Source organism: Henckelia pumila, chromosome 2 (genome assembly GCF_033568475.1).
Source record: "Henckelia pumila isolate YLH828 chromosome 2, ASM3356847v2, whole genome shotgun sequence".
NCBI classification, from domain to species: Eukaryota; Viridiplantae; Streptophyta; class Magnoliopsida; order Lamiales; family Gesneriaceae; genus Henckelia; species Henckelia pumila.
The window spans coordinates 106411512-106483600 of NC_133121.1; the positions used below are offsets into that span (position 1 = coordinate 106411512).

At 35.7% G+C, this 72089-nt stretch overlaps 6 protein-coding genes across 7 annotated transcripts; 2 read left to right on the top strand and 4 right to left on the bottom strand.

The window, feature by feature from the left end:
- The first annotated feature begins 20165 nt into the window (after positions 1-20165).
- On the top strand, positions 20166-22259 carry LOC140881284 (uncharacterized). The gene is made up of 5 exons (XM_073286468.1): positions 20166-20491; positions 20746-20788; positions 20873-21033; positions 21142-21660; positions 21939-22259. Exons 1-5 carry the CDS (start codon positions 20285-20287, stop codon positions 22107-22109), a joined length of 1101 nt encoding a protein of 366 aa, XP_073142569.1. The 5' UTR covers positions 20166-20284; the 3' UTR covers positions 22110-22259.
- An 80-nt stretch (positions 22260-22339) lies between these two features.
- On the bottom strand, positions 22340-24319 carry LOC140881282 (pentatricopeptide repeat-containing protein At4g21065). Its single transcript, XM_073286467.1, has one exon. The coding sequence runs from the start codon at positions 24144-24146 to the stop codon at positions 22362-22364; it is 1785 nt and encodes a 594-aa protein (XP_073142568.1). The 5' UTR covers positions 24147-24319; the 3' UTR covers positions 22340-22361.
- Positions 24320-26457: 2138 nt separating this feature from the next.
- Positions 26458-34313, bottom strand: LOC140884074 (uncharacterized). Of its 2 annotated transcripts, none has more exons than XM_073290741.1 (5): positions 34087-34313; positions 33353-33530; positions 32938-33010; positions 27014-27179; positions 26458-26714 (listed from the first exon to the last, which is right to left on the bottom strand). In XM_073290741.1, the coding sequence occupies exons 2-5, from the start codon at positions 33516-33518 to the stop codon at positions 26595-26597; spliced, it is 525 nt and encodes a 174-aa protein (XP_073146842.1). In that variant the 5' UTR covers positions 33519-33530; positions 34087-34313; the 3' UTR covers positions 26458-26594. The 2 variants fall into 2 exon arrangements, with proteins under 2 accessions (XP_073146842.1, XP_073146840.1); XM_073290739.1 differs by having other exon boundaries at positions 34094-34312.
- A 1073-nt stretch (positions 34314-35386) lies between these two features.
- Positions 35387-37630, bottom strand: LOC140878096 (vacuolar cation/proton exchanger 3-like). The gene is made up of 10 exons (XM_073281702.1): positions 37358-37630; positions 37085-37152; positions 36978-37006; positions 36690-36886; positions 36390-36602; positions 36162-36302; positions 35933-36049; positions 35783-35836; positions 35580-35696; positions 35387-35488 (listed from the first exon to the last, which is right to left on the bottom strand). The coding sequence occupies exons 1-10, from the start codon at positions 37562-37564 to the stop codon at positions 35387-35389; spliced, it is 1245 nt and encodes a 414-aa protein (XP_073137803.1). The 5' UTR covers positions 37565-37630.
- Positions 37631-48542: 10912 nt separating this feature from the next.
- On the top strand, positions 48543-50572 carry LOC140882046 (GDSL esterase/lipase CPRD49-like). Its single transcript, XM_073287784.1, has 6 exons — positions 48543-48773; positions 48895-48972; positions 49153-49293; positions 49512-49588; positions 49687-49836; positions 50175-50572. Exons 1-6 carry the CDS (start codon positions 48663-48665, stop codon positions 50395-50397), a joined length of 780 nt encoding a protein of 259 aa, XP_073143885.1. The 5' UTR covers positions 48543-48662; the 3' UTR covers positions 50398-50572.
- A 778-nt stretch (positions 50573-51350) lies between these two features.
- LOC140880239 (LIMR family protein At5g01460) lies at positions 51351-56150 on the bottom strand. The gene is made up of 14 exons (XM_073284521.1): positions 55583-56150; positions 55407-55492; positions 54736-54851; positions 54548-54658; positions 54135-54233; positions 53886-54008; positions 53676-53738; positions 53492-53556; positions 52962-53071; positions 52758-52872; positions 52570-52635; positions 52001-52111; positions 51858-51924; positions 51351-51771 (listed from the first exon to the last, which is right to left on the bottom strand). The coding sequence occupies exons 1-14, from the start codon at positions 55930-55932 to the stop codon at positions 51724-51726; spliced, it is 1530 nt and encodes a 509-aa protein (XP_073140622.1). The 5' UTR covers positions 55933-56150; the 3' UTR covers positions 51351-51723.
- Between the last annotated feature and the right edge of the window lie 15939 nt (positions 56151-72089).

The following is a 72089-nucleotide window of genomic DNA, read 5'->3' on the forward strand; positions in this document are numbered from 1 at the left end:
GAATCTTGTTCCTAGGCCGCACGATAGATCTATCATAGGAACTAAATGGGTGTTTAGGAATAAACTTGACGAGCATGGTACTATCACTAGAAATAAAGCTAGGCTTGTAGCGAAAGAATATAGTCAAGAAGAAGACATAGATTATGATGAAACTTATGCGCCTGTTGCTAGACTAGAATCCATTCGCATGCTACTTGCTTTTTCTTGCTCTAGAAATTTTAAGTTATTTCAAATGGATGTCAAAAGTGCCTTTCTTAATGGTGAATTGAAAGAAGAGGTTTATATTGAGCAACCTGATGGCTTTGTTGATGCATTATTACCTGATCATGTGTATAGACTAAACAAAGCTTTGTATGGTTTGAAACAAGCTCCTCGAGTTTGGTATGAAAAACTATCAACTTTTCTTATTTCAAATGATTTTTCAAGAGGAAAGATTGATATTACTTTGTTTACCAAACATGACAAAGATGATTTATTAATTGTGCAAATTTATGTTGATGACATAATTTTTGGTTCTACTAATGAAACTCTTTGTCAAGAATTCTCTAAGTTGATGCAGGAACACTTCGAGATGAGTATGATGGGGGAACTTAACTATTTCCTCGAATTACAAATCAAACAGTGCAAGGATGGGTTCTTTGTGAACCAAAGCAAATACATCAAGGAGATTCTAAAGAAGTTTGGAATGAAGAACACAAAATCATCATCTATACCGATGAGCACAGCAATCAGACTCGACAAGGATGAAAATGGTAAAACTATAGATCAATCTTCCTTTCGTAGTATGATTGGCTCCTTATTATATGCTACTGCTAGTAGACCGGACATTATGTTTAGTGTTTGCCTGTGTGCACGATTTCAATCATGTCCAAAGGAATCACATTTGTTCGCCTTAAAACGCATTTTCAAATATCTTTCAAATACTCCAAATCTCGGCTTGTGGTATTCGAAAAATTCTTTCTTTGATTTAAAAGCATATTGTGATTCCGACTTTGGTGGATATAAGGTGGACCGAAAAAGCACTAGTGGAACTTGTTTCTTTTTAGGAAACTGTTTAGTTTCTTGGTTTTCCAAAAAGCAAAACTGTGTTGCGTTATCAACGACCGAAGCCGAATATATGGCTGCCGGTAGTTGTTGTGCGCAAATTCTTTGGATGAAGCATCAATTGCTCGATTATGGCGTCTCTTTTTCAAAAATCTCTATTTTCTGTGACAACACTAGTGCCATATGTCTAACAAAGAATCCGATTCAACATTCGCGCACCAAACATATTGACATTCGTCATCATTTTATTCGTGACCACATCGAACGAAATGAAGTTGAACTTCAATATATTGACACGACAAATCAAATTGCCGATATTTTTACAAAACCACTAGATGAAAATACTTTTATTCGTTTGCGTGGTGAACTTGGCATGATTGAGTTGTAATCACTTGTTGACATATTCTAAAGATAATGACATATTAAGGGGGAGCTTAATATAAAATTCGAGCAACTTAATTTTGAATAATACAAATTAATTGTATTTATTCAATATTATACGCTCATATTTTGTTATTTATGTGAAATTTATGTGTTGCATTTTAGAAATCATATTTCAATTCTCATGTTTTTGCATACTTTTCCAGTCTTTTTGATTATCACAAAAAGGGGGAGAATTAGTTTGGTTAAATACTTTAACTAAAAGGGAGAGTTAGTATGGTTAAATGCATGAAGAATAAAATCGGTTATTTGATAAACAAACTTTTCTTCACTAAAAGCGGTTATTTGATAAACAAACTCTTCTTCACTAATTGTTTAATTTAGGGGGAGTTTTATTCATGCAATTATATTGTGCAAATTTAAATTATTTATTTAATATTGTACATTTATTTCTCCTATTTAACCAAGTTTTGTGATCACAAAAAGGGGGAGATTGTTACGCCTTAAACGCATACAAATCTCGTGTTATGAGATTAATGTTTTTAATGTATTAACAAGTCTCATAATATTATGTTTTGATGATTACAAAACTCGGTTAATTGTTACTAACCATTTAAAGTGAGATTTTGCAGATTAGATTTATTGAAAAATAAATTATTGGAAGTTATTTTGAAGCTATACATGTATTTATAAAGTCTTGTATTGCTCATTGAATGAATGGAACATTGTTAAGAGATATGAAGAAAAAGACAAGAAGAAGCCAAAGTATAGAGCAGCAACTTCCGAAAATTAATGGAAATTTTATATGACTCCAAATCGGATCTCCACCAGTCATAATCTAGATAAATACGTGTTACAAGTACTGTCCAAATTTGAAAGAAATCCAACGGCTAGAATGAGAGATATGAATTTTTCCATATATGCTGCACAGTACCCACTTCTGCAAGAAACGAAACCATGAAGATTCGACTTCAGAAAATAACTGGGAATGTTTGAGGAATTCAAATCAAATCTCCACCAATCAGATTCCGTATTATGATGTTATAAAGCTTCTGTCCAAATTTCAGGTCAATCCAACGGATGGATTAAGAGATATGAATTTTTCAAATTTGTTGCACAGAACAGGTTCGAAAACATGATGAAGTGACTTCAGAAAATTACTGGAAATGTTTGACTCGTTCAAATCAAATCTCCACCGTTTCGAATGAAGATCTGGATGTTTTAAAGCTTCAGTTCAAATTTCAGATCAATCCAACGGTTAGATTGGAAGATATGATTTTTCCACAAAATCCGCTCAGTGCTGAGAAAAAGATGGCAGCGGCGCCAAACACTTTTTTGTCTCTCCTTGACTTCTTAACACACGCTCCAAGCACTCAAATCAGATTCAAATCTTTGCCAACTATAAATAGAGGCCATCCAAGTTCATCTGGAGATATCCCAACTCATCTCTTCTCTCCTTTGCAAGCAATTTTTCACTATCAAAGTATTTGTGTGATATATTTGAGAGTGTTTGTAAAAATAGTTTGTGAGTTGGTTGTGCTATTGTTGTAAACACTTGAGTGTGAAGCCAAGTGTGTTGTGCTATCGTTGCAAGCACTTGAGTGTGAAGCCAAGTGTTGTGTTGAGGTTATCCTTGGAGCCCTTAAGGCCAAGAGTGTTGAGTTGTATCGGCGCGGTGATCGTGTCAAGTTGTAAGGCTATCCTTGGAGCCATCAAGGCCAAGACGTTCGAAGTGCTAGTGGATCCTTGGTTAATCGACTTAACCAAGAAGAGGAGACGTAGACGATTTATCGTCGAACTTCCATAAACATCTCTTATCCCTTTTACTGCTTTATTTACATTACGCATTTATTTACCGCACTTATTATTTGATTGCTTAAGTCTTCCGCTTGCATACTTGCATAATCGCTGAATGGCCACGAAAACATAACACAGACCACTTCTTAATTAGTAGGAAACAAAACAGATATAATCACCTTTCTCTGTCTTTTATGCGAAAGTTTTAACTTTCGCTCGGTTCAAATAAATAAAATAAAAAATTTATCTAGCTCGAGATCCAATTAAATTTCAATTTATCTGTTGGGCTGATAAAATTTTGGAATTCACTGTATATATATATTTAACGTTTAGTACAAATTAATAAAATTATAAATAATAATAATATATATTAAGTGCAAATTGCTCAAAAATCCCCAATGCAAACATGTTTTGTTCTGCACTCCCTAGCCACTTTTTTGTATCACATTTTTTGTTAATTTGTACAACATTTTGTATGGTTTTGTACCACATCTTTTATTGTTTTGTACCTGATGTGATGATATTTTCTTATATTTTATTGAGTTAATTTGTGATGATTAGGTGTATTTTTATTGGCTAAATTTATGTTATAGTTTTTAATCATTGTATGTGATTTGATATAGGAAAAGTGAAGAAAAGAAGCTAAAGATGGGAGATAGAGCCTAGATAAGAGAAGAATTGCGGAGCAGCAATGATCCAAAAATTATTTTTAATTTTAAAAAGCTTCAAATCCGATCTTCACCGTTCATAATAAAATTCAAGATGTTTTGAAGTTGCTGTCCAAATTTTAGCTCAATCAGACGGCTAGCGGATATGAATTTTTCTAAATCGCTGCTTGCTGGAAAAAAAGTAGCTCGCTCGATCTGCAACATTTTACCGATCGAGCTGCCAAAAAAGTATGAAAACAATAGCTGGATAATTTTAGCTCGCTCGATCGGTCAATCTTTATCGATCGAGCGAGCGGGTTTGTTCGGAAAGAATTTTTGTTTTTGGAAACTCTTTTATTTTAGACTCTAGACTTTTATTAGGTCTCGATTCCGATTTTTACACATCAATCATCATATTGGGAGGCTTAGAACGTGGAAGAACTCTCCTGGCGGCTAGGTTTTATCTTACTTTTCTTAGATTTAATTCTTTCTTATTTTAATACTTGGTTGAAGGAGACGAACCCTTGATTTTATTTACTTTGTGAGATTCAGATTTTCAATGTTTGATTTTTATCGAGTATCAAGAGTTGTTCTGATTTATTTCATGCTTGTGTGTTTGATTATTAGATTGATCAACTGATAATTCTTTCGTACAATCTACCGCTAAATTAGAATTCAAATCCGTAATTGTTTGAATTATCTAATTTGTGAAGCAACTATGATTAATATTTTTTGCTGTTGAATTTGTTAAATCGTAGGAACAACAATTGACTAGGCTAAATACAACCGCTGGTGTTTGTGTTGTCTAGCTTCATCAGTTTCACTCATTTGAATGCTACCTTAGATTTAAATCTAGATCGCTGGTATTTGGGTTGATTTATTGGTAAGGGTTAATCTAGAACGCTGGTGTCTAGTTAACTAAAATTAAGGTGAAAGAGAAATTAAATTTTCAATGATGAATATTCAATGTGAATGAATTATTTTTAGGGATTCGATGATCGAATGAATAATTTCAAGGGTGTAGTCGATCGATACCAAGTTTCGTTAGTTTATTGATTTTTCTTATTTTAATTCTTGCATAGTAGTTTTAAAATCTAAAATCCCCTTTAATTTAATTCCAGTATTTTTAAGAACACAAATAAATTTCACTTTTCTCGTGGGAACGATCCCTACTCTCGCTACTACATGTTTATTTAGTTAATCTGAGTTGGGTTAGTTTGGGCGCGACACGATTAAGCGTTACCAGTACCACATTTTATGACTAGGGATCCCAAAGCAAAACATGTTTGTATTTGGGGATTTTTGAGCAAATTGCCCATATATTAATTCTTTATTTTCATATTATTTATCATTCATAATTGATAATACAATGTCACGATCGAAATTGTCTCTCTTTACCGAACCGTCTACTCTAACCCGACCCAATGGAAGAGCCCATATGGGCTTTTGCAGTTGAACTTTACACTTTATTTGTTTCTATTTGAAGACCCAATGGAAGAGCCCATATTCGAAACCGCGGCTCACTAAAATGAAAACAAATGGGCCAACATACAATGAGGCCCATATACTTGAATTCATTTTCCAAAAAATAAAATAAAATGAAATAAGAAACACGAATAAATATCACAATAGCACAAAGTTTAAACGTTAAGTTGGCTTTGAAACAATATTTTGTATTGTTAAGTAAGATTCGTTGTATTTTCTAATAACTAAATTAAATCTTTTTAAACATATAAAAAATCTTCCCATGAATTATTATTTTTTATTTATTATAAAATAAAAGCATCCTAACATAACAATTCAAATATGTATTCGATCGGTAAATTATATCCACATAGTTATTATTAAAAAAAATTGCTACATTTTAAATTAGATTTATTTTAAAATCATATACGTACACATAACATACCTAGTATATATATATATATATATATATATATATATATATATATATATATAATGTTATATCATAAACTCCTATTTGACTCAAATATAAAAAATATTGTTTTTTTATGTCTGTTTCGTTGAGAGAGAATTATTAAAATTAGATTTTGAAATCGAGATCTCATCCGTTATCATACGTATATGATATGCAAGAATAAGATTATGATATGTGGATCAGCCGCATACAAAGTAGTTATTATTATCCTTATTTTGGTATAAAAAAATTTCCACATGGGATATATTTTCGTGTACTTGGAACGTATGCTTTTCTTCAAACTTCAAACATAAATTATCTTTCAATTCAGGGAACGTTTGGTGCGGTGGATTAGGGTAGGATCATGATTTAATATGTTGTTTGACTGGTTTTTTAGTATTTCATGGAAATCCTTTGGCCCGTGATTAATTACCTTCTAAGCTGAAAAAAGTGGGAAAACAAATCCTTTGTGGGGCAAGGTATTGAGAAACCCGAAATGCACAGTACTTGGGATTAGGTGTTACATTGACCATTTCATCATCTCACCTCACAGTCTTGTTCCACTTTTTTCCACCGACAAGAACAAAGTGGAGATCTAGGTTTCGGTTACGACAATGTGCAAAAATTCCTGGCGCTTCTTTAACAAATCTTTCAAAAATCGTAACTTGTTTGAGGTAAGTGAAAAGTGGTTGTACACAAAAGGCTTTTTGGTATGAATTTTGAGATGAACTTTGACAGCAAATTTGAGAACCAATTTCGAATAAACAATCTCACAAAACCAATTCTCAAATGTTGTGCGACAATAATTTTTCTGACTAAATGTTAGAGTTCATTTACGAAGTTGGGGTTTCGAATGAATGTTTAGTTAGTATGAAGTCAGAAGCTTGAAGTTTGAAGTAAGATGTTGGGGAAGGAAATGGACGAAGACGACACTTATTTATGTTTTATTTAATATAGTTTTTTTAAACAAAAATATATAGTTTTTTATACCATAAAAATTATTTGGTAATATTGATGAGGGGTATTTACGTCATAAAAAATTTGTACACACTTTTATCCTTAAAACAAAAATCACACCAAACAAAATCAAATCTTATCATCATTATTAACTATCACTACATACTCTTTTTTCAGAGCAAGACAAAGAATTTTAATTCCGGATAATATTTAACGCAGAATTCCAAAAGGAAATGATATAGACAATATTAAACTGGATAAATGTATTCTTCTCAAAGATTTTTATGTGACCATCGAATAGCTTAAAATTATGTAAATTTTGTTAGAGTAGGTGCCCGTCGAGCCAATGTGTTGGCCGATGGTCCTTGAGAGAACTCTTGTATGACAATCTTTATTTTAATAATATTTGACATTATTTAATTTGGCACATCTTTATCTTTATACCCATACAAGCTGCATAGATAAAGCCCTTGAATATACAAATAGTAGAAAGAATATGAGATGGTCATGTGATGACTGTCATGAAACTCATATTTGGAATACTGTATATTCTAAACTGTTCCTAGTCGATTCAGCAGCCATAAAGAAGGATAAAGGCCGCTCGAGCTTGAGACTAGTATTTGCGATGTGAGTACCATGTTTCATTGGTAGGGGACATGGAGATGTCCAAGCATGCAAATAGGTGCTCCTTGTAGAGTGCACTGAACAACCCTCCCTAAAGGGTTTTCCAAGTGGTTCTCACTTATCGAGTGGAGAAGTCCTAGTTTATGGTTGTACACCATTAGTCATATAACCCGAGACAACATGGAGACTCTATATGCTAGTGCTTCACTTTGACTTGTTTACCGACTCATCTGGGGTCATCAGGTGGCAATGTTGGGTGTTGTGACGAAACATATAGGAGTCAATGCATTGGAGTCGGGGATTCACCGCTTACCTACGGGTATGGATATCCTATGTTATATCATACATACGTAGCTTGAAATCTCTGATCAGAGTAAGTGGTAATTAAGAAAGGAGTTTCTTGAATTACACTTTCGATGAAACTACGGCATGACACATAGTTATCGATTCAATGACAACTCTCGATAAACCAATGGTTGTCGAATCGGTCGGGATATATGAGTTGAAGGGACCGTACTGTACGCTAACCATAATTGATTGGTTCTTGAAGGCACTATCATTTGATACCTAGGGAGTCATGTAAGCAATGCTGCTAGATGTTTACATGACTGGTTGGGTACTATCAGACTTGAGTTTTCTGACGTTCTTATTATCAATGTGTTGATTAATAAGAATGGAGCTATCTAGGGTATGCTCATATAAGGGACTTGTTGATCTTGAATCACATGGAGATGTGAACCCACTGCTAGTTGTATCAGTGAACCATTGAGGGTCACACAAGTACTAGCTTTCTAGATCCTGTTGAGATTAAAATTAGTTCATTGTGTTGAACAACTTATAAAGAAGTTTATAAGTAAAATAAATTAGAAGTTTGACTTCTAAATTGGAGAATGAATGGAATAAGTAACTTTTAATTTGTGAATGTGTTCCAAGATTAAAAGTTGACTTAAAATAATTAGTTTATGAAAATGGTGATTTTCTAAACTATTATTTTGAACTTTGTTAATGAATTCAAGTGTTGAATTAATTTAACACTAGTAGACATTTTAATGTACAAATAATTAAATTAATTCAAGTGTTGAATTAATTAAACACTATTGAGTCTAGTAGAGCTCAAATTAATATAGTGTTGTATAATTATTGATACTAGTGGACTTGAATGGGTTCAAGTTAAATTTAATTAATTGATTAAACTTAAATGGGTTTAGGTTTAATAATTAATTAAAAATAAATTCAAATGACATTTGAATATATATATTTATATATGTATATATATATAGGCGTGTATATATATATATATATGATATATATATATATGATATATATATATATATGATATATATATGTGTGTGTATGGAATTTGAAGGGTTGTAAGATGGTTTGCAATTTTTCATGCATGTCTTGTAATTTTTCATGCATGGCTTAATTGTTCTCATTAATCCCTCTCCTTTAATATATTATTTGGAATAATATATACACACACACAATCCATTTCATTCCAATTTTATTGAAGTGGCCGAACACTCCATTGCAATTTCTCCAAATTTTTCTTTCATTTTGAGGGAGAATTAAAATGATATCTCAATGAAAAATCCTCTAAATATTCTAATGCATATTTAGAGTGGATATAGATCGTCTAGTCGTGGACCTAATTCGGAGGCTCGAAGAGTTGAATCCATTTTGAGCAAGGAGTGCTCTTGGAAGCTTGTAGATTGAGTCTACCATTTTTCAAGAGCCTAGTTGTTTATCAACTTGGTTGGAGCCATAAATCAATCTTTGAGATTGATAGGTAAAATTCTAAACACCCTATGGTTGTTTGAGTTTTTTGAATACTACACAAGTGCTCGGATTTCTTTTATTAAAAATTTTATATTTCCGCTGCGTTTCCGGGAACGAGTTAACCGATCCCCTTCAGTGGTATCAGAGCCTAGGTTACTCTTTTGTGTAGTATTTGTTGGATATTATGTTGAGGTCAATTTCTAACCGCATGAGAAAATCAATATTTTAACTTTTAGGGCAAATTTTATAAAAATTATTTTCTGGCAGCCCTTGGGCTGCCCGAAGGTGCACGGCTGCCTCATATTTTTAATAATAATAAAAAAATATTTTTGGCCGAAATCCGGCGACGGAGTTTCGGTGACGACTATGACGACTTGAGTTTTTCAAAAGGTGTTTTGGAATATCATGTGTCATAGGCCCTAAATTGTTAAATATATTATAGTTGATTTTTATGAAAAATTAAACTTTATAATATGTGATTTTTCTCATAAAATAAATAGTTAAAGTGTGACTTTGATTATTTATAGTAAATTGTGATTTACAAGAAATTCAATTATAAATAAATTAATTTGAAAGTAAACAAAGGTGTTTGTTTATTTTGTTAATTTATTTTATAATTGTGGTGGTTAGTGATTGGACCAAGATATATAATATTTGATCAATTAATTATTGAGATAATTAATTGATGGTGTATGATATGTGATATTGTGCATGAAGGATGATTAAAAGCCCAAGACCAATTTGCTAGGTGTATGCTAGGATATTTTGTGTTGAATGGTTGTAATAATTATCAAATTACAAAGTGGGCTTGGTTTATGGCCCGTTCCCACCCCATGAGATGTATCCCTATTTGCCATGGATATTTTCATGTAAAATATTTGATAGCGGAAGTTCAAGATTGGAAGATGGTGGGCCATGATGAATTATGAAGATCCAAGACATGTAAATATTGGAAGCTTATGTAATTGTTGCATTTGCATCCCATGCATTCCCTAGGAATTGGACCTAGGCCCGTGTTTGGCTCACACGGGCCAAATAGTTTTTGGGGCGATTGATCATCCTTGTTAATTAGTATGTGCGTTATTATTTTATAATAACAAAGTTGCATGAATCCGGCAAACATACGATCAAACATGGCGATCTTTAAAATTAATGATGAGACCTTTTTCAAAATTAAAAACCCTCATTTTGAATTAGATTCAAAATTTATATCAAGCCCGAAAAGGGGAATTATAAATGTGTTTATAATTTCCATGTCTTCCATCGACAATGGATGCATGACGAACGCTATCCGTATTCAATGCTCAGCTCATATTATTGGGGGGGGCTTGGATGCCGGAAAGCTGTGACATCCATTGACATGGTGATGTGAACTACGTGGAACTCCCATGACTTCGGCTCATATTATTGGGGGAACTCATGGCGACCGTCCATTAAGGTTCGATATCGATGGGTAAGGCTTGACACGTAAAGATAAACGACGTCATATTATTGGGTCCTAATCAAGCGTGAGACAAAAGTTTACGTAAGGAATGCATGGAGATGCAATTGGAAACTACCTTTTAGAAATTATGATTGGCTGATATTATTCGGGATCGTAATTGGATAATTGGACCTTATGTACCTACTGAGGAAAGGAGTTTCCCGTTTTTACTAGAGGGTAGTAAAAATGTCAAAACAGTGGGAGTAAATATTTATAAAGTTAAAGTCCATACTTTATATCTTATTAAATATTTTAAAATAGTCATTGACATTTATCTGTTATTATTTTTCAGTACAAGTTTTGACAATGTCATCAATTCGCAATCCGCTATCTACTATACTCGACAAACATTTACTGACCGGTCCAAATTACCTCGATTGGCTAAGAAATTTGAAAATTTTCTTGAACTCGGAGAGGATTGCATACACACTTGATGAGTCGCCCCCTGATACGGCTTCGACTGATTGTAGCCCTGAGGAGCTACAGACTTACAAGGATTGGTGTGACCATGACTTGAAAGCCAAGTGTTATATGCAGGCTTCTATGAATGATGAGCTTCAGCGAAGTTTTGAGAGTGCAAAACATGCTGCTGACATTCATTTGCATCTCAAAGAACTCTTTGGTGAACAAACACGCCCACTTCGACATGCGATTGTCAAGGAGCTAATCACTTTGCGCATGCGAGATGGGGCTTTGGTCCATGAGCATGGCCTGAAGTTGATTGGGCTCGTGGAGAAACTCGTTAGCATGGATCTTGTGCTACCAACTGAGTTGACCACAGACGTGTTGCTCTTGTCACTGCCTAGCTCATTTGATCCTTTTGTGGTGAATTTCATCATGAACAGGTTAGATCCAACCCTTGAGGAGTTGGTTAACATGCTTGTTACGTTTGAATCCACAATCAAGAAAGAGAAGCCGGTTCTTTATGTGGGATCTTCATCTGGTTCAAAGAATAGACCACATGGGAAAGGAAAGAAGCGTTCCTTCCAAGCTCCCAAAAAGAACGTGCCCTTGAAGAGGCAAGCTCCGAGTCCCGTTGTGGTAGCCACACCAGTTAAGGCTAACAAGACTAATGACGTCTGTCATCACTGTAAGAAACATGGACATTGGAAGCGTAATGGCAAGGAATATCTTGACCAGAATGGTTCTGGAAAAGGTATGTTCTACATTGAAGTAAACATTTCACTTAACTCTTCTTCTTGGGTATTGGATACCGGCTGTGGCTCACATCTCTATAATGATTTGCAGGTGATGACAAGAAGTAGGAGACTCAGAGATGGTGAGACCTTCTTGAGGATGGGCAATGAGGCAAGAGTTGCAGCCAAAGCTATTGGAGATGTTTACTTATTGTTGGACAATGATTTTAAATTATGTTTGAGAGATGTTTTGTTTGTACCAGATTTGGTGAAAAATATTGTTTCCATTTCTATGCTTGATAAAGATGGATATTCTTGTTTATTTGGCAAAGGTGTTTGCAATATTTACAAGAATGAATGTTTAATTGGTACAGGACAATTGGAAAATGATCTCTATAATTTAAAATTAAAAGATATTCCTATGTATAATGTCCAAGAGATATCAACAACATCCAAAAGAAAACAAGATACTCTAAAACAGCACACTTATGGCATGCTCGATTAGGTCATATATCTTTTAAAAGGATGAACAAGCTAGTAGGAGAAGGCATGTTTGATATGTCTGATATTAATTCTCTTACTACTTGTGAACCCTGTCTAAAAGGAAAGATGACCAAAATTCCCTTTAAGGGCCATGTGGAGCGAGCCAAGGGACTGTTGGATTTGATCCATACAGATGTGTGTGGTCCACTTAGCATCACCACTAAGCACGGACATTTTTACTTCATTACCTTTACCGATGACTTCTCTAGGTATGGGTATGTGTATTTGATGAAATACAAATCTGAAGCTTTTGAAAAGTTCAAAGAATTCAGAAATGAAGTAGAAAAATAATTGGGACGAAGCATCAAGGCACTTCGATCGGATCGAGGTGGTGAGTACTTGAGTACTGAATTCCAAGAGTATCTTAGGGAGAATGGGATTCTCTCACAGTGGACTCCTCCTGGTACACCTCAGTTGAATGGTGTTTCAGAACGTCGTAATCGAACTTTGATGGACATGGTTCGGTCTATGATGGGGTTCACGGAGTTGCCGCCATCCTTTTGGGGATATGCACTTGAGACACCGGATCTGTTGTTGAACAATGTCCATTCAAAGGCAGTTGATAAGACACCATATGAGATATGGATGGGAAAATCTCCAAAGTATTCTTATCTAAGAATATGGGGATGCCCTGCTTATGTGAAGCAGATAATGGGAGATAAATTGGATGCTCGATCCATTTTATGCTACTTCGTGGGATATCCAAGGAATTTGGTTGGATATTATTTCTATCATCCCAAAGAAACAAGGGTGTTTGTTTCTAGGAATGCAACCTTCTTGGAGAAGGAATTTCTATTGGATAGAAAATGGGAGATGATAGAACTCGAAGAAGTTCGAGAAACACCCACGATTGTGGAACCCACACCCGAACAGCCAAGAGAGGAGATACAAGCTCCTAGAAGATCCGAGAGGATCTCAAGACCACCTATGAGGTATGGTCTGCTTCTTGAAGAGGGCCAAGATGAGCCTGACCATGGATGTGATCCAAGGACCTTCAAGGAAGCATTGTCTGATGCCGATTCATCCAAGTGGCTTGAAGCTATGGAATCTGAGATGAATTCCATGTATTCGAACCAAGTGTGGAATCTTGTGGATCCACCTGAAGGAATTGTTCATATAGGGTGTAAATGGATTTACAAGAGGAAGCTTGGGACGGATGCGAAGGTTCTGACCTTCAAGGCTCGATTGGTGGCAAAAGGTTATACTCAAAGGCAAGGAGTTGACTTTGAAGAAACTTTTTCTCCAGTCGCAATGTTCAAGTCCATAAGGATATTGCTTGTCATTGCCGCATGGTATGACTATGAAATATGGCAAATGGATGTGAAGACAGCTTTTCTTAATGGGGATATTAAGGAAGAAATTTACATGTCTCAACCTGAAAGATTCACATCTATTGGAAGTGAGCATAAAAGTATGCAAACTTCAGAGATCTATCTATGGTCTCAAACAGGCATCTAGGAGCTGGAACCTCAGATTTGATGGTACAATCAAAGAGTTTGGGTTTACTAAGAATCTTGAGGAACCATGTGTGTATAAGAAGGTCAGTGGGAGTGCTGTGACATTCCTAATACTTTATGTTGATGACATTCTACTCATTGGGAATGATGTAGGAATGTTGCAATCAACTAAAGTATGGTTATCGAGTAAGTTCTCGATGAAGGACTTGGGTGAAGCATCTTTTGTATTGGGAATACAAATCTATCGGGATAGATCGAAAAGATTGCTTGGTCTCACCCAGTTCACATACATTGATACCATCGTGAAGAGGTTCTCGATGGATGAGTCTAAGAGAGGACATCTACCAATGTGTCATGGTGTGTCTCTATCCAATTCCATGTCTCCCAAAAATGATGCAGAGATAGAGACGATGACACGCATTCCATATGCATCTGCAATTGGTAGTATCATGTATGCGATGATATCTACACGTCCTGACGTGGCCTTTGCACTTAGTGTTACAAGTAGATATCAATCGAACCCTGGTCTTCCACACTGGAAAGCTGTGAAAGACATTCTCAAGTATTTGAGAAAGACTAAGAATATTTTCTTGGTTTATAGGGGTGGAGAACTAAAATTGGAAGGCTATACCGACTCTAGCTTCCAAAGCGATGTTGATGATTCGAAGTCAACTTCCGGTTTTATATTCATGCTCAATGGTGCTGCTGTTTGTTGAAAGAGTTCCAAGAAAAATAGCACTGCGGATTCAACCACTGAGGCAGAATATATTGCTGCATCCGATGCTGCAAAGGAAGCTGTTTGGATTAGGAATTTCGTCCAAGAATTGGGCGTTATTCCTAATGGAGTTGATCCAGTCCCGGTGTACTGCGAAAACACTGGTGCAGTTGCTCAGGCAAAAGAATCAAGGTCTCATCAGAAATCCAAACATGTACTGAGAAAATATCACATCATCCGGGAAATTGTGGAACGAGGAGATGTCTTGTTAGACAGAGTCGCCTCCGCAGATAATGTTGCTGATCCACTAACTAAGCCTTTACCAGGACCATTGTTCGAAAAGCATCGCGAATCAATGGGTTTGAAGAATATGGGTAGTTGGCTCTAGTGCAAGTGGGAGATTGTTAGAGTAGGTGCCCGTTGAGCCAATGTGTTGGCCGATGGTCCTTGAGAGAACTCTTGTATGACAATCTTTATTTTAATAATATTTGACATTATTTAATTTGGCACATCTTTATCTTTATACCCATGCAAGCTGCATAGATAAAGCCCTTGAATATACAAATAGTAGAAAGAATATGAGATGGTCATGTGATGACTGTCGTGAAACTCATATTTGGAATACTGTATATTCTAAACTGTTCCTAGTCGATTTAGCCGCCATAAAGAAGGATAAAGGCCGCTTGAGCTTGAGACTAGTATTTGCGATGTGAGTACCATGTTTCATTGATAGGGGACATGGATATGTCCAAGCATGCAAATAGGTGCTCCTTGTAGAGTGCACTGAACAACCCTCCCTAAAGGATTTTCCAAGTGGTTCTCACTTATCGAGTGGAGAAGTCCTAGTTTATGGTTGTACACCATTAGTCCTATAACCCGGGACAACATGGAGACTCTATATGCTAGTGCTTCACTTTGACTTATTTACCGACTCATCTGGGGTCATCAGGTGGCAATGTTGGGTGTTGTGACGAAACATATAGGAGTCAATGCATTGTAGTCGGGGATTCACCGCTTACCTACGGGTATGGATATCCTATGTTATATCATGCATACGTAGCTTGAAATCTCTGATCAGAGTAAGTGGTAATTAAGAAAGGAGTTTCTTGAATTACACTTTCGATGAAACTACGGCATGACACATAGTTATCGATTCAATGACAACTCTCGATAAACCAATGGTTTTCGAATCGGTCGGGATATATGAGTTGAAGGGACCGTACTGTACGCTAACCATAATTGATTGGTTCTTGCAGGCACTATCATTTGATACCTAGGGAGTCATGTAAGCAATGCTGCTAGATGTTTACATGACTGGTTGAGTACTATCAGACTTGAGTTTTCTGACGTTCTTATTATCAATGTGTTGATTAATAAGAATGGAGCTATCTAGGGTATGCTCATATAAGGGACTTGTTGATACTGAATCATATAGAGATGTGAACCCACTGCTAGTTGTATCAGTGAACCATTGAGGGTCACACAAGTACTAGCTTTCTAGATCCCGTTGAGATTAAAATTAGTTCATTGTGTTGAACAACTTATAAAGAAGTTTATAAGTAAAATAAATTAGAAGTTTGACTTTTAAATTAGAGAATGAATGGAATAAGTAACTTTTAATTTGTGAATGTGTTCCAAGATTAAAAGTGGACTTAAAATAATTAGTTTATGAAAATGGTGATTTTCTAAACTATTATTTTGAACTTAGTTAATGAATTCAAGTGTTGAATTAATTTAACACTAGTAGACATTTTAATGTACAAATAATTAAATTAATTCAAGTGTTGAATTAATTAAACACTATTGAGTCTAGTAGAGCTCAAATTAATATAGTATTGTATAATTATTGATACTAGTGGACTTGAATGGGTTCAAGTTAAATTTAATTAATTGATTAAACTTTAATGGGTTTAGGTTTAATAATTAATTAAAAATAAATTCAAATGACATTTGAATATATATATTTATATATGTATATATATAGGCGTGTGTATATATATATATGATATATATATATGTGTGTGTATGGAATTTAAAGGGTTGTAAGATGGTTTGCAATTTTCCATGCATGTCTTGTAATTTTCCATGCATGGCTTAATTGTACTCATTAATCCCTCTCCTTTAATATATTATTTGGAATAATATATACACACACACAATCCATTCCATTCCAATTTTATTGAAGTGGTCGAACACTCCATTGCAATTTCTCCAAATTTTTCTTTCATTTTGAGGGAGAATTAAAATGATATCTCAATGAAAAATCCTCTAAATATTCTAATGCATATTTAGAGTGGATATAGATCGTCTAGTCGTGGACCTAATTCGGAGGCTCGAAGAGTTGAATCCATTTTGAGCAAGGAGTGCCCTTGGAAGCTTGTAGATTGAGTCTACCATTTTTCAAGAGCCTAGCTGTTTATCAACTTGGTTGGAGCCATAAATCAATCTTTGAGATTGATAGGTAAAATTCTAAACACCCTATGGTTGTTTGAGTTTTTTTAATACTACACAAGTGCTCGGATTTCTTTTATTAAAAATTTTATATTTCCGCTGCGTTTTCGGACACGAGTTAACCGATCCCCTTCAAATTTGTTCCATTACATTAAAGTTTTTGGATTAAAGTGTTGATGCATGTGGCTCAAAACAAAACGAGGAGAAAAATATATGCATCACGAAATAATCGAATCCTTTAGATCCAAGAAATTCATATGTAGCTCACACGGGTATAGACGAGTTGGTAAGGCCTGAGGTGACGTGGGAACAAATTCTCCAGCATTGCGAGTTCGATCCTCGTGTGGAGCATATTCTCTGCTGAAATATTATGAGGTATGCTCTGGGGTTGAGCATGTTGTTATCTCCCTCAGATATCTGCCGCTCGTGGAAATCTGTCGATTTAAGCTCGCATGAACTAATGAGCCCCTAAGTACTACTCATGTGGGATGAGCTCTCCAATTTTTATTTTTTTTTAAGAAAGTCATATGTAAGAATCGGGCACAATGTTCAACACATGGTTCATGTTCAGGCCTAAATCCTGTGTTCTGGGCCCCACTTTGCCTCCCATTTCTTCCACACATTTCCAGCCAAGACATACAAGTGAAATCCATTATCAATCAAGGTGGTTTCTCATCATAATCGAAGGGCGAAATGGAAACTTTAATGGTAAGGTTTAATTTAGAACGTTGGTGTCTAGTTAACTAAAATTAAAGTGAAAGATGAATTAATTTTCAATGATGAATATTCAATGTGAATGAATTATTTATAGGGATTCGATGATCGAATGAATAATTTCAAAGGTGTAGTCGATCGATACCAAGTCTCGTTAGTTTATTGATTTTTCTTATTTTAATTCTTGCATAGTAGTTTTAAAATCTAAAATCCCCTTTAATTTAATTTCAGTATTTTTAAGAACACAAATAAATTTATTTTTCTAGTGGGAACGATCCCTAATCTCGCTACTACATGTTTATTTAGTTAATCTGAGTTGGGTTAGTTTGGGCGCGACACGACTAAGGGTTACCAGTACCACATTTTATGACTAGGGATCTCAAAACAAAACATGTTTGCATTTAAGGATTTTTGAGCAAATTGCCCATACATTAATTCTTTATTTTCATATTATTTATCATTCATAATTGATAATACAATGTCACGATCGAAATTGTGTCTCTTTACCGAACCGTCTACTCTAACCCGACCCAATGGAAGAGCCCATATGGGCTTTTGCAGTTGAACTTTACACTTTATTTGTTTTTATTTGAAGACCCAATGGAAGAGCCCATATTCGAAACCGCGGCTCACTAAAATGAAAACAAATGGGCCAACATACGATGAGGCCCAGATACTTGACTTCATTTTCCAAAAAATAAAATAAAATGAAATAAGAAACACGAATAAATATCACAATAGCACAAAGTTTAAACGTTAAGTTGGCTTTGAAACAATATTTTGTATTGTTAAGTAAGGTTCGTTGTATTTTCTAATAACTAAATTAAATCTTTTTAAACATATAAAAAATCTTCCCATGAATTATTATTTTTTATTTATTATAAAATAAAAGCATCCTAACATAACAATTCAAATATGTATTCGATCGGTAAATTATATATATATATATATATATATATATATATATATATAATGTTATATCATAAACACCTATTTGACTCCAATATAAAAAAATATTGTTTTTTTTTATGTCTGTTCCGTTGAGAGAGAATTATTAAAATTAGATTTTGAAATCGAGATCTCATCCGTTATCATACGTGTATGATATGCAAGAATAAGATTATGATATGTGGATCAGCCGCATACAAGGTAGTTATTGTTATCCTTATTTTGGTATAAAAAATTTCCACATGGGACATATTTTCGTGTACTTGGAACGTATGATTTTCTTCAAACTTCAAACATAAATTATCTTTCAATTCAGGGAACATTTGGTACGGTGGATTAGGGTAGGATCATGATTTAATATGTTGTTTGACTGGTTTTTTAGTATTTCATGAAAATCCTTTGGCCCGTGATTAATTACCTTCTAAGCTGGAAAAGGTGGGAAAACCGACAAGAACGAAGTTGAGATCTAGGTTTCCGTTACGACAATGTGCAAAAATTCCTGGCGCTTCTTTAACAAATCTTTCAAAAATCGTAACTTGTTTTAGGTAAGTGGAAAGTGGTTGTACACAGAAGGCTTTTTGGTATGAATTTTGAGATGAACTTTGACAGCAAATTTGAGAACCAATTTCGAATAAACAATCTCACAAAACCAATTCTCAAATGTTGTGCGACAATAATTTTTCTGACTAAATGTTAGAGTTCATTTACGAAGCTGGGGTTTCGAATGAATGTTTAGTTAGTATGAAGTCAGAAGCTTGAAGTTTGAAGTAAGATGTTGGGAAAGGAAATGGACGAAGACGACACTTATTTATGTTTTATTTAATATAGTTTTTTTAAACAAAAATATATAGTTTTTTATACCATAAAAATTATTTGGTAATATTGATGAGGGGTATTTACGTCATAAAAAATTTGTACACACTTTTATCCTTAAAACAAAAATCACACCAAACAAAATCAAATCTTATCATCATTACTAACTATCACTACATACTGTTTTTCCAAAGCAAGACAAAAAATTTTAATTCCGAATAATATTTAACGCAGAATTCCAAAAGGAAATGATGTAGACAATATTGAACTGGATAAATGTATTCTTCTCAAAGATTTTTATGTGACTATCGAATAGCTTAAAATTATGTAAATTTGTTCCATTACATTAAAGTTTTTGGATTAAAGTGTTGATGTATGTGGCTCAAAACAAAACGAGGAGAAAAATATATGCATCACGAAATAATCGAATCCTTTAGATCCAAGAAAGTCATATGTAGCTCACACGGGTATAGACGAGTTGGTAAGGCCTGAGGTGATGTGGGAAAAAATTCTTTAGCATTGCGAGTTCGATCCTCGTGTGGAGCATATTCTTTGCTGAAATATTATGAGGTATGCTTTGGAGTTGAACATGTTGCTCTCTCCCTGACACTCGTGGAAATATGTCGATTTAAGCTCGCATGAACTAATGAGCCTCCTGACTCATGAGAAATGAGAAATCCAAATTTTTTTTTTTTTTTTTAAGAAAGTCATATGTAAGAATCGGGCACAGTGTTCAACACCTGGTTCATGTTCAGGCCTGAATCCTGTGTTCTGGGCCCCACTTTGTCTCCCATTTCTTCCACACATTTCCAGCCAAGACATACAAGTGAAATCCATTATCAATCAAGGTGGTTTCTCATCAGAATCGAAGGGCGAAATGGAAACTTTAATGGGGTCTTGTTGGAAGATTTTCTCACTCAAATTCGGGGAGAAAGATAGACTAATTTGGCGGCCAGGTGATGCGTCGCAGAGTAGAAAACAAAACGTGTTTCCTAGGAACCAAAAGCGTGATGTCTTTTTGGGATTCTCGCTTTCAGTCTCGTTTCATCGGAATACTGTTCGCTCAGTTGCGCCATCAAATCAGGTGAGTGATTCATGTTGAATGAGAAAAAAAGTTTAGGTTTCTTTCGATATCTTGTTCTTTATGTTTGGCATTGAGTTTTGTGATTCAAGAATTCAGTATATTAAAAGATTCGAAGGCTAGCTAGCATATGCACAAAAATCCAAGCATTGCGTATTAAATGCATAAAACGATGGGTAGGAATCTTGAATTCTGGATTGATGGCAATTGGCAAACAGAGTTATCTTACTGCAAGTCAATTTTTACTGATTTTGCAGACACTGATCGAAAGTGAAGAAACTGATCAGCTCCTAGTTGCTGGTAATTTTGTTCTCCAGGGGTTTTTGTACTTGTACAGATTATACTTTGATTTCTTGTTCAAACCTGGCTTCTTTTGCCATGCAGACCAGCCCAAAACCGTCCATGTGCGATTTAAATTAACCAAGGAATGTGCATTTGGCCAACACTTTGTGGTAGTAGGGGATGATCCATGCTTGGGGTTGTGGGATCCGTCCGATGGAGTGCGGTTCGATTGGTCCGATGGGCATTTATGGACTGCAGAATTGGTAAGAAAGAATCTACCCGTGACGTGTTTGGAATGGTTTATAAAAATTCTTACAAATGATTCTCTCATGCACGATCAGGTTAATTACTCTTTCTTTATGAGTTAACAGGATGTACCCTGTGGCAAAGTGATCAAGTACAAGTTCATACTGAAATTGAATGACAATACTATTCATTGGCAACCGGGGCCTGATAGAATTCTTGAAACATGGGAGACAGAAAAGACTATAATTGTTTTTGAAGATTGGGATCATCCCGAATTCCAGGATATTGCAGAGGAAGAATCCATAGCTGATCTAAATGATGAGAAGTCTTTGATCAATTCAGAATTGCCTGCGGTTTCCGAAAATTCAAGCGAGACAAAACAAGATGAAGGGACCAATGCGGAAAAGCAACTTGTTGCCACTAATGTGCGTTCTAGTCTTGATGAAAAGGTGAAACATGATTCAAATACAAACATGAATTACTCGAAGCATGAAGAAAGGGGGTTTTTCGACCCTACAGAGGAGGAAGAAAGGGACGATTTAGAGCAAGAGGCTCCTGTAAGTTCTGTTCTATTGCCGGGCTTGATTCCAGTGCTAACAGATGAGACAGATAAAGAATCTCCAAATGAAGTGAAAGACGAGGAGGTAAATGCTTGACAATAACACTTTTAGAATTTTTGTTTCTTGTAACAATGGTTTGACATGGAGTGAATAAACACAAAGATTAAAGAAGCCATTTTCCGCTTAAATTGTGGATATAGCCTTACAAAGAACTTGAATCGGTCACTTCTCCAGTGTTAGTTTTTGCATACAACCATCCTATTATCTGTGGAGTTGCAGTCTATATAAACATGAACTCTTCTATTACATACTTGGTGTCTCCGTATATCTCATTTTGTCTGTGAATTACTACTATTATTCAGCTCAAAGATGCACGCAACTCAGCCTCCTTGAGTTATACAGAAACTAGTAAGGTGGTGATGGAGAACGAGAAAGGATTCCACGGGAAAGAGCAGCTTGAAATCTTGGAAGGTGACAGGCGATGGGGTAGAGGAATGGTTAAGAAATTTCTTGATATTTTGTTCAGACTCTAATTTTGCTATTGGCTGTGTTTTCAACCAGAAAGCAGCGATTTGAGGTGGAATATTCAATTCTATTCTGTAAATAATTTAGGAGAGCCATTTTAGGACAATGAATCTGTCCATGTGATTTCTGATTCTAACGCCAAATACTTAGATGCACGATATATGTTAGTCTGTGGGACAACACAATTCCCTAATTATTACACTTGAGGACATGCGAAAACATTTTATGAGCTTCAAGTCAATCCCTTGGTGTCAAGGGATCTACCAGTAATCTTTACAAGAACAAACTCCATCTTTAAAATGATGAAACCGGCTTCGATCTCTAACAACAATCTCCCGATCAAAAATCTTTGATGTCAGCTTTATTGCAAGGTGGCAATCTGCACAAATCCTCAAGTTCTTCAAGATTCTAATTGGAGTCCCTGGTGGAGTATTAATCAACACAAATGCAATAGCAATCTTCTCGCTATGATACGACAATGCCGTCTCCTTCTCTTCTTCTTCTATGTCAGCAAGCACATTCGATGTATGAGGTGAATAGCCTTCCAGTTTCAGCAGCCTGGTCATCTCTAAAAGCATTGCATAAATGGCCTCAGTTTGAGGATGAGACACATCCCCCATGACAAACTCATGCATGTTATTTCCTAACTCAACAAGACTATAACCAGGCACTTTGCTTACACCTTCATTAAGCATTGTTGTTCTAACATTGTGAACCTCCGACCACCGTCTTTCTGATGCATAAAGGTTTGAAAGAAGCACAAAATCTCCACAGTGTTTAGGCTCCAACCTTTTGAGCTCATCTCTTGCAACTTCTGCTATTTCTAAATTCCCTCGTAAAGCACATGCACCTAGTAATGTTCTCCAGATTACCGCATTAGGTTCCACAGGCATTTCAAGTATATATTTATAAGCTTGTTTCACTAAGCCTGCCCGGCCGAGTAAATCAACCATACAACCATAATGTTCAATTTTTGGAACAATTCCAAATTCCTTTTTCATCCTCTCAAAGTAGGCAAATCCCTCATTTACCATTCCGCAATGGCTACAAGCATATAATACACCAACAAAAGTAATTTCACTGGGAAGAAACCCGTGCATCTCCATTTCCTTGAAAATATCAAGTGCTTCATTGCCAAATCCATTGACAGCCAATCCCACAATCAGTGACGTCCATGACACCACACTCCTCTCCTCTAACACGTCAAAGACCATTTTTGCCTCCCTAATGTTCCCACATTTGGCATAAAGAACCAGAAGTGCATTTGCAGCATGTAAATTTTTGTCCAGACCGACCTTCATCATGTAAACATGGGCCCTTCTGCTCAAAGTCAAAGCACCAAGCTCAGCACAAGCGGTAAGCAAACTAACCAAAGTGAACCCATCTGGTTTTACACCATCCAACACCATTTTCCTGTAAAGGGTTAATGTCTCATTAGGTCTGCTATTCAAAGCGTACCCATTGATAACCGAATTCCAAGCCACAAGATTTTTTTCAGGCATGGTTTCGAACAGCTGAAGAGCACTGTCTGCCCGACCACAGGCACCATAGAAATGAACCAACGAATTCTGCACAAACACCAATGACTCGAACCCATCTTTCACTGCACAGCAATGTACCTTCTCACCATCACTAAGGAGCATAAGTTTAGCTATGGCTTTAAGAAGAAAAGGATACGTGTGAGTGTCGGGATCCATCAACCTCACACGAAACTGTCGGTATATATCCAAAGCTGGAGATGGGTTTTCACTCTCAGCATAGCCTCTGATCATTGTATCCCAAGTGAAGATATTTGGAAGGGATATTTGGTCGAACAAAACTCGGGCATATGACATGGGTCCTGAGAGCGAAACCAAGGTAAATATCAAGTGTTTGCCCATGTCTGGACTTGAAAGAGGGACGCCATGCCGTATGGAAAAGGCGTGAACTTGCTTCAGTTTCGAGACAGAGGAGGCGCATGACAGCAAGAGAGCGATGCATTGCTTCAGAATGTAAGGTTTCTTATAGCTGTTGTCAAGCAATTTGGTTGATGAGCGATCAATCATATATCATTCGCACGCAATAATGTCGAATACTTTTGGAGTTGATGAGTTCTGGTTTTGTGATCGATTCTGCCGCGTACGTTGGATATTGGGGCGGCGGCGGCGGCGGCGGCGCGTTCGATCACTGAGAATGAAGAGGAAACCCTCACGTTGAAAGATATGGGTGGTAAGACAAGCAGGAATTCTAAAAACACAAAATACTTTTGACTCAATTTTTAGTAAGAATCTCCTATTATAATTAACGTGAAAAGTACAACAATAATAATAATAATAATAATAATAATAATAATAATAATAATTTAATTATTATATCTTCCTATATATAAAAAACATCATCTTTTCATTTGTTGAAATTGCTCTTAAATATAAATATTATATTTTTCTTTTTTATTTGTTTTTTTTTAAATTTTAATATTTCAAATTTCATATTTTTCTCAATTAAACATTATAGATAAGATAAATTGATAAATAAAAAATAAATTTAAATATTATCGAAAAATAATATTTATACATAACATACAATATTAAATATATTATATAATTTTATACACACGCAACGCATATGTGCGATTATGTTAGTTATTATTATTATATATAAATATAGATGGAGTAGATTTTATCGGATACAAACCTTGACTCAATGTGGTACAAGTATTATTAATTTTGGTATAACTTATCACATCTAATCCCGCGTTTTTTTTGACATATTATTTATTCATCTCTTAATTATTTATTTTACATCAATCAAATCATTAATTATTTTTCTTACATCAATCAAATAATTAAATTCAAATTACTATATTAACCTCTTATAAATAATATTATTCATATTTTATTTATTATTAAAAGGATAAAATTGTAATTTATCATTTTTTTATATAAAATTTAATCAATAAAATCAATAAACCATAATTTATCAATCAAATCAAATATTATATTAACTATAATTTCTTATTTATTTTTTATTGCATTACATTACTTATCTATATATTATCAACCATATCACTCGAACCAAACTGAGCCTAGAAGATTTCTCAAACAAAATTTTATGTTATTAAAAAAAGTTACAATATCATGAAGATAATATAAATAGTTATATATATGAATTTTTTTTAAAAAAAACTGTACCATAAATCTTAAATTTATATTTGAAATAAAACTATCATATATGTTAATTTAGAAAAATAATAATAAATTATGTAAAAAATGGGCAAAACGCATAGTGAGTAAATAAGAAAATATGTAAGAAAATAAAATATTAAAATAAGATATTTGTTAAAAGAGATAACCCAACACCATAAAAAGAGTTTATTTTTATTGAGGTTGTTCAAATACAAGCTTAAAGACCGTGCAGCCAAATTCTAATAATAAAAATCTATCTGAACAAAAATTAGCAGTGGATAAGTATTTGATGTCATTTTAGGCTTTTAGCTTGGTATATTTCTAAAATCATGATATTTTCAATATATTTATAAATAAGATGAAAAACATAGATATTCAATGCAAAATTTAACCCCAATTTTATGAATACGAGAAGAATATATCTTTATTTTGGAAAGCTAATTCCATATCACAAACTCAATAGAAGTTTCTGCACTAAATGAAACACGAAGTAATTAACACTCAAAAGTGTTTTTGTCCTGAAGCATAATAAACCTCTACTCGATGTCATCGGTTCAAAGAGTGAACAAGACAATGAGTTTTGCGCATCACGCCACTATTTTTAGGCGTAGCTTGGTACACATGATAAGAAAGTGATTAATAAATTATCCTTCTTCATTTCATGCTTGGTACATTTTTAAAAAGCCCATGATAAGTCAATGGGCCCTTGATAAATGCTTTGACAAGGGGACTATATATCCCTTTGATTTGGTGTGATAAATTTAATACAACTAAAAAATACTACAAAAAGACATGATTATCCTCCACATATAAAAACATTTACGCCTCATTCTCCTCCACATTACGATAGTATTAATTTTGTCATTACAATCGAATGTATAAATTTAATCACTCTTATTAAAATCATACCAAACATTCACTATAATATCCTATCATTTTACTTATCCTTAGTTTATCCTTATATTATATATCCTATATTTATCCTATCCTATGTACCAAACTATGCCTTAATCAACTCCAAAACTGCATGGTTCCATATGAGACTAAGGTAGTGAGCTTATAAGAAGCACTTTTATGTTTTTCGTTAACAAAATTTTGAAATTTTGTAAAATTTTATTCAGAAAGAGTTGAGAGGTACTTCCTAAAAGTTCTCTCAAACGCTGCCTAAATGGATTGATCAAAAGTAGGTACATATCACCTGTAATAGTCTCTATACACTTCTCAAACAAGAATCAGCACTTGTTTAAGACAGATAATATGTCCCCGGATAAATTAACTTTATCATGTCTAATATCTCGGGAATTACTGGGTTTTCCCATGAATATTACATTAAAATGCCTTCTGTTCACTCCACTCAACCTGATCGCTTGGCCCGCCGCTAATTCTACCGATTCTTTGAGGCGGCCAGACAACATGAGTAATCCGTCCACAAATCAAGCCGAGAGGAATCTGCCAATAATAGCATTTCTGAGTCAAGAAAGTTGCGAAGAAATACTAGTTTTCAACGATTTCATCGACATCACGACATGCATGACCTCTAACTCTGTGACAAGAAGTAACCATGCTTTTAACTTTGAAATATGTACCTTTACTTCATAAATGAACGAGCAGATCATTGAAACAAAACAAAATCTGTACCCAGAATTTCTATAAGTGTTCCGTTTATTTCTGTAGACTTTATTGAAGGGATTACACCAATATCAGTTTAACCTCACAAAAGTATATAACTGAAGTGAAATGGAACATACCGGGCCAATTAACCTCGAGTCCATGCTGCATGATACATTGTCCCCCTCAACCCAACAATGCCCTTCAGGGATCCTCACAGCATCAGATGAGAAAGAATGATCGACCCAGTCACCTGAGAGGGCTGTGATTCTCTTTATGTGTTTCTCTTTAAAATTACTCGGAGAGCTACACAGGAAATTAAACACATTTCAATGATTAGAGAGCTAGAAAGATAATTTTTAAGCAGAAAATCATATGATACAGCTCATCCAAAAGGGTAAACATGCAGCCTCAAATTCGCACAATCCCCAGACTCATGCAAAAGGGTAACCAAGCCGCCTCAAATTCGCACAACCCCCAGCCTCGTGAGAGTATCTATACATATTGCTTATCGGGGAAGATTCACAAAGCTACCATGAAATCATTCTGAAGTTAAAGATGAAAGAACACAGTAGAAAGTTTCTCTTTTATTTTCACGTTATCGATCATAGATGCTGGATACAGATTTATAAATAACCTAGGAGTCTTATCACATCAAAATATTCTACTAACAACTTATCAGAAAACTCTTTTAAATACAAACACAATTATCCTAATCAATAACTAACTAGATAATATTTAATATCCAACACTCCCCCTCAAGCTGGGTCATATATGTTGATCATGCCCAGCTTGGAACTCATGTCATCAAAATTCGGCCGATGAAGGGCTTCAGTCAGGATGTCCGCAATTTGTAAGTGAGAGGGGATGTAGTTGAGATCAATGATCTTCTTCTCAATCTTCTCACTTATAAAGTGGCGGTCTATTTCAATATGCTTCGTTCGATCGTGGTGAACAGGATTCTTGGCAATACTTATGGCTGCTTGATTATCACACATCATTTTAAAAGGTTGACCATCTTCAAGCTTCAATTCAGTGAATAGTCTTTTCAGCCACATTCCCTCACAAATGCCTTGTGCTAAGGCTCTGTATTCAGCTTCTGCACTGCTACGTGCGACTACAGACTGCTTTTTGCTCCTCCAAGTTACTAAGTTTCCCCACACAAATGTGCAATATCCCGACGTTGATCGCCTATCAGTAAGTGATCCAGCCCAATCAGCATCACTGTACACTTCGATGTTTCTGATTGACGACTTCTTGAAGCATAGTCCTTTTCCTGGATTCTTTTTCAGATATCTCAATATTCGGTACACTGCATTCATGTGGTCCTCTGTCGGGTGATTCATGAATTGGCTAACAACACTCACAGCAAACCCAATATCTGGACGTGTGTGTGAGAGATAGATCAATTTGCCAACTAATCTTTGATATCTTTCTTTGTCAACTGGTGGACTGTTATTTCCAACTGAAAGTTTACCATTAGCATCCATAGAAGTGTCAACTGGCTTGCTCCCCAACATTCCAGTTTCTTTCAAGAGATCTAGCACATACTTTCTTTGAGAAATTGAAATCCCATGAGATGATCTAGCCACTTCCATTCCTAGAAAATATTTGAGATTTCCAAGATCCTTCATTTCAAATTCCTTCGAGAGTAAGGATTTTACACGTATCATCTCCTCAGCATCATTCCCTGTCAATACAATATCATCAACATAAACTATTAGTGCTGTGATCTTTCCTTCCTCTGTGTGTTTGATAAACAAGGTGTGATCAGATTGACCCTGGATGTAACCATTATTTTTCAGAACATTTGAAAAACGATGAAACCAAGCCCGGGGAGATTGCTTCAAGCCATACAGTGATTTCTTCAATTTGCATACTTTATTTGTAGTTGACTCAGATACAAATCCAGGTGGGATATCCATATAGATTTCCTCCTCCAGATCTCCATTCAGGAATGCATTTTTCACGTCCAGCTGAAACAGTGGCCAGTCCAGGTTTGCAGCAAGTGATAGAAGAACTCGGATGGTATTGAGTCTAGCAACTGGGGCAAATGTTTCTTGGTAATCGATACCATATGATTGTGTGTATCCCTTTGCTATCAGACGAGCTTTAAACCTTTCTATGCTGCCATCGGCTTTGTATTTCACTGAGAAAATCCACTTACATCCAACTGTCCGTTTCCCTGGGGGAAGTTGAGTGATGACCCAAGTATTGTTGTTCTCAAAGGCCTGTATTTCTTCAAATGCGGCCACCTTCCATTTTGGATCTTGGAGAGCAATTTCTATAGATGGAGGAATCTGAACCTGGTCCAATCTGGTCACAAAGCTTGATATGCAGATGATAAATGTTCAAGTGAAACAAAATGACATATAGAATGCTGTGTACATGATCGAGTCCCTTTCCTTAATGCAACAGGCCTATCATCAATATCATCATGTGATGTATCACAGTTAGGATCAGTCTTACCTTGTGTATTTTCAATGGAAGTTGGCTCCAGGAAAGTGTCAAGGCTTTGCTGATTTTGATCTGGGTGCAGTATGGTTTTGTGATGGCGTAGTTTTCTTCGAGAGTACACTTGTAAGGGCTGATTTGGTGGACTGTCAGTAGTTGTTGGAGCATGGGTTGAATTCTCAAGAGGTTCTAATTGAGGAAAGGCGGGTGTGTGGAGTTCCCAATTGTGAGATTCGCTTGGTTCCATCTCCCCCTGAATCGAATCGAAGATTTGGGAAAGAAAGGTTCATGCTCAAAAAATGTGACATCCATGGAGGTGTAAAATCTTTTCGTAACCGGGGAGTAACATTTGTACCCTTTTTGATTTGGGGAGTACCCAAGGAAGAGACATTTTATCGCTCGAGGATCGAGTTTTCCACCATCATGTAAGTGCACAAAAGTGGAGCAACCAAAAATTTTTAAGAGAATATTATGAATTAGGTGTGTGGAAGGAAAGGAAGCCTGAAGGGTCTGGATGGGTGTTTTGTAATGGAGGACACGAGATGGCATTCGGTTGATAAGCTAAGCTGCAGTTAGGATAGCATCTCCCCAAAAATGCTTAGGAACACTATGGGTAAAGAGTAAAGATCTGGCTACTTCAAGTAAGTGGCGATTCTTTCGCTCAGAAACCCCATTTTGTTGGGGGGTGTAGACACAAGAGCTTTGGTGGATTATCCCTTCGTTTTGGAGGTAAGTGCCTAGGGCAGAGTTGAAGTAATCTCGGGCTCTATCAGTTTTCAAAACCTTAATGCGGGTCGAGAATTGATTTTGGATCATGACATTGAAGCGTTTGAACAACTCTGATGTCTCAGATTTGTCCTTCATTAAAAATACCCAAGAGACACGAGTATGATCATCAACAAAAAGTAAGAACCAGCGAGAGCCCGTGACATTTTTAATATTCGAAGGACCCCATATATCACTATGGATGAGTGAAAATGGTTGTGATGGCTTGTATGGTTGTGGAGTGAAAGTAGCACGAGTATGTTTCGACAATTGACACACATCACAATGAATAAACTTGGAATTTTTGTTACGAAATAAAGAAGGAAACAACTTCTCAAGATATACAAAGTTGGGGTGTCCTAATCGAAAATGCCATAACAAAATATCATTATTTTCAGTTGGAGAAGCTGCAGAATCAGAAAACAAAGCTCGGTTACTGTTCCAATTTAAAGGGGAAGAAACTGGCGACAACTTGAGAAGGTACAACCCATCACAATATTCAGCATTGCCAATCCTCTTCCCCGATGCCAAGTCCTGAAACACACAAGAATCATGCGTGAATTGAGTGGTACACTTAAGATCCCGTGTTAAGCAGCTGACAGATAACAAATTACAATCAAGGTCGGGGACAAACAAAACCGATTGTAAAGAACAATTTCGTGATATCGGAACTGTCCCTGAGCCCAGCACTTTAGAACACGACCCATTTGCAATTTTTATTGAGGAGGAGGTCGAGTACGGGCGGTACTCTTGGAAGAATTTCAGATTCCCTGTCATATGCGCTGATGCACCTGAATCAATGATCCAAAAATCGGACAACATGTGCTGCGATAACAAGGCAGTAGAAATGATACCTTTATGTGCTAAACTTCCAGCACCAATAATGGAGGGAATAGAATTTGGTGCACCAACTGGAACTGTTTGATTGAAGAGTTTGTGCAGCATCTCAAGCTGTTCTTTGGAGAATGGTTGCTGGTCATTTGAAGTACTTTCCACAGTGGCAGAATTGGCACGCCTTTCCCGGGCTGGCTTCCAGTTAGCAGGCTTGCCGTGGATCCTCCAACAAGTATCTAAAGTGTGATTTGGTTTCTTGCATTTGTCACACCAAGGTCTGCCATTCCGCATATTGTTGTTGGAGGCACTGGATTGGGAAGTAGACCCAAGAGATTGGGTGGAATAATCAGCAGCGGAGAAAGCATGTGAAGAGATGCGATGAGAAGCCAGGGCTGATCCCTCTACCACGGAAGCATTTGGTGGTGACCCCAACATGAGTTTCCTTCTGCTCTCTTCATGGCGCACTTCAGAGAAGGCTGCACGCAAGCTGGGCATGGGCTTTGTCGCGAGAATTCTACCATGAGCGTCATCTAGTTGTGAGTTGAGGCCCATTAAAAATTTAAACACCCGCTTCTTCTCAACAATGGCCTTGTACGTTTTTTCATCATCCGGGCATTTCCACTCAAGCACTTCAAACAGATCCAATTGCTGCCATGAGCGAGTGAGAGTAGTGAAGTATTGGGTGACCGGTGCATCCCCTTGTTTTAAATCGTGAAAGTTTTCAATTTCAAATAACTCAGCGGTATTGTCCTTGCATGAGTAGGTGTCTCGGGCAGCCTCCCAGATATCCTTTGCCGTGGGATAAAGAAGGAAGTTTTCTCCAATATCAGGTGTCATGGAATTGATTAGCCAGGACATCACCATGCTGTTGTCGGCCTTCCAGCTTTTAAAACCAGTATCATCCTTGGCATCTTTTGCAGGGCAGCGTCTCGCACCTGATAATATATCGTCCTTGCCTTTCCCACATATAAACAGCATCACAGATTGGGACCACTGAAGATAATTTTGGCCATTCAATTTATGGTTGGTGATTGGAATGGATGTATTATCAGAGATACCCATCGTGTGGTTTGGGGAGGAGGAATTGTCGGATGCGGATGCCATACGGCCGTACTTTGTCATGGACCTTTCAAGGTCTCTGATACCATGAAGTTAAAGATGAAAGAACACAGTAGAAAGTTTCTCTTTTATTTTCACGTTATCGATCATAGATGCTGGATACAGAATTATAAATAACCTAGGAGTCTTATCACATCAAAATATTCTACTAACAACTTATCAGATAACTCTTTTAAATACAAACACAATTATCCTAATCAATAACTAACTAGATAATATTTAATATCCAACACATTCTTTAATATCATTGTTCTTTTAATCATCAATGGCCACATCAAGCAGAGCACTCATTTTTTATTTTCATTAAGTCATGCAGCAAATGCTTTCTTCCTTTAAATTTTATCGTTTAATTTTTAAAATTAATTTGTTTCCTCCTAGATTAAGACATCTAAACCATATGCATACCTATATCCTATATAAGATAGATATCAAGAAAATAATATACATTCAATCCAAATTCTCCACTTCCATGTCTACAAACTGGAAGGTCATGGTTCAACAAGTTGAGGGCATTTAAAAACTATTTACTTTGACTACAAAAGAAAGACAACAGAGATGAGAACTTAGCAGAGAAAGGCATGAATGATAAAGCATGCTGCCCCAGGCCCCCAATATGTATGCCATACACAAAGATACAAAATCATCAATTACCGTGTTTTATGTCAAACACTCTTTTTGTAAACTTTAAAAAGTAACTTCTTCTAAATGAGTTAACACCAATTGCAACCGAAATCCAAAACCTTCATCTAACTTATGGTAATGGGAGCTGAGATCTTGAATCATCAGCATCAAACAAAAGCATAGACATTAAATACAAAGACAACCTGCTCAATCAAACATAACTAATGAGTACCAAGAAAAAAGACATCTGAATCAGGAAATCTTGAATTACCGGAAAACTACTACATCTCCCCGAGAGAATTTGTACTTTTCTAGGCATGATTTCTCAACCAATACATAGTCATCTGCAAATCAAACAGAGAACTAATCAAAACTCATTAGTAATAGGGTATGAATTAAGGGCCCCCGTTCAGAAACAACCAAGTGCAGGAAAGAAAACAAAAGGCATGGACTATCAATTTTCATCACATATTCCTAATGAACAAAGAGGTGTGAAGATCGAATATCAATTACTCTCTGGATGCAGCCGCCTATTACCACATAATAAAATAACAACCCAGATATCTAAACTAATTTTACATATCATATATCATAATAAAATTTGTTGATTTTCAATTAAACCAAAAGAAATAACGTGCCGAAGGGGGGGGGGGGGGGGGGGGGGGGGGGAGGGAAGGTAACTTTACCAATTACAAATCCATCGGAGTACTTTTTGTGGGGGTTGAGAGTTGGATACATGGAAGAACCGCGAACTGCAGTGACGCTGACAAAACGGTCCGATATAGTGAGGCCAATGAGCCCTGCGGTGAAGTATTTTTTAGCTAAATCCCAGAGGAAACTTCGATTCGCCATTGCTATGTCGACCTGCATGGGAGTAGATGAGGCGAGTGAAATTCGAATATCACATTATCGAACAGACACTTCCGCCGCCGTCGCACATTCGCTGTTGCGTGGCCTTATCGCTGAAAATTTTCTGGGTAAACTTAAATGGACAAAATAAAAATTTCTCTCTCAAGTCATACCAATTTGGTGCCGTCAATGAATTTATTATTATTTTTTTTTATGAGCGAAAATCAACTTCAGCCTAACTAGTAAATACCTAGGACATTCATGAGTTTTACTATGAAAGTGTTCCTCTCTTTTGCACTTACATCTCAATTATAAATCTCAATTAAAACTAAAAAGCACCAAAAATTTTGCTTTTCCATATCTTAATTGATACACAATCAAGAGCTAATATGCAGAAAACCTTAAACCCACGAAATCCTCATATCACACGCTCAAATAATAATGCAAATAAAAAAGATATCTATCTTTTAAATTTTTAATCAATAAATGTTAGCTCATAGTGCACCATTATTTTTCTGTATGTGAAGAATGAAGATTAAACCATTCAAAATCAAAAATGAAATTAAAATACCTATTACCTAACGGCATGAGCGACGGCGGCCAGCGAGAGAGCGTGGGAGAGGGTGGCCGCCGGTAAAAAGGGTGGCAGGCGGCAGCGACGGCGTCTGGAGGCGAAAGAGAAAAGTTTAGGCAGAAATAAGGAAGGGGAATTGGGGGAGGAACCGATTATTTGTTGGGCCAACACTAGCTAAATATGTTGGATGGTCTGAGTTCAGTACGTTTCGATTAAGAAATCAGAACAGAAAAGCGATTTTTTTTATCCGTTTGGATTAAGAAATTAGAACAAGTGGTTTTTTTTTTCTTAAAAAAAATGTTTTAATGCAAAATACTTTTGTAACCAAACTGGCCTAATTAGTCCTAAAAATATTTAATATCTATTTCTATGTATGTATTACTATTAAACTTCAGCCTTAAAGAGACAAATTCTTGGGTTTGGTATGGTTTTGTTTGCTCTTTTCAATAAATAAATGTCATTTCACCACTTAGTAATTTTCACAAATATAACTTTGACAGTTTTAAGAAATTACATTTTTAATCTTAGCAATATTATAATTATAATTTATTCCTTCGTCAATTTTAATAACAACTTGGAAAATTTTAAAAAAAAATTATATAAACACGCAACGTAAACAGTGAGACATTAATTTTAATTCGATACCAAATCGTGCAGTGGGGCATTAGTCTTAATTCGAAACCAAATTATTAATATAACATAAGTGACTTATAATTTATCTACTTTTATGATATTAAAATTGGAACGAAATCTCAAATTTGAAACCTAAATATAAGCTTTGATACAGTAAACACTTAGCATGGACACTTTATATAAGCACAACGTTGAGGTGAACACAAACTCACCTCAACATAGAGACTAACCATATCAAAATTCGAATCTCACCTCAAGTTATGTTCATTGTTCATGAACATATATTAAGTTATGTTCTCTGATACAGTTATATTCGAAAAGTGTATATACTTATTTTTAATAAAATGAGGTTGATATTTTATTACATAGTAAAGATATAACATAGATATGATGAACAAAGCCAATCTAACACTACACTATACTTAATTTGAATATTCTACTCACAAAATAAATCCGTAAAGTCAATTTGATTTGTCTGTTTTTTTAGTTAACCGAACCAACCGTTACTCCTAAGTCGAATAGCTATGGATTTCCATCTATGGTTCAAAATACATAACATATATATAATTAATAAATAAATAAATAAATAAATAAATAAATAAAGGAGATTACGAATAATTGAAAAGCACCACCATGTATGCAAGTTCATCATTAGAAACAACAATCAGAGCTTAACATTTGGCCCCCTCAACAAATAAAAGCAAGCCCCCATGACAATGTAACACAGCACAAGAACCAGTCCCTTCAAGTAATGAGATGTTCCATCCTGTCATCAAATTCTTGCCGATCTTAGCAAAAAAACAAGATACTCAAAACATGTCTAATTCGGGTTTTGCTAGCTGAATCGATCGCTCTACCTGCAAGGCGAATGCTGTAACGAGTATCGATAGCGCAAGACAGCTAGTTTCGAGGGGATGGATGTCCAGGTCCATGTCCATACCAATTATCCATGACATGAGTACACTCAATGGTATCTACAAACATAACATTTCCGATCAATATAATCAATCAAATATATAAGAGCTGAGAAAACTTAGCCTGGAGATCAAGAATTTTTTACCACGAACAAGGCGATTTGAGTAGCGGAACCTAAAGCAAGGCCTATAGATATATCCTGCACCATCTCCCAGATCATTCATTATATATATATGATTGCTCACATTTGCTAACATTTCCACATTAATCGCATCGGAACGAAACTAACGCGTACCAATTTGTTCTTGAAAGCAAAAATGATGGCTCCAGCATGTTCTGCTGCATTTCCAACTATTGGCAGCAAGATCACACTTATGAAGCTCACAGATATCCCCCAAGCCTCCGAAGCAACCTGTTCATGATCATGATCAAGCAAAAAATTAAAACTTTCATGTTTGATTTCTTTCTTCAATCGACACCTCTGTTTCTTCACTTCACCCCATCCCTTGTCAGTTAGCACTTACTTCGATCGAGGCAACGATGTATTCGGACAAAGGAGCAATGATTCCGGTCATTAGAACTAGCCAGAAACACGCACTCCAGAACCCGATTACCGGGCCCGGTTTCTCATTCGACATCAAGTCGCCGTCTTCCTCTTCACTCACCTGCTAATCACAACTATAAATTCGTGGAATCACAAGTATCTACATGATTTCTTGATGATTCCCAAACCAAACCAATCCAACACTCACCTCTTCATCTTCGAATAGTTGTCGATGAGTCCATAACTGGAAGAAAAGGTAAACAATGTACCCGACGAGCATCACAACGCAACTCGCCCTCGACAACTGCAGCTCGGCAGCTGCCATCAACTCCGCGGGCGTTCCAGAAAACTTCAGCATCACAGGCATCAAGTGGCACAACAATCCCAACAACAGCAGTACCGAGTTCACGCCCGTTTGTTTCTATCAAGATTTATTTTCCCCACACATTCACACGAGAAAACCAATGTTGAGAATTGAATAAAACTATATATTATTATATTAATCTACCGTGTCAAATTTTTGTTCTTTAGAAGGGTTAGCGATTCCGCCACAAAAGAGAGCAGTTCCGAGGACTAGAAGAAGATTAGACAGTATGGAACCCAGCAGAGAGTACTTGACCACATCTACTTTGTGATGAATAAGAGCAACTATGGATATTATAAGCTCCGTCGCATTTCCACATGTTGCATTCAGAAGCCCTCCCACTGCAGATTTCAACTTTTCATTATTGTTCTAAAAAATTAATTCTTTTACTTACAAAAATCAAAAGCATCATTAATTTTCGATATAATATACCTGTTGGATTTGTGTAGAAAGCAATTTGCCTGCAGTTATATATTGATAATTAGATTATAGCAATACATTGCGAGTATTATACATAGAAATCATATGTATATACTTACTCTGTCAGAAAGCTGACTCTCTCGGCTAGCGGAGTGAGTCCAATTAGGCTCAAAGCGAACGCCCACGCCTGTTCATATATAATAACCAAGAAAGGAACATCAAATTTTTTTTTGGTTACGTTATCGAGTATATTGGTGTCAAAATGGGCTAACGAGACCAGATATTACCAACCAATCCACTTATTTTTTTGGTATGAACGGGTCGACTCGTATAGCTAGACCCGTTTCGACAGCTCTAAATTGTTAACATTAGTTACATGCAAGAGCACTCACTCTCCCGTAATCGCGATGCTCCGCAACAATGGCGATTGGTATAGCGGAGAACAAAATGGACAACTTGGTCCCCAGAAGAACCTCTCGAATATTGGCCAAAAGAATTCTCAGGAACCCAACCATCGACTCCGATCTCTTCTGCAGTATGCTCAAATTCGAACCCATACTGGCATCTTCCAAAAGCCATGGCTCTGCTTCTGCCTCCATTCTCAATCCTTCACCATGTGAAATCCCACCATTTTATCGAAAATGGGAACGACAAAAACACAGAAAGGTGGCAAAGGGAGCATGCAAATCTAGAGACCGTGGGGCAACACGTAGCGCAGCGGGCTGCCTGTTGGCATGTGGGGAAGAAGCTAGCTATACGTAATTTCACTCTGAAAATTTCCACTAAGGATCGAGGTTTTGTTCTGTTACAAGAATCAATGGAGCTTGCGCGCGTGGGTGGTTGGGGTAAGACACGTGTCTTTCAGTCACGGGATGGAATAGGATCGAGATCCGTTCCGTAAATCTCCTCCCCAACTCTCATCCCGAAAAAAATTGGAAAACTTGTTTTTCTTCCAATCCTGTACCCAAAATATTTCGGAACCCGATTATTCGAAATCTCGAGTTGTGAGAGAAATCCCCGAATTATAAAAAAAATGCGATTATTTTATTAAATATACTATTTAAAAACTTATATTTATAAATAAAAATAAATATTTAATTTAAAATATATAATATTAAAATATTTTGAATAATGTTTCAAGATTTTGTTAAAAGAAAAAATGTATCGGATAATTATTAATAAAATGTTCGGATATAATTACTAAATAAATTTTGTTAAATAGATTGTCAAATTAATCTCTTGAGTCTTTTTCTACATATTTGTTCTAATTAGATAATTATTAATATAAATTAATTAAATTATTAATTTATTTTAAAAAAAATACACAAAAATAAAATGTCATTTCGTGATTTTACAATTTTATGGTTCCAACAATAAAAATTATATGAATTAAGTCAACAATTAAGTGTTATATGAGTTGAAACCTAATAATATTTAGCTTATAATATTAATAAAGTTATTAATAAAATATATTATTATATTATTTTGAAACAGGTCGGGAATCCCGTCGGGAATCCCGTCGGGATAAGGTTTTATTCTCGATCTCTCTCCCGATATTAATCGGAATGGGAAAAATCCGGAAAGTTCAGGTCAGAAAAATTTCGGTTGGGATTTTTTTGGGACGGAAATGAGATGGGATTCGGGAAGGGTCGGGATTTCGGGAATTTTTGCCACCTCTAGCTTTCACAGCCATTAATTTTCTGGGTAGTTACTGGCCTACCCCCATGGGTATTATCCAATGGGGTATGTGGAAACATAGAGCTGTCAAACGGGCCAACCCATGGCGGGACGGGCCGGCCAACCAAAAATCAACTTTTTGGCGGGTCGATGGCGGGCCGAAAATACTCAACCCAACCCAACCCAAGGTGGGTTGCGGGTTAAGCGGGCTGGCCCGCGGGTTGGCTAACGACAAATAAAAATAAATAAAAATATTATAATTAATTATAAATATCATTTCATAAATAAATATTAATCGAAACATACTAATAAAATTTTTAATTATTGATTTCATGTGTGTAATTTTATATAAAGTAATTAATACGAAAAAAATTCAAAATTTTTATTAAAAAATACATATATCACAATAAAAATAAAAATAAATTATTAATTCTTCAGGCCCGCGGGCCAACCCGCGCGGGTCGCGGGCCTTGGCGGGTTGGCCCATCTAGGCCCACCTTTTGTTGGGTTGAAAATATTTCAACCCAACCCACTTAAGTTATGTGTCGGGCCGGGCCGGGCCGACCCGGCAGACCTAACCTAAATTGACGGCTCTATGGAAGCATGTGATTGGTCTAAATCATGCGGACCCCACATAATAATATGAGACTCACATAATTTAAACCAATCACAAAACTCCACACCACCCGCTAAGTATTATCCTATGAATAGAGCCAAATTTTTCGTGGTTACTGTTAATAATATATTTTTAATAGAGCTGGTATCTAAAGAAATATTTCAATTAAAAGCTACTCTAATAGTTAATTATTATTATTTTTAATAAGCTTAATCGAATAAACCAGTTTGATGACTAAAATATATGACCAAGTAATTGTAAATTATTTTCTACGATTCAACACAAGCCATACAAACCATCAATAGTCATAGGAAGATTTGGAGGAAGATTTGGGGCTCTAATGGTGCAGTCGTGAAGGCTATACAAGATACTCTGAAATTTTATTGTTTTATATCATTTCAATTTTCAATATATGCGACGATCGAGTGGCGCATCTTAAAAATTATAATTTTGGTCAAACAAATTTTCGTTATTTGGAATTGGTCAGGCCCATAACTTAACACTTTTAATTTAATGAAAAGTTTTATTTCAAAAAAAAAAGGAAAAAAATAAAGAAAAAATGATTAGCGATTTCTTCGATATTCAAGAGATTTGGAATTGAAAATGAAAAATTATAATTTTAGTCTTGCAAATTTTCGTTATTTGGAATTGGTCCGGCCCATAACTTAACACATGACAACTAAAGATTATAATTCATTCATTGACTTGTGTAGCTGTAGAAAAAAAGGTTGATCTCCAACGGGTCAAAACCCATCATTTGTTGAGATGAACCAATTTGTTATTTGAACGAGTTAGAAAATTACCAACCCACTCAATTTCATTAATTTTTAGTTATATTTTGCGTGTTAAAGCGGGTCACCTGCAACCAACCAACCCACCATTTGGTTGGACAAGCTCAATCCATTTGACGGTTGTAGTTGTAATCCACAAAACCCTAGGAATTCACCTTTGCACATTAACAGTGATTCATTGCTTTGGGCCTCATTTTTTGTTTTTGAATAAAACTTGGTTTGGGGTGGGTTGGGGTGGAGAGGGGGAAATTTTTTACTTATTTTACTTTTTTATAGAGCCCAAACTTAGAGGGTCGACAGATGTTAATGCCAATTCATGTGTGGCATTCGGGCCTCATTTTAGTACGGAATTAAAAATCAATTAATGAAAACTTTTTTAAAAAAGGAAAAAGTCTTCATAGTGTTGAAAATATTATATATATATATATATATATATATATATATATATATATATATATATATATATATATATATATATTAGAGTTGAATGTTGAATGTTGAATATTGAGTTGTAAAATGTTGAAAATTAGTGTGTGATGATGTAGATGATGATGTATTAATTTTTGGACTAATCTCCAAATAAGATCTATAAATAGGTCTCTCAATTTGTGAAGAAATATAGAATTGAGTTGAGAGAAAAATATTATAAAGTGTAGAGTTTGATATATTTTGAGTTTTGAAGTTTTTACTTTTTACCATAAATTTTTAATTTTTCACAATACGTTATCCGCACGATCGCTCGAAGGTTCTCTATAATTTCCGACGCTCCAAAACACAAAGAGAAGATAAAAATATTCAACAAGTAAGTATATTTATTTTATTTTTTATATTTTTTTATGTATATATATTAATATATAATTTCATGTTATTATATAAAAGGTTGTCTATGACACTGACCTTATAATAACGTGATATGATATATATTTATTATGTATATATACTAACTGTATTAATATATAATTTCATGTTATTATATAAAAGGCTGTCTATGACACTGACCTTATAATAACGTGATATGATATATATATATATATATATATATATATATATATATTATGTATATATACTAACTGTATTAATATATAATTTCATGTTATTATATAAAAGGTTGTTTATGACACTGATCTTATAATAACGTGATATGATATATATTATTGTGTATTATATACTAATCATATTCGTATAATCTCATATTATTATATAAAAGGCTGTCTATGACATCGAACTTATAATAATGTGATATGATATACATAATTATTTAATTATGATTATGATTATATGCATTACATGATTATCACGAATTTTTATTCAACACATGCTCGTTTTTTTCTTACCCCCAACGGTCACAAACGGTAACAAAACGGCTAGTTTTTTGCCTATAAATATGTTCACTCAAACTCATTTTCAATCACACCAAAATTTACTCTTTCTCTCAAAATATTTTCTCCTCGGTTTTTTTCGAAGATGAAGATGATGGCATTTCTAAGGCTATTTTTCATAACGATTATGATCATCATGCTCACGAGTCTTGTATTCACCAGCGATTTTTCACCACATACTTTTTCTCTATTTGTACACGTACTTGTAATCTTCATTCTTCCATTATTTTGTATGTCATATTAATGAAAATTAACTAATAAAATGCATTGTTATTTTTCTAGTACCACTATGTCAAATTTGGTAAAGATTGAATTCGTTGCGCTCGATATCACTGGAAAGAATTATATGTCATGTACTCTCGATGTAGAGATGCATCTTGAGTCATTGGGTCTAAGCGATACCATTAAAGAAAATAATATATCATCCTCACAAGAAAAAGCAAAGTCTATGATTTTTTTACGTAGACATCTTGATGAAGGATTGAAACGTCAGTATCTCACAGAAAAAGACCAATGATTTTATGGAAAGGGCTGAAAGAAAGATTTGAGCATATAAGGGAAGTTATACTCCCGACCGCCCGTGATGAATGAAATACGTTGAGATTCCAAGACTTTAAAAAAGTCAGTGATTAAAATTCTGCGATGTATCGAATAGTCTCGCAATTGAAATTTTGTGGGCATGTTGTTACTGAAATGGAAATGGTTGAAAAAACATTTTCCACATTCCATGCATCAAATATAACTCTACAACAACAGTATAGAGTGCGTGGATTTTCGAGATATTCTGAACTAATCACATGTCTTCTTGTGGCGGAAAAGAACAACGAATTATTAGTAAGAAATCATCAATCCCGACCCACTGGATCAACGACATTTCCAGAAGAAAATGTCGTAATTAAAAATAAAAACCAAAATCAAAGGCATAGACCAGATTTTGGTCGTGGACGAGGTCAAGGACGTGGGCGTAGACGTGGACGTAGACGTGGACGTGGAGGTAAAAATGATCGCGGTCGTGGTCACAGCCGTGGATATGAAAATAATCGAGATAATTACTTCAATAACTTATTTCAAAAGAACGTCACGAACCACCCACAAAAAAAGCAGCATGAAAATACGAGTGAAAATGAAAATCACTAAAAAATATTTGAGATTGTTTGTTATAGATGTGACACTCCAGGACATTGGTCACATATTTGTCGAACCCCTGAGCACCTATGTAAGCTCTATAAAGAATTGACAAAGTGAAAAGGAAAAGAGACCAATTTTGTTGAAAATAGTGACCATTTAATTGGTTCAACTAGTTTCAATGCTGCAGATTTTTTTGAATAATTTCGAAGACATTGATTAAAAGATTGGTGAGACTAGATTGTAACAAATTTGTATTTTTCATACATTCTTGTATTATAAAGCATGTTATATTTTGCATTTGTATTGTACTTAATTTTTTTATTGCATTTTTGTGAAGTTTGATATGTAAAATTCTATTAGCAAACATGAAAATAATATCATGGAAATTTGCATACCGGATAGTGGTACAACGCACACTATTTTGCGGGATGAAAGATATTTCTTGGAAATAAAACCAACAAAAACAATGGTGAATACAATATCAGGTCTTGTAGACTTGATTGAGGTTGTGGTAAAGCACAATTTTTGTTACCAAATGGTACAAAATTTCTGATAAATGATGATTTATATTCTCCACAATTGAAAAAAAAATTGTTGAGTTTTAATGACATATATTCTCATGGATATGATACTGAGACGATAACTGATGGAAATCAAAAATATATGTGTCTTACCACATATAAATCAAGAAAGAAATATGTGGTTGAAAAATTATCAATGCTCTCTACTGGATTGAATTATACATATATAAGGCCCATCAAATCAAATATGGTGATTAATAGTTCTTCAATATTCACCAATTGGCATGATCGATTGTGACATCCTGGTTCAATAATGATGCGAAGAATTATTGAAAATACACATGGTCATCCATTGAAAGACCAGAAGATCTTTCAGAATAATAAGTTTTAATGTAAAGCATGTTCTCTTGAAAAACTTATTATAAGACCATTGCCAGCTAACATCCAAACAGAATCACCCATATTTCTTGAACGTATTCAAGGTGATATTTGTGGGCCAATTCATCTACCATGTAGACCATTTCGATATTTTATGGTATTGATCGATGCCTCCAGCAGATGGTCACATGTATTCTTATTTTCACTCGGAATGTGGCATTTGTAAGTTAATGGCTCAAATAATAAAATTGCGAAATCAATTTTTCGATTATACAATCAAGAAAATAAGGCTTGATAATGCTGAAAAATTTACTTTCCAAACTTTCAATGACTATTGTATGTCAATGAGAATTACTGTTGAACATCCTGTTGTTCATGTTCATATACAGAATGGATTAGCTGAATCATTGATTAAACGTCTACAACTGATTGCTAGACCAATGATTATGAAAACAAAACTCCATATTTCTATACGGGGACATGGAATTTTACATGCTGCGACATTAGTTTGCATCAGACCAAGTGCATATCATAAATTCTTCTCATTGCAGCTTGCATTTGGTAAAGAACCAAATATTTTTCATTTGATAATTTTTGGATGTATGGTGTATGTGCCTATTGCACCACCTCAACGATCAAAAATGGGTCCTCAAAGAAAAATCGGTATTTATATCGGTTATGATAGTCCATCAATCATTCGATATCTTGAGCCTCAGACAAACGATGTGTTTACAGCACGTTTTGCTGATTGTCATTTTAATAAAGAAATCTTTCCAATGTTAGGGGGAGAAAAAAAACACATCGAAAAAGAAATCACATGGTATGTACCATCATTGTTACATTTGGATCCAAGAACCAAACAATGTGAGAAAGATGTACAACAAATTGTGCACTTCCAAAGAATTACAAATCAAATGCCAGATGCATTTGCAGACACAAAAGGGGTAACAAAATCATATATATATGTTGTAAATGCTCCTGCTCGAATTGAAATTCCAAAGAAATAAATTGAAGACACTCATGATGTAATAAAACGCTTGAAGCGTGGAAGGCCAGTCGGTTCCAAGGATAAAAATCCTCGAAAAACGAAAGGCATAGAGAAACACGATGATCATAAAATAGAAAATGGTGTTCCAAAAGAAACACCTGATGATGAAAATGTTCTTTTAGAACCACAAACTGACGAGAATCGTTAAATCTCTATCAATTATATTAATACTGGAAAAATATGAAACCGAAAAGATATAGAAGATATTGATGAGATATTTTCTTATAATGTGGCTTGTGACATCATAAAAGAAAATGAGGATCATGAACCAAAATCTTTTGGCGAATGTAAAACTTGTCATGATTGGGCGAAATGGAAAAATGTCATCGAGGTTGAATTGGATTTGCTAAATAACATAATGTTTTTGGACCTATAGTCCTCACATCTGAAGGTGTAAAACCTGTTGGATACAAATGGGTTTTTATTCAAAAGCAAAATGAGAAAAATGAAATAGTCACATATAAAGCTAGACTTGTTGCACAAGGTTTTTTTCAAAGGCCTGGAATTGATTATGAAGAAACGTATTCTCCTGTTATGGATGCAATTACGTTTAGATATTTGATTAATTTGGCCGTATCTAAAAATTTGGAAATGTATTTATGGATGTTGTTACAGCTTACTTATACGGGTCACTTGATAGTGATATATACATGAAAATCTCTGAAGGATTTAAGATGCCTGAAGCACAAAGTTCAAAACCCAAATAATTTTATTCTGTAAAATTGCAAAGATCATTATATGGGTTGAAGCAATCCGGCCGAATGTGGTATAATCGGCTAAGTGAGCACTTGATGAAAAAGGGATATGCAAATGATCCAATATGCCCTTTTGTTTTCATAAAAAAAACAACATCCGGATGTGTAATTATTGTTGTATATGTTGATGATTTAAACATCATTGGAACAAATAAAGAAATTCAAGAAGTTATAATGTACTTGAAGGAAGAATTCGAAATGAAGGATCTTGAAAAAACCAAGTATTGTCTGGGTTTGCAAATCGAACAAAAGGAATGTGGAATTTTTGTTCACCAGAAAAATTATACAGAAAATATCCTTAAATGTTTTAATATGGATAAATCAAATCCATTAAGTACTCCAATGGTTGTAAGATCATTAAACATAGAAAAAGATCCATTCCGTTCATGTGAAGATGATTAAGTTATTCTTGGTCCAAAAGTACCATATCTAAGTGTCATTGGTGCCCTTATGTATCTTGCAAATTGCACTAGACCTGATATATCTTTTGCTGTAAATTTATTGACAAGATTCAGTTCATATCCAACAAAGAGGCACTGGAACGAAATTAAACATATATTCCGTTATCTACGAGGAACGACAGATTTGAGACTTTTGTACTCAAAAGACACCAATCAAAGTATCATTGGTTATGCTGATGCTAGATATTTATCTGATCCACATAAGGCACGTTCCCAAACCGGATATGTATTTACTTGTGGAGGCACCGCGATTTCTTGGCGTTCACAGAAGAAACACTCGTAAAAACTTCATCAAATCACGCTGAGATTATTGCGCTACATGAAGCAAGCCGTGAATGTGTTTGGCTAAAATCAATGACACAACATATCCAAACTTCTTGTGAATTATCAGTAGACAAGAAGCCTGTGACGTTGTATGAAGATAATGCTGCATGTATTGCTCAAATGAAATAAGGATACATCAAAAGTGACAGAACCAAACATATCCCCCCAAAGTTTTTTGCCTACACTCAAGAACTTGAGAAGAACAAAGATATTGATATATGTTACATTCATTCAAGTGATAACTCATCAGATCTCTTCACAAAGGCACTTTCTACGACAATATTCAGAAATCATATATATAACATTGGGATGCGCAATATACGTAATATGTGAAAAACCACTTGTGTTAACATGAGGGAGAGTTTACGTGGTTGCACTCTTTTTTTATTGCTATGGTTTTTATCCCACTGGGTTTTTCCAAGTAAGGTTTTTAATGAGGCAGCATAAAACATGTAATAAAGACAATCATCATATCACGATCATCATCACAAGAAAAAGTGTTGAAAATATTTTATATATATATATATATATATATATATATATATATATTAGAGTTGAATGTTGAATGTTGAATATTGAGTTGTAAAATGTTGAAAATTAGTGTGTGATGATGTAGATGATGATGTATTAATTTTTGGACTAATCTTCAAATGAGATCTATAAATAGGTCTCTCAATTTGTGAAGAAATATACAATTGAGTTGAGAGAAAAATATTATAAAGTGTAGAGTTTGATATATTTTGAGTTTTGGAGTTTTTACTTTTTACCATAAATTTTTACTTTTTCACAACACATAGGAAGTTGTGGGGAGTAAACATTATATATCAACTCACTCATAGACCAATTTGACCATTTTCCCACCAAATACTAAGAGGGTGTTTGGCTAAACTTATTAAAAAGAGCTTATAAGCTGTTAGATCTTATTTTAAAAGAAAGCTGTTAAAGTGTTTGGGTAAACTTATTTTAAACAACTTAAACATGTTAATATGTTTGGTATTATAAGATCTTTTTATTGTCAAAATTACCAAAAATGGTATAATTCTATGAAAATAAAATTTTGAGTTATACACATACGAAAATAGTTTTAGAATAAACATATATTAAAAAATAAAATTGTTTTAATATTTTACTTTAGAAAAATTTATGTGATTTGTAATTTTTTTAAAAAATAATATTTAATATTTAATGGATGGAGGATATGAGGAAGATTTATGAAAATATTCAAGGATATTTTAGAGAGATATAATATTAAAATAAGATATTTTTGAAAAAAGTATATCCCCCTACTTTTTTAAAAATAGCTTATAAGCTGTCAAACAGCTTATTTTGACAGCTTATAAGCTGTTTTTAAAAATTTTTGCCAAACAAAATTTGAGAGCTTAAAAGCTCTAAAACAACTTATAAGTTGTTTGCAAGAGCTTTTAAGCTCTCCCAAACACCCTCTAAATAGACATTGTATTGAATATACACAATTTTGCTATGTTGAGGTGACACTCAACTATTGTATGTGAGATGAATTGTGCATCCAATAATTGAGTGACACCTCATGGTGGACACATTAGATGAGCCGGTAGGTGGGCAACTAGATGAGCACGGTAGGTTGACAGCATAACAAAATTCTAAATATACATATATATATATATATATATAAAATTATATATGTATAATATTATGTATCTACATATTTTTTAGTTTCATTCATCGATTGGGTATGATTATGAATGTCAACTCTATGTTAATTTTTTAAAAATACATCATACACGTTTTTATAACATTGTAGTAGTTGGCGCTGACACAAACATTGACGCAGAATTATCCAAAGTTGGATTCTAGCAACCCCGTCAAACTTATATACCATCCGTTTACGTGTCTGCCCAACTTTTGTATACACACTTTCAAAATTAAAGGTTTCAATTCCATCGTGTCCATATTTGATTATTTGGGGGAAAAAATAAAAAGCAAAGAAAAAAAAAAAAACAGCTCTTAGGTCTTTTAATGTAATTTCAAATTGGTCATGATTAAAAAATTTGATATAATAACTAAGATTTAGATCGATTTATCTCATGATTATATAATAATAAGATCAAAGATCTTCTCATAAAATTAATTATACATATGGACTTGTATAGGTAAACATTGAATTGATTTGAGTCTAATCATTGAAACACATGCGATTTCATTAATTCAACTCATATGCATTTATCCCCAACTTATTTTTAAACGAATTTGACTTTTTAAATGTGGGGAACATGCAATTGCCACCAAAAAAGTTGGTGGAGATGGATAATTCTAATTTTAACTTGAATTTCATAATTCAAACTCATATAATGTCTCTCATTTTTGTCGTAATAATTATTTTGTTTGATAATAATTATTATTATAATTATAAAAAAGGAGTAATTTTTTTTAAAAAAATTATATTGGTAAGATGACCATTTCAAAATTATTATAATAAATTACAAAAAAAAGCTATATAAATAAAGAACCTTGAAAAGAAACCCGTAAAAATGTATTGAAGGCAACACGAGAGGTCCACCTAACTCCGATACTGCAACAGGTAGCTCTTGTATTTTTCAGCATCAAACTCATTGTTCCCACGAAGAAGGCGAAGAGAAGAAGATGGTGGGTCCCAATAGGCCGCAGTTCGTGTTGTTCGGATCCTCCATAGTGCAGATGAGCTACAACGTTGGGGGTTGGGGTGCTATGCTTGCAGATCTTTACGCTCGCAAGGTGATGTTGCCTTCAATTTTACCGTTTCTTGAATTCTTTTTTTGGTTCAAGAATCTTGAATATTATTTGTAATCACGAGTTCATTTGAGTGTTGATTTTTGTGCCCGATCTTAATTTGAAGGCGGATATACTGCTACGGGGATACTCTGGTTGGAATTCAAGGATGGCTCTTCAAATCCTAGATCAGGTTTTTCCTAAGGTACATGTTTGATGCTGAATCCAGCTCATATGTAGCTTTAGTATGTTGAATTGAATTTTTCGTTTAAGTTTCTGCAAAGGGTACTGGAAACTGGGGTTTTATTTTGGAAAAAAATGCTTTCTTTTCCCCTCCTTTCACTGTATAAAGGAAGATTTTTTATCTCATGTTTCTTGAATTCAGGATGCAGCTGTTCAGCCTTCTCTTGTTATATTATATTTTGGTGGTAATGATGCAACAAATCCTCATCCAAGTGGCTTAGGTGGCCATGTACCTCTTCCCGAATATATCGAAAACATGAGAAAAATGATTGTTCATATCAAGGTTCGATACATTTTTTTATCACGCCTCGTACTTTTTCTTCACTGTGTTTAGGCTGCTGCCAGTTGTGAAGGAGCAACCCTATCTGAATTCTATTTGGTTGTTAAAGGGAATTGCTGTTAAAAGGATTACATAAACTTTGTTTTCTATCATTCTGTTCTTGGGAAAAGTACATGAGCCTAATCTGTGGACTGACAGACAATATCCTCAACCAATTCCAGGGTCTTTCTGATAAAACTAAGATAATATGTCTCAGTTCTCCTCCGGTGAATGCGGCAAAAGTTAGTGAAATTTTCGGGTGAGCCATGCCTGGTTAAATTTTAGTGGCTAATTTTCTTTCCGCATTGAAATTGTTTCATCTTGCTAACCTCGATCTTGATGATCCCTTGTAACCAGGACTGCATTTGATGATCAAGCTCGTACGAATGAAGGTTTATGCAAATATAATAAAGCTTTAACAGATTTATGTGAAGAAATGGATGTTAAGGCTATTGATCTGTTTACTGCAATTCAGGGAAAAGATAACTGGGCAGAATCTTGCTTCATGTGAGTTAACATTTTTTTATCTTCTTATTTCCTGATTGTCAAATACAATCTCCTCCAAACCTTTCTTCCTTTTAAATTTTGTTATTTAACCAATTCCTTAATGCCCCGAATGTCACGTATCCGTTTAACAGCTTGAGCCAACTGAGGGATGGAAAAGGAACAAAGGGAAGAAGTGTATTATCCACCATGATGTTTCTTGTTATGTTTCAAATGCTTGTTGTGTGCTAATATTAAGGATCTATAAAAAATTTGATCCCCGTTTGTTATGCACTTTTGATTTGGTGGCCATTCTTGAATTTGGTCTTCAAGCTCATGGTTTTTGTTATGTTCTTGTGCAGAGACGGAATCCATTTGTCTTCTGATGGATCCCAAGTTGTATTGGAGGAGATACTCAAGGTCTTGAAAAGAGTCGACTGGGAACCGAGTCTATATTGGTTGGCAATGACGCCTGAATATTCGGAGGATTCACCTTATTACGTTGTAGGTCCGGACGGCAAGAACACGTTCAATGTTTCTGGCCATATTTGTACCTGGCAAAGGCACTTGCTCAACATTGAGTAGTTGAAAGAACTCGGGGGCACGCTGTATAATTTGTCGTTTTATTGATATCTTTCTTCTCTCCGAAGCTGTTTCTTTTTAGTCATTGTACCAAATGTGTATTGTCTTGGAATTTTTGCTGCATAATTGACAGTTGGTTTCGTTTTACCAACTGAATGTTTCCATTTTCAGACCAAAACTGTCGGCCAATGATTCTTTTGAGTTTCTGCTTGAACTGAATGATTCGATTTGATTACCAAAGTTGAAGGACTAGATCCATATTATGAATAACAAAATCATCCAAAGATAATGGTCTCATTCATTCTATACCTTGATCTAATCTGATTTAACAGATATAGATTCCAATTGTTTTGGTACAATGTAATATTATTTATCTATATATTAATTAATTATTTTATATCAATCAAATCATTAATTATTTATCTCACATTAATCAAATCATTAAATTCAAATTACTATATTACCTTTTATAAATAATATAATTTTTATTTTATTTATTGTTAAAATGACACATTTAACATTTTTATTTAAAATTTAATCAATCAAATCAAATTAACCATAATCTATCAATCAAATCAAATACAATTTTAACTATCATTTTTTATTTATTTTTATTACATTATACTACTTATCTATATATTATTTATATCATACCTCAAACCAAACGGTGCCTTAGAGAAAGGAACCAACGGTGTTCCCAATATGAAATTTCAAACATTTTAACTGCACTCTACACGACACAACCGATTTACATGGTGTAGTTTTTCTAAATATTTTAGAGACTTGTCCCAAAAGAGTGCAATTAGAACCCAAACTTGATGTATATATATATAAAAAAATATCAAACTACTATATACTGCAGATGAATGCTTGACAACAGCTGAAATTGAATTTATATCAACTGTTTCAATTATAAAAAAAAAAAAAAAAAACAAGTACTAGACCAAAGCTTCAGGAAGTACAAGATAAGTAATTTTGTTCTCACTGATTCTAATGTTACACTAGGAATAGTTCTCAAACCAATTCTCCCTCACAGTACATATAAATACATGAAATGATGGTTCACAACTCAACTAAAAAAAAACAATGCATACACAGGGTAATGAAATGAGAAGGCAATGAAGCTCTATACCCGAGCAGCTCAATACAAACATACAAATACAAATTCCACCATCTCAGTATAATTGGTTCTCGACGGTGTTAGTCTTCTACTCCAGGCAATAAAGTCGCACAAAACCGAACCACAAATCCGAGATTGAAATAACTCGATAACTGATAAATCAAGAAGTACAGAAGATTCATGTATTAAATTTGGTCACAACACCATGTTCAAGTGGAAAGCTGGAACCTGCCGCTCGGCTTTTTTCTTCTCCATCCCTAGAAAGCAGGTTATCACATATTTGAGCTTAGGATCCACATGAATAAAGAAAAAGGTATACACAGCGCTGGTTATTAAAACTTACAAAAGCTGCATAATATACAAATGTCAGCCCTGCTAGAACAATGAATGCAATTTGAAACACATTGTACCTGCAACAGCAAATAGACTTTTAACACCACGAAGTTTGGAGCACAAAAATTTAAAGAGCATAAGATGCAAACTAACTTGTACAAATATTTGATTCCCCGAAGCGATTGCAGGGTGTGGCCGAATATTTCTTGAGCTGCTGTAGCTTGTGCATAATATCCGAATGCAGTGGCACAGAACTGAATCACACTGCAGAACAGCATTAGCAGTAGAGGTTCACAGTAGGCACAAGGAAGTAAAAGTTAAATACATAATGCACCATCAGAGTAGATAGTGACTAGTTGAAGCAGAGGTTGTTCAAACATTCAATTAATTCCTTGATAAGGTGAGGGACCCTTCCCATTATTTGGTTCATTGAAGCTTCTGTAACAGTTTTAGTAACTTGGATATTTTAAAGAATGGGGACCACTATAATCTGGATCTTATCATGATTTATGACTGTTGATGTATAAACAGAAAATTACCGACATAATCACATATCAAGCGACAAGAAACAGCTTAAAAGTAATGGTGTGAAAGTGATATGTATCGTGTATTTTGATCCAAAGAGATGTTACGATCATACCCTTGACAGTGTCCTTAAAAAAATTCAATAAAACGTTTCAAGATTGGCATGTAAAGATGAGATGCCTATAACAAGACAATACCTGATTGAACAAAGAAGAATAAGACCCACATTAAAAAGAAACGAGTTCATAAGTGTAGCTCCCCACCTGCAAATATTGGTACTAATGTCAAGCAATAATCATAAAAAATAAAAATCAAGACCACAAATGAGTGATAATAAATAAAGCATGTAAAAAGAGAGAAGAAAATCGGCGCTGCTAATACATACTTCATAGGATGGATCGTAACGAAAACCAATTTCATGCCCAGCATCATTTCCCCAGCAATCACAGCCAAAAGGAGATAGAAGCAGAAGAATGCAAATGCTACAGTACCCAGCAGACCTAAAAGTAGAAGTAACTGCTATTCCAATCAAATGTGTAAAATTTAAAGGAAGATCAAGACACAAATGACACAAAAATTTTCTGGTTACCCCAAACGTCATCCAACTTGATGAACACCTCGTTAAGAAAAGGAGAAAGAGGAGGGTCGATCAACAAATATATCACAATATGTGCAACCCAAGCCACTGAAACGATTAGCCTGTACAAGGCAACATTACTTGTTCAATATATTTAAAACTCAACTAAGCAAAACCATCAAAACATGGGTAGATAACCAAAAATAAATATAAAAAACAAACAAAAGCTATCCAATGGGTCAATACAGGCTGCAGCAATGGAAATTGACCTAGAAACCATCAAACAATAATTTCTTGCTCCCAGAAACCCCGTGAAATCTGCATTTGAACTTCCAACCACCCTTCCCCAATTCTATTGCCCACAGCAAGGACAAATAGACTCGCATGCGAAAAAGACCAACCATCAATTCAGATATTATTTAATCATAAATATTTTTATTACCAAAAAAATATGAGCCACATCCCAAGATTACTAGTTTTGCATAGATAATTTAAAAAGGAAATTCAAGAATGCATCAGAAAAGTCACAAGAAAGGACATACCCTATAACTCCAAACACTAGTTTCGCAAGGTAACCAAGAACGGTCATAGCCCAAGAGGTCTCAGCCTGAATAGAATAGACACCTTCATTAGTTTTTTTTGGTATTACCCTCCTTTTCTGTTCTTTTTTTTAAATACTTTTCTTTTGAAAAAGGAAGGTGTAATTTATCCGTTTCATTTAATCACCTTTTCTCCTTGAGGGTACATTTCTTCCAAAGATTTCACGTCCTCTTCCAAAAGTAGTAGTTCCTGCATAGTTATTGGATGGTTAAAATGTGACAAACATATCACCTTTTCGAATTACAATAAAGAAACTGCAACTCGAAAAATGTAAAGAGTCAAATGATACACACAAAAGATAACAAAAACAGGAAAAAGACAGACAAACACACAAACCTTTTCTACACTTTTCACATTTTTGCGCCATTTTCTACCCTTACTGCCACTTCTTTCTTCCTGATGAAGAGCATCAGCTGCTTTTTTCAGTTCTTTTGCTTTTTTTCCCAGTTCAGTAGCTTCCTACAGGCCATAGGATATAAGCCTCACGTGAAAATTGTATGCACTGACTGAAACTTCTGAAAAAATGAATTTTTTCCAAGGTCGATACAGAAAAGGATGAAGTCCATCAGAAACATGAGTAGGTACCTTGATATACTGCGAACGGGTGATAACAGCCTTTGGGCGGTGGATAAATGAGGATATCATTCCCAATGGAAGGCAGGCAATGCCAACACCACCAAATATCTGGGATTCCCACACATTAAAACTTGACATGATGAATCAAATATGGAAGTTACACACAAGTATATTATTTTTCCTTTCTACCAGACCTCAACAATATTTTGTGGTAAAAGTGACAATTCAAGAGTTACACTACAGCTGAATATATGTATAAAACAAGCATCCAAAGATATCAAAGCAATGTTAAAAAGATGAAATTTCTCATATGAAACATAACATATAGTCTGCACAAGTAAATACAACAGGAAGTAATGGGAAATTGGATGTTTATTATATCTAAGGACATTTTTTAGAAGAAATTTTGTAGCTGATCTTACAGTGAAAAGAACAGATCCAACAATTGTCGCTAGAGCAACAATATATTCTGGGAAGGTAGCACGCATGGTCCACGTTGTCTCGGATGCAGCGTTGGCAGAATATGCAGAGCACTGAAAGAAGAAATAATTATTGAAAGCATCAAGAAGTGAAACTGAGAGTGATTAGATTGATTGATGTGTTCCCTGACCTGTCTTGCGCCACTTCCAACACATTGTTGACCACTGGAGAAGGTCATCGGCGATGGGAAAGATTCAGTGGATGAGGATAGGTGCCTAACTGTGAAATCCACCTTCCCCAAAAGGCCTAGGACCCAAGCAAAAAGAATGTAAACAAAAACAGGGTCCTTGTAATTAATGGGTCCGTATTTCCAAAAATCCTTCCCACTTCCAAGTTCATGCATTGGCCGATTTTTATTTTGTTATCTAAACAAAATAACCAGTTCATTCTTAATCTTTACAAAAAAAAACTAACTTACAGAACAGATTCCCTCCCCAATTTCATGTGTCACAGCTATCTAGTCGGCTGTTTGTTTGATGAAAATGACACAGCATCCAGCACAAATAACCACCATCGAACTACTTTATACAAAACAAGCAGGCAAATATTTTGATATGCATGACGTGCAAGATATTTGCACAGGCAATGAAATAAAATCCTCAGACCGATCTATTTGCAAAGTATTAATTCACCCAGTAACTCGGTAACTATTAAAATTGGAACTTGGAACAGAAGGTTTTTAAGTTTCCCAATATGAGTTAATTAGCAGGCGATTTCCTTAACTCATAGGTTATTTACCATGCACCTTTTAGCCAAAAAATCACAAAGGAAAGGAGCAACAAAAATCTCTCAATAACTTACCGTACAAAATTCCAAGAGCGAGAGCACAGACAACAGCTGTCACTACAACCCACAGCAGTGCACTTTTCATCCTCTTCCACACGCTCCTGGATTCAAAAACACGAACACAGCAACCATTTAGAACCAAATTCACATACAAAAATCAAAACATCAAATTCAAAACCACGAATATTAACTTGTCCTGATCTCCTTCGTAGTAGAACATAGCGAAGGGGATGACGAAGAAAACCAGGATAGCGTCCACAATATAAACAGCGAGCCACAAATCCTTCATGGGTAGAGTGAGACTGCAGGCGCCGTTGTAAATCGCTTGGCGACAGGCCTGACGGTTAGCCACGTCAGCTGGAAGCATGAGAATCGAGATTGCGGCGATTGAGAGCCCAAAAACAACCACGAATTTGGGGAAATATGCTTGGTTAACATCGTCAGGGTGCTGATAATTGACCAGGAGGTATACGTTGAACAGAAACACCAATACACAAACAACAATCGCCACGATCACCAGGGCCAGATTGAAATCCCCCATTTCTGGTGGGATAAGAACAATGAGGCCACTTCTCGCGATCCGATGTCAATTTGCCTTCGATTAGGGTTTTGGAATTTGGCACTTCACAAAAAGTATTTAAATTTCCCACGAATTTCTTCACGATCTCGCTGGGAAGAGTGTGAAAAATGGCGATTCGCCCCGATGATTATGCTTAACGGGTGAAGGTGGGATTACGATTATCGAACAGGATGAGTTTGACGCCAGGTGTGAAAGTACTGTTGTAGCCCTCCAAGAGCGTTGGCTTTGTGGATCTCGTTTGGTATTTTCGGTATTTTCTATGTGATTAGCTGGAAAATACAATTGTCAATTGTTTCCTTTTGGCCTTTGCAGATTTCGATTTTAGACATTGTTTGAAAATATTAATTTTGTTTAAAATAAGAGTTTTGTTGAAAATATATATAAATATATATTATTATTTATTGTTGAATGTTGAACGTTGAAAGTTGAAAATTGAGTTGTAAAATATTGAAAATTAGTGTGTGATGATGTAATTAATGATGTATTAATTTTTGACTAATCTCCAATTGAGATCTATAAATAGGTCTGTCCATTTGTGTAGAAAAACACAATTGTGAAGAGAGAAAAATTTTATAAAGTGTAGAATTTGATAAATTTTGAGTTTTTGAGTTTTTACTTTTTACCGTAAATTTTTACTTTTTCACAACACGTTATCAGCACGATCGCTCGAAGGTGCTCTACAATTTCCGACGCTCCAAAATACAAAAAGAAGTCAAAAATATTCAACAATACCACCATGTCGAACTTGGCGAAACTCGAATTCATTGCACTCGATATAACCGGAAAGAATTATATGCCATGGACCCTCGATGTAGAAATGCATCTTGAGTCATTGGGTCTTAACGAAACTATCAAAGAAAATAACACATCATCCTCACAAGATAAAGCAAAAGCGATGATATTTTTACGCAGACATCTTGATGAGGGGTTGAAATGTGAATATTTGACCGAAAAAGACCCAATGATTTTGTGGAAAGGGTTAAAAGAACGTTTTGAGCATATACGGGAAGTTATACTTTCGACCGCACGAGATGAATGGAATACTTTAAGATTCCAAAATTTTAAAAAGGTGAGTAATTATAATTCTGCGATGTATCGAATTGTCTCACAGCTGAAATTTTGTGGGCATAATATTATTGAGATGGAAATGCTTGAAAAGACATTTTCCACATTCCACGCATCAAATATAACTCTACAACAACAATATAGAGTGCGTGGATTTTCAAGATACTCAGAACTCATCGCATGTTTACTCGTGGCGGAAAAGAATAATGAATTGCTCATGAGAAATCATCAGTCCAGACCTACTGGTTCAACGGCATTTCCTGACGCAAATGTCGTAAGTAAAAATGAAAACCAAAATCAAAGATATAGACAAGATTTTGGTCGAGGTCGTGGACGAGGACGTGGGCGTGGACGTGGGCGTAGAAATGATCGCGGTCGTGGTCGAGGCCGTGGATTTGAAAATAAAAGAGATAGTTATTTCAATAACTCATCTCAAATGCACGTCACGAACCACCCACAAAAGAGGCAGCATGATAATACGGGTGAAAATGAAAATCATCCAAAAAGAACTGAGAGTGTTTGTTATAGATGTGGCACTCCAGGACATTGGTCAAGAACTTGTCGAGCCCCTGAGCATCTGTGTAAGCTCTATAAAGATTCAATAAAGGGGAAAGAAAAAGAGACCAATTTTACTGAAAACATTGACCATGCAAGTGGTTCAATGAATTTAGATGCTGCCTACTTTTTGAATGATTTCGAAGATATTGATTAAATGTACTGGTGGGAAAATGGCGTAACAATGTAATTTTTATATTGTAAAACATATTATATTTTGCATGTATTGTTTTATTCTGCAATTAAATTGTAACATATTATAATTTGCATGTATCTTTCTTAATTCATTTTATTGCATATTGTTTTTGAAGATCATTATGGAAAATGCTATGATCAAAGATGAAAATAATGCACTGAAAGTTTGCATACCAGATAGTGGTACAACGCACACTATCCTCAGAAATGAAAAATATTTCTTGGAATTAAAACCAACAAAAACAATGGTGAATACAATATCAGGTCCTGTAGACTTGATTGAAGGATGTGGCAAAGCACAATTTTTGTTACCTAATGGTACAAAATTTTTGATAAATAGTGCTTTATATTCACCACGATCACAAAGAAATTTGTTGAGTTTTAATGATATATATTCTCATGGTTATGATACGGAAACAATAACCGAAGGAAATGAGAAATATATGTGTCTTACTACATATAAATCAGGAAAGAAATATGTAGTTGAGAAATTATCAATGCTCCCTACTGGATTGCATTATACACATATAAGTCCAATCGAATCAAATATGGTTATTGGAAATTCTTCAATACTAACAAATTGGCATGATCGATTGAGACATCCTGGTTCAATAATGATGCGAAGGATTATAGAAAATACAAGTGGTCATCCACTGAAAGACCAGAAGATCTTTCAGAATAATAAGTTTCAGTGTAAAGCATGTTCTCTGGGGAAACTTATTATAAGACCATCACCAGCTAAAATCCAAAAGAAATCACCCATATTTCTTGAACGTATTCAAGGTGATATTTGTGGGCCAATTCATCCACCATGTGGACCATTTCGATACTTTATGGTATTGATCGATGCCTCTAGCAGATGGTCACATGTATGTTTATTGTCCACTCGGAATGTGGCATTTGCAAAATTGATGGCTCAAATAATAAAATTGCGAAATCAATTTCCCGAATATACGATCAAGAAAATAAGACTTGATAATGCTGGAGAATTTACTTCCCAGAATTTTAACGACTATTGTATGTCGATAGGAATTACTGTTGAACATCCTGTAGCTCATGTTCATACACAAAATGGATTAGCTGAATCATTGATTAAACGTCTGCAATTGATTGCTAGACCAATGATTATGAGAACGAAACTCCCTATTTCTATATGGGGACATGCAATTTTACATGCTGCTGCATTGATTCGCATCAGACCAAGTGCATATCATAAACACTCCCCATTGCAGCTTGTATTTGGCAAAGAACCAGATATTTCTCATTTGAGAATTTTTGGATGTATGGTGTATGTGCCTATTGCACCACCTCAAAGAACAAAAATGGGACCTCAAAGAAAGAATGGTATTTATATCGGCTATGATAGTCCATCAATCATTAGATATCTTGAGGCTCAGACAGGCGATGTGTTTACAGCACGGTTTGCTGATTGTCATTTTGATGAAAATAACTTCCCAATGTTAGGGGGAGAAAAGAAACACATTGAAAAAGAAATCACATGGTATGTACCATCATTATTACATTTGGATCCTAGAACTAAACAATGTGATAAAGATGTACAGCAAATTGTGCATTTGCAAAGAATAGCAAATCAAATGCCAGATGCTTTTGCAGACACAAAAGGGGTAACAAAATCATATATACCTGCTGTAAATGCCCCTGCTCGAGTTGAAATTCCAAAGAAACAAAATGAAGACATTCATGATGTCATAAAACGCCTGAAGCGTGGAAGACCAGTCGGTTCCAAGGATAAAAATCCTCGGAAAAGAAAATACATAGAGAAAAATGATGATCAGAAAATAGAAAATGGTGTTCCAGAAGAAACACACGATGATGAAAATATTCTGTCAGAACCACAAACTGACGAGAATCATGAAATCTCTATCAATTATATTAATACTGGAAAAATATGGAACCGAAAGAATGTACAAGATATTGATGAGATATTTTCGTACAATGTGGCATGTGACATCGTAAATGAAGATAATGAACCAAAATCTTTTGGTGAATGCAAAACTCGAAAGGATTGGTCAAAATGGAAAGATGCCATCCAGGTTGAATTATATTCGCTAAATAAACGTAATATTTTTGGACCTATAGTCCTTATACCTAAAGGTGTTAAACCTGTTGGATACAAATGGGTTTTTATTCGAAAGCGAAATGAGAAAAATGAAATAGTGAGATTTAAAGCTCGACTTGTTGCACAAGGTTTTTCTCAAAGACCTGGAATTGATTATGAAGAAACATATTCTCCTGTTATGGATGCAATTACGTTTCGGTATTTGATCAGTTTAGCAGTGTCTGAAAACTTGGACATGCGTCTAATGGATGTTGTTACAGCTTATTTATACGGATCACTTGATAGTGATATATACATGAAAATCCCTGAAGGATTTAAGATGTCAGAAGCACAAAGTTCAAAACCCAGAGAATTTTATTCTGTGAAATTACAAAGATCATTGTATGGGTTAAAGCAATCCGGCCGAATGTGGTATAATCGGCTAAGTGAACACTTGATGAAAAAGGGATATGTAAATGATCCAATATGCCCTTGTGTTTTCATCAAGAAAACAACATCGGGATGCGTGATTATTGCTGTATATGTTGATGATTTAAACATCATTGGAACGAATAAAGAAATTCAAGAAGTGATGTTATACTTGAAGGAAGAATTTGAAATGAAAGACCTTGGAAAAACCAAGTATTGTCTTGGTTTACAAATTGAACAAAAAGAATGTGGAATTTTTGTTCACCAGTCTAATTATACAGAGAAGGTCCTTAAACGTTTCAATATGGATCAATCAAATCTTTTAAGTACTCCAATGGTTGTCAGATCATTGAATATAGAAAAGGATCCATTTCGTCCATGTGAAGATGATGAAGTTGTTCTTGGTCCTGAAGTACCATATCTAAGTGCCATTGGTGCCCTTATGTATCTTGCAAATTGTACTAGACCAGACATATCTTTTGCAGTAAATTTATTGGCAAGATTCAGTTCATGTCCAACGAAGAGGCACTGGAACGGAATTAAACATATATTCCGTTATTTACGAGGAACGACGGATTTGGGACTTTTGTATCCAAAAGATACAAATCAAAGAATAATTGGTTATGCTGATGCTGGATACTTATCTGATCCACATAAGGCACGTTCCCAAACCGGATATGTATTTACTCGTGGAGGCACTGCAATCTCTTGGCGATCACAGAAACAAACACTTGTTACAACTTCATCAAATCATGCCGAGATTATTGCATTACATGAAGCAAGTCGTGAATGTGTCTGGCTTAAATCAATGACCCGACATATCCAAATTTCGTGCGGATTATCAGTTGACAAGAATCCGGTCACACTATACGAAGATAATGCCGCATGTGTTGCCCAAATGAAAGAAGGATACATCAAAAGTGACAGAACTAAACATATTCCTCCTAAGTTCTTTGCATACACTCAAGAGCTGGAGAAGAATAAAGATATTGATATCTGTTACATTCAATCAAGTGAGAACTCATCCGATCTCTTCACAAAGGCACTTCCCACGGCGATATTCAGAAAACACATTTATAATATTGGGATGCGCAATCTACGACATATGTGAAGAATCATTCATGTTGACATCAGGGGGAGTTTACGTGGCTGCACTCTTTTTTCCTTACTATGGTTTTTATCCCAATGGGTTTTTCCTAGTAAGGTTTTTAACGAGGCAGTATACAACACGTAATGGAGATAGTCATTCTATCATGATCATCATCACAAGGGGGAGTGTTGAAAATATATATAAATATATATTATTATTTATTGTTGAATGTTGAAGGTTGAAAGTTGAAAATTGAGTTGTAAAATATTGAAAATTAGTGTGTGATGATGTAATTAATGATGTATTAATTTTTGACTAATCTCCAATTGAGATCTATAAATAGGTCTCTCCATTTGTGTAGAAAAACACAATTGTGAAGAGAGAAAAATTTTATAAAGTGTAGAATTTGATAAATTTTGAGTTTTTGAGTTTTTACTTTTTACCGTAAATTTTTACTTTTTCACAACAAGTTTAAAATATTGAAAATAAGTATGTGATCAGGTGTAAATAGTAAAATTATTTAATATGTCTTTTTGGACTATTCTTAAATGAGGTTGTATAAATAAGTCTCTTCATTTGTGAAAAAACACACAATTGAGTGAAAAAAATTTATAAAGTGTGTACACAAAGAAAGGGTAAGAACTAAGAAATATGACTTGTCTTGCAAGACAGATTTTCTTCAATTATTTTTATCTTTGATCTAAATTGAAATTTTGTGTTTCGTTTTTCATTTACTCCTGTTTATCCTTAGTTATAACATTACTATCTTTGATTAAGTAATATGATTATTTGAGTCGATTATTTATATTTTTTATTTAAAATAGTTGTTACATATTGAAAGCTACATTATTTCCTTGTAGTAAGGAAACAATATATCAATTAGGACTTAGAGGAGATTGCTGCATATAGTAAATAGGTGATAGTGACGATAAGAGAGTACGCAAAAACTAAAAGAACAATTATGAGACCAAGTAATCGAATATTTCAAGTTCTAGTTGAAGAATTCTCTTGTCGTTTTTTTGGTGTTGTTCATCGTGTTGGAAAAAACTGGTACACAACATCATTGTCACTGCCTATTGAAGAATTTTTCTGACTCTCACCTTGCGGCTTTGTTTCTGTTTTTACATTGACTGTCTAAATCGATTTGATAAAAATCTACTGGCAAGCGCACCAGGTCAAGTAATAATAAAGTGGACTGAGAGTCCAAGTATCCATCCCACAGGGATTGCAGTCAATTCTCTAAAATTAATTATTTTACTTAATTTAGACAAAATAATTGTAAGGCCCGGAATTAATTAATATTAATCCGAATTTATTAATTTTAATCCGAGTATATTTAATTTGGGAATACTTAGAGTTTTGATTTAAATTCTAATATTCTTAAATTATTTTGAATTGAAATTGAATTAAAAAGAAGGCCGAGGACTGAATTGAAAATTTTGAAGTATGAGGGACTAAATTGCAATTTTTATTGAAGTTATCCGATTTTTAATTCTATTACAGCATGAATACGTGTTATTGTCTAAGGAATTCAGAACTTTGAGCAGAGAAGTCGATTTTCATCGTTTTTGGTTTGATTTCATAATTTTCGAATTGCCGTAACTTTTGCTCCGGTTATCCGATTTTGATTCCGTAAATTGTTCTGGAATCTTTGCGACAAGGAATTCGATCTCGTGTAAGTATTATGATGTTTTTGATGAATTTCGATATCAGTAGATGGCAGAGATCAGATTTTGATGTTATGATCTTATTCTTCAACGTATACGCGATTATATATCGAAATCGGATTGATGAGCTTATGTTATTTATGTTGAAGCATGATTCCAGCTTGTATTTGATATTTTTAGTGGTTGGTATGAAGATTTAGATGCTGGTTATTGAATTGAATATAAGTATCAGTTGAGTTGAAGTTATATTTGATTTCGAGATATTTTGTTGGTTATCGATTTTCAATCGCTACGCTGTTGAATCGAGTTTTTAGACTGTTTTGATAGCCTCTACCTGAGCTGAAGTCTTTATCTAGATGTTATGAATGTTATAGCATTTTTATTCTTCAGTTTCAGTTGAGTTTGAAGGCTAATGATACAAGACGCCGAGTTGAATCGAATAAGAAGAAGTTGAGGTTTGAAATGAGATTGGTTGACGATCTATTGATGGTTTTGATTCGTTTCTGATATAATAAGCTTGAATGAAGTTTGATATGAGTATTTTGATTGTTATATTTCAGATTGAAGAATTCAAGACCGAGATATTCGAAGGTATAATGACAACATCGCAAGTTAGGGACTTTGAAACTCAAAGAACGACTATTCTTGAGTTGGCCCGCAAAAACCACATACTTGATATATTTTGATTTATTTTTGATGTTGTCGATCCATCTCAGGTAGTGAATCTTTAAGTTTGAGTCGGTATGATAGTATATTGAATTGATTCTATGCCAAGGTTGCGATTAACCTTATTTTCTAGCCCAGAATGGCTACGATAGATGGATATCCATGTCAAGATCATTCATGAATCTTGATGGCCTTGAAGTTATATGAATCAGTTCTTATGCGAAGCGTTAATTTACTCTATTTGTTGAGTCGAGTTTAAATAGAGTCGATATGATTTATTTAACGCTTTCTATATGTTGGTTATACTGAGATTGATTTCTCACCGGAGTTTATCCGGTTGTTGTCTTGTTTTGTATGTGTGCATGGCAACAGATGGGGCAGGAGCTAGTCAAGGACGACGATAGTAGCTCATGAGTGAAGATTAGATGTGGACTCGGGTTGTTTCTAGCTGAATCGAGGTGTTTAAGTTCTAGCATGAATGTTGAAAAAACTTTAAGTAGCTGGTATTGAGTTGTGAGTGAACAACATATGTAAATTGTAACTTTTGCTAGACTTTAATCTTCTAGTTGATGTATCGATTTCCTTATGAGCATGTTTAGATCTGGTTATATGTTAATCTACATGTTCTAGACTTGAATTTGATGGATTGAAATTGATTGAAAGGATCATAGTTGCTGACAAAAGAACAGAGCAGGCTTTCTGCCCAGGATGCGCCCGCGCGGCATAAAACTACCGCCCGCGCACAGCCTGGTGCTCAGCCTACTGTTTTGAAAAAAAAAAACAGGGGCGCCCGCGCGGCAGTTTTTGACCTCCCGCGCGCACCCCTTTTTTTTTTAAAAAAAAATCTTGATCCTTATTCTTTCCTTATTATATTAATGATGCTTATTCATTAATTGCCCCTTAAGATTTGAGATTAGCAACCCGAGTCTCCACAACAGGTGGTATCAGAGCGTTAAGTTTCTTGGACTGAGAATAGATGAGCGGGGTAGATCGAATCTTCTATTCTGCTTTATTTATTGCTTTCATACTTGTATGGTATATGAATTCTTGTTCCCCGATGTTTATTTATCACATGCTGTTGTGATAGAGTGAGAAGAGTATGTCGTACAGTTTTCTGAATTACATGCTTTATGATTATTTTATGGAAGAAATAGCATGTATTGAATAAGTATGAATCAGATTCGATCTCTTGAGAAGACATTATTGTGCTACTCAGAGGGAGACTGAAACAGAAATGTGTTATGATATGATTACATTGTACACTAATTTGGTCGATGATCAGATATGCCTCCCCGACCAGCGCCGAGAGTTAGACAGACTTTGACGGTGAATGAACCAGAACAAACAAATACTGCACAGGTCCCAGTGACAGCAACTGAACATGGACAGAGTAGTACTTCTGTTGATCTGTTTGGTGATGCCAATCTGATGGAGAAGCTTTTGAAGCGATTTCAGTCCTTCAAACTACCGACACTGCAAGGGACTGAGACCTCTATTGACTGTGAGAACTGGTTGGAGGATATAGAGCATTTATTCGAGTCACTTGATTATGCAGATGAACGACGTGTGAGATTAGTGATTCATCAGTTACATGGCTTGGCGAAGAATTGGTGGGTAGCGACAAAGAAAGCATTTGAAAACCAAGGTACAGTTATTACTTGGACTTTATTTAAAACTGCTTTCTATCAGTGTTTCTTTCCTGTGTCGTATCGGAAGGACAAATGAGCGGAATTCGCAAGTTTGCAATAGGGCCAGATGAATATCGAAGATTATGTTGCAAAATTTACGAGTTTGATGAAGTTTGCTCCACATGTTGCTGCTAGTGACGAAGCTCAAGACGATAAATTTATAAATGGCTTGAATCCAGATGTGTTTACTCTTGTAAATTCGGGAAGACCCAGTACCTTTGTTGATGCTCTGAATCGTGCAAAGGGAGCAGAAGCAGGAATACTGAAACAAAGAGGAGCTCAGTTTGTTCCCCAACCTATGAAACAACAACAAGAACATCCACAGATTCTGTAGTAACCCATAACTCATTTTAAGATAATAATATGTTAAACATGATTAAGGGTTCGTAATTTCGGAGTGTTATTGGACTTCGAAAGAGAATTTGGGCTTTTGAATTTGGACCAGATCGGAAGCTCCGAACCCAAATCGGAAGCTCCGATCCTGACCACTTCGGAAGCCGATCGGATGCACGGAGATCGGAAGCTCCGATCAGGAACGAAAGTTCCGATCTCTGTCAGCCAGCAATGCCGATGACTCAGCCTTGAGTTTTGACAAATGTCGATCGGGAAGCAGATCGGAAGCTCCGATTGCCGGATCGGACGTTCCGATCCCGATGTGTCGGACATGCACAGAATGTGCTGGATCGGAAGCTCCGATCCCGACATCGGAAGTTTCGATCGTGGCCGAGATTTTTGGCTATAAATAGGGCTCATTTGATTCAGTTTTGAAATACGAATTCCCGAGTTTCCTTCTTCAGTTATATAGTGTGAGATATACACTTGAGGGCCCTATCAGTTATAATAGAGGTTCTGGAATAACCAAGGTGTGGTTATAGTCATCCGGGACTAGCGACTCCAAAGGGCTAACTACGGACAAAGGTATGGTCCGGGAATCTATTTAAGTTTTGGGAGTATTTATTAGCTTAGTTAAGGCTTATAGAATTTATGTAGTGATACAGTAAACTTTTGAATATAGGCTTGGAACCTAGGATCCTATTATACTTGAACTAGCTTAGAGGTACGTACACATTGACTGAGATTGCCAGCGAGTATACATGTTTATATGTTGCATTTATTTGGCAATATTATATGGCATGATGTATGATTTACCGTTTTCTATACTCATATGTCATGTGCATATACACGTTGAGCCTATACCTTGATATACCTGACTATAGAGTCACTCAGCTCTATACTCGATAGTCTGTCACTGAGAGTACCGCGACGGCAGGGGCATTTATGTCTATCTACTCTGGTGTACTAGATGAGTGTGGTTGCACCCAGAGGTTGATCCGTGCGGTGGCAGCACTCATGTGGCGCCGGTACTGAGCATGACTTTTCGGATGACCCTGTACCAGTCATCATGTTGCATGCATCATATATTTACGTGTACTCATGTCTATATACTGGGCGATAGCGCTCACGTCCTAGTTATTATCTTGGACACCCTATTCCATGGGGCAGATCGCAGGATGGACGGAGCTGGTAGTTCAAGACAGGACTAGGGAGCAGGAGCCTTGAGGATTTTATTATACAGCAGGATTCGATATAACTGTATAATGTTTACTGTTTAAGTTTTCGATTTGGTTGTATCACTACAGTATTAAGCCTGGATTATTTACTAAGCTGATATGTAAATTATGGTTTTGTTTCCGCATATTTTACTCTGTTAAGTTATTTTGTTGTATTAAGTTTAAGGCATGCTATTCGTTGCCAGTTAGTAGGTGATTCCATGCAGGGTCACAACATTTTTGGTATCAGAGCATGCTTAAATTTTGGGATTAGTACTTGGAATTTAGTCTAGTCTTGAGTAATTCTTGCGCATTTGAGATTTTAATGTGCAATTCTTTTCAGGATATAGCTGACGAGAGTCATGGTAGTGTTGGCCAGGGAGGTGGTCATCATCATCATCATCACCGCCATCATGATGATCAACATCGTCATCATGAGGGGAGACGTCGCTACACTATTAATAAATTCATGCAAGTAGGACCGAATCCTCTGGTGGGTGGCGAGAATCCTGAACAGGCGAGGAGTTGGATGTCTAAACTCGAGAGTACTTTTCGTGCTTTCGATTGCACTGAGGAGCAGAAGCTGGAAGTTTTGGAATTTGTTCTGGAGGATCGAGCACGGTTTTGGTGGGATGCCAAAGCTGCTCAGGCACGTACTGAGAGAGGACAGGTGACTTGGGGGGATTTCTGTCGGGAGTTCCAGAAATTGTATTTTCCTCCGGCTGTTCGCCAAGCACGATCTATGGAGTTGCTTACTTTGAGGCAAGGATCAATGACTATTGATCAATATCAGCAGCGATTTCTGGATCTGCTACCTTTCAGTCCTCATATCAATGAGAGTGATGCATCAAAGTATGATATCTTTTTATAAGGTTTGAACCAAGATATCTACTCTCAGGTTGTTGTCTGTGATGACCCGGTATCTTTTGAGACTTTGGTGAACCGTTGCCGTCTTGTGGAGACTAGCAACAGGCGTGCACAGTTGATGATGCCAGCACAGCCTAGTGGATCTTTTGAGCTTCGAGCTCAATCTGTTGTGCAATCTGGACCTACGTCTTCTTCTACTCCTACTACTTCATCTGGATCTCGTGGTTCACGAGGTATGTTCCGTTTTGGAAAGAAGAAGAAGGAGGAGGAATTTTGTAGTCACTGTGGAGGGAAGCATCCTGCAGCTTCATGTCGGAGAGCTACTGGTGCTTGTTATATTTGCGGTTAGCAGGGACATCTGCGGAGAGATTGTTCTCAGCGCATGAGTTCTGCTAGTGGATCGGGATCACAGGTTGGATCTCAGGCTTTTATTGTTCCATGTCAGCAGCCAGCACCACAGAGTTCTTCTGGTTATCGTCCACAATCTCAAGGGCAGGTATTTGCTTTGTCTCAAGAACAGACTACTGAGGGAAGCGATCGCATGTTGGCAGGTACCTTTCTGTTATGTGGTATTCCTACACTTGTATTAATTGATACTGGAGTATCACATTCCTTTATTTCTAGTCGCTTTGTTAAGAGACATAGATTACCTTATGTATCATTAGATATGGATTTAGTTGTATCTACTCCGTTGGAGCAAGAAATAGTAACTAAGCGTCTAGTGATGGGTTGCCTTCTGGAGTTTGAGGGTAATGTGTTAATAGCTAATTTGATGATCTTAGCGATGACAGATTTTGACTGTATCTTGGGAATAGATATGCTGACTTTGTATCACGCTACTGTGGATTGTTATCAGCGTCTGGTACAGTTTCATCCGGATGAGGGTGATAGCTGGTATTTTTATGATGAGGGTGCGCGACCTCCTATGCCACTTGTTTCGGCTCTGAAGGCATGTCATGCCTTGGATTCAGGTGGGGAGGGCTATCTCATCTATGCAGTTGATATGTCCACGAGTAGTACGGGTATTGATCAGTTACCGGTTGTCAGCGAGTTTCCTGACGTATTCCCTGATGAGATTCCTGGTTTTCCTCCGATGCGAGAGATTGAATTTGGTATTGATTTAGTACCAGGAACTACGTCTATATCCCGAGCACCTTATCGTCTGGCACCGTCAGAGATGAAGGAATTGAAACAGCAGTTACAGGATCTGCTTGATAAGGGATATATTTGTCCAAGTGTTTCTCCGTGGGGAGTACCTGTTTTGTTTGTCAAGAAAAAGGATGGATCGATGCGATTGTGTATTGATTACAAGCAGTTGAATCGTGTCACCATCAAGAATAAGTATCCTTTGCCGCGGATTGATGATCTGTTCGATCAACTACAGGGTACTTCTGTTTATTTTAAGATAGATATGAGATCTGGATACCATCAGATGCGGGTACGAGACTCAGATATATCTACGACTGCTTTCAGGACCAGATACGGGCATTATAAATTTCTGGTAATGCCATTCGATTTGACGAATGCACCGACAGTCTTTATGAATCTAATGAATCAGATATTTCGAGAGTATCTGGATAGATTTGTCATCGTCTTCATTGATGATATTCTTGTCTATTCTCATGACAAGGATGAGCATGCACAACATTTGAGAATTGTTCTGCAGACGTTATGAGATAAGCAGCTGTATGCGAAATTGAGCAAATGTGAGTTTTGGCTTGATCGAGTAGTGTTTCTCGGTCATGTGATTTCCAATGAAGGGATATCTGTTGATCCTAGTAAGATAGAGGCAGTGCTGAACTGGTCTCATCCGATGACGATTGCTAAGATTCGTAGTTTCATGGGTCTAGCGGGATATTACCATCGGTTCATCGAGAATTTTGCACAGTTGGCCAGGCCTTTGACACAGCTTACTCGGAAAGATGTTGCCTTCATATGGTCCTCAGATTGTGAGGAGTCATTTCACGAGCTGCGTAGACGTCTTACTACTGCACCTGTGCTAGCTCTACCTTCTGGATTAGGAGGTTATGTTGTTTGTACTGATGCCTCTGGTCAGGGGTTAGGATGTGTTTTGACGCAGCATGGACATGTTATTGCCTATGCTTCTCGACAGTTGAAGACGCATGAGAATAATTATCCAGTGCATGATCTCGAGTTATCCGCCATTGTATTTGCGCTCAAGATCTGGAGGCATTACCTTTATGGCGAGAAATTTGAGATATACACGGATCACAAGAGTCTGAAATATTTATTCACTCAGGCGGAGTTGAATATGCGACAGAGACGCTGGATGGATCTTCTGAAAGATTATGATTGTGAAATCAAATATCATCCAGGTTCTGTTAATCTTACTGCTGATACCTTGAGTCGGAAGGTGAGACTTTCTGCACTTCAGACTAGTGAAGTATCTCATATGATTCAAGAGTGCTGTTCATTGAGTTTTACGCTCAAGCACAAGAAAGGGAGAAATGGGATTCGATTGTATACTATTCTATCTGAGCCAGCATTATATTCTCGGATCAGAGATGCTCAGATATCTGATGTTAAGACTCAGCGATTGGCACATCTAGCCAATGGAGTTAATACATCTGGATTCCATTTTCAGGCAGATGGTTTATTGTGCCTATCTAATCGAGTGGTTGTACCTAATGATGCAGAGCTCAGGAACGATATTCTTTCTCAATCTCATAGGAGTCAATTATCAGTTCATCCTGGTAGCATGAAAATGTATAAGGACTTGCGAACTAGATTCTGGTGGAAAGGGATGAAGAGGAGTGTGTATCAATTTGTTTCAAGATGTTTGGTTTGTCATCAGGTCAAGGCTGAACATCGACGACCAGGTGGATTACTGCAGAATCTTGAGATTCCCGAATGGAAGTGGGAGCATGTAACTATGGACTTTGTTACCCACTTGCTTATGACGTCACGTCAGTGTGATGCTATCTGGGTTGTCGTTGACCGTTTGACGAAATCAGCACACTTTATTCCTTACAACCGGGAGTATTCTTATGATCGCATGGCACGCTTATATATCCAAGAGATAATGCGATTACATGGGATTCCAGTGAGCATAGTCAGTGATAGAGACCCGCGATTTACCTCACGTTTTTGAGGTAGTTTTCAGGAGGCGTTGGGTACCACTCTGAGTTTGAGCACTGCATATCATCCGGAGACTGACGGGCAGTCAGAACAGACGACTCGTACACTGGAGGATATGCTACGTTCTTCTGTCATGGATTTTTGGCTTATCTTGGCAGGATCAGTTACCTTTGATCGAATTTGCCTACAATAACAGTTCTCATCGTAGTATTGATATGGCACCTTTCGAGGCATTGTACGGTCGATGGTGTCGTACTCCGTTATTCTGGGATGAAGTCGGGGAACGACAAGTCGAGGGTCCTGAATTGGTGCAACAGATTGTAGACAAGGTAAATTTGATCAAGCATAGGATCAAAGTTGCTCAAGATAGACAAGCCAGTTATGCTAATATTCGCGCAGACCACTGCAGTTTGAGCCTGGTGAATATGTGTTTCTCCGAGTATCACCTTTCAGGAAGGTGATGAGATTCGGCGTGAAAGGCAAGTTGTCTCCTCGTTTCATTGGGCCTTTCCATATACTGGAAAAGATCGGAGATGTTGCATATCGTTTGGCTTTACTGCCAAATCTTTCCAGTATACATAATGTGTTTCATGTGTCGTTACTTCGACAATATATAGCTGCTGAATCTCATGTGATTCAGTCTACTGATATTCAGCTAGAGCCAGATCTGTCCTTTGTTGAACGACCAATCTGTATCCTAGACAGGAAGGAGAAAGTTCTTCGGAACAAGACTATACCACTTGTGATGGTACAGTGGCAGCGTCGAGGCGTTGAAGAAGCAACTTGGGAAACTGAGAGTCGTATGCAAGCGGAATATCCTGAGTTGTTTGCTTTGTACTTTTGATTTACCATGTAAGATGTAATTACAGTTGTTGTAATAAAACATGGTTTGATGTTTCATATTGTTATCTTGATTTGTCTTTAGATGTTATTTCGCGGACAAAATATCTAAAGGTGGGGAGAATGTAGTAACCCAGAACTCATTTTAAGATAATAATATGTTAAACATGATTAAGAGTTCGTAATTTCGGAATGTTATTGGACTTCGGAAGAGAATTTGGGCTTTTGACTTTGGGCCAGATCGGAAGCTCCGAACCCAGATCGGAAGCTCCGATCCTGACCACTTCGGAAGCCGATCGGATGCACGGAGATTGGAAGCTCCGATCAGGAACGGAAGTTCCGATCTCT

Bases quoted from the DNA above. Each gene is read 5' to 3' on its own strand.
- LOC140884074 (XM_073290741.1), bottom strand. From the start codon at position 33,518: ATGGCGAATCGAAGTTTCCTCTGGGATTTAGCTAAAAAATACTTCACC. The intron at 33,011-33,352 runs GTAAAGTTACCT...TTTGATTTGCAG, and splicing joins CTCCGATGGATTTGTAATTG to ATGACTATGTATTGGTTGAG. The intron at 27,180-32,937 runs GTAATTCAAGAT...TTTCCTGTGTAG, and splicing joins GGAGATGTAGTAGTTTTCCG to CTCTCCGAGTAATTTTAAAG.
- LOC140882046 (XM_073287784.1), top strand. From the start codon at position 48,663: ATGGTGGGTCCCAATAGGCCGCAGTTCGTGTTGTTCGGATCCTCCATA. The intron at 49,589-49,686 runs GTGAGCCATGCC...CCTTGTAACCAG, and splicing joins AAAGTTAGTGAAATTTTCGG to GACTGCATTTGATGATCAAG. The intron at 49,837-50,174 runs GTGAGTTAACAT...GTTCTTGTGCAG, and splicing joins TGGGCAGAATCTTGCTTCAT to AGACGGAATCCATTTGTCTT.
- LOC140881282 (XM_073286467.1), bottom strand. From the start codon at position 24,146: ATGATTGATCGCTCATCAACCAAATTGCTTGACAACAGCTATAAGAAA.
- LOC140880239 (XM_073284521.1), bottom strand. From the start codon at position 55,932: ATGGGGGATTTCAATCTGGCCCTGGTGATCGTGGCGATTGTTGTTTGT. The intron at 54,234-54,547 runs GTAAGATCAGCT...TGGGAATCCCAG, and splicing joins TTGGATCTGTTCTTTTCACT to ATATTTGGTGGTGTTGGCAT. The intron at 52,873-52,961 runs GTAACCAGAAAA...TTCTACTTTTAG, and splicing joins CAAGTTGGATGACGTTTGGG to GTCTGCTGGGTACTGTAGCA.
- LOC140878096 (XM_073281702.1), bottom strand. From the start codon at position 37,564: ATGGAGGCAGAAGCAGAGCCATGGCTTTTGGAAGATGCCAGTATGGGT. The intron at 37,007-37,084 runs GTAAGTATATAC...ATATAACTGCAG, and splicing joins AGAGTCAGCTTTCTGACAGA to GCAAATTGCTTTCTACACAA. The intron at 36,050-36,161 runs GTAAGTGCTAAC...GATCATGAACAG, and splicing joins ACATCGTTGCCTCGATCGAA to GTTGCTTCGGAGGCTTGGGG.
- LOC140881284 (XM_073286468.1), top strand. From the start codon at position 20,285: ATGGAAACTTTAATGGGGTCTTGTTGGAAGATTTTCTCACTCAAATTC. The intron at 20,492-20,745 runs GTGAGTGATTCA...CTGATTTTGCAG, and splicing joins CAGTTGCGCCATCAAATCAG to ACACTGATCGAAAGTGAAGA. The intron at 20,789-20,872 runs GTAATTTTGTTC...TTTGCCATGCAG, and splicing joins TGATCAGCTCCTAGTTGCTG to ACCAGCCCAAAACCGTCCAT.